The sequence below is a fragment of the Arachis duranensis genome, chromosome 3 (assembly GCF_000817695.3).
Source record: "Arachis duranensis cultivar V14167 chromosome 3, aradu.V14167.gnm2.J7QH, whole genome shotgun sequence".
In the NCBI taxonomy this organism is placed as follows: domain Eukaryota; kingdom Viridiplantae; phylum Streptophyta; class Magnoliopsida; order Fabales; family Fabaceae; genus Arachis; species Arachis duranensis.
The window spans coordinates 64,601,669-64,667,755 of record NC_029774.3 but is presented as its reverse complement, the minus strand read 5'-3'; the positions used below and the strand labels follow the sequence as shown (position 1 = coordinate 64,667,755).

General features: G+C 37.1%; 1 non-coding gene across 1 annotated transcript; it reads left to right on the top strand.

The window, feature by feature from the left end:
* The first annotated feature begins 30,985 nt into the window (after positions 1 to 30,985).
* On the top strand, positions 30,986 to 31,093 carry LOC127746033 (small nucleolar RNA R71). The gene has a single exon (XR_008007654.1). It is a non-coding gene; the product is annotated as a small nucleolar RNA R71 (small nucleolar RNA).
* Positions 31,094 to 66,087: the final 34,994 nt, after the last annotated feature.

Genomic DNA, 66,087 nt, shown 5'->3' with positions numbered 1-66,087 from the left:
TTTTATCAAGCTTTTCACCCACTTATTCATAGGATTTGCATGATTTTACAATTCCTTCCTAATTTAGTTCTATGATTGAAAACATGCTTCTTTGGTCTTAATTTAGCTAATCTTAATCCTCTCTTATTACCATTCGATGCCTTGATCTGTGTGTTAAGTGTTTCAAGCTTCATAGGGCAGGAATGGCTTAGAGAATGAAGAGGAAGTGTGCAAAGATGGAAGGAATACAAGGAATTGAGGAGATGACCAGCGAAAAGTCACGCGGTCGCATGGCTCATGCGACCGCGCGAAATGGAAGAAATCAGAGTGACGCGTTCGCGTGCCTGACGCGACCGCGCGGATTGGAAGCTGCACGAACGACACGAAAGTGTGGACGACGCGCACACGTGGTACGAGAATTGCTAAGTGACGCGAACGCGTTGACGACGCGGACGCGTGACGTGCGCGATCTGCAGAATTACAAAAGTTGCTGTCAGAGATTCTGGGCCGCATTTCAACCCAGTTTTCGGTCCAGAAACACAGATTAAAGTCAGAGAACATGTAGAGATTCAACATGCTTTCATAACTCACAATTTTAGGTTTTAGATGTAGTTTCTAGAGAGAGAGGTTCTCTCCTCTCTCTTAGGATTTAGGATTTTAGGATTTCTATTAGTTTAGTTCAATTCATCTTCATTCCAGGTTCTATGTTCCTTCAATATTTATTTTCTACTTTTATGTACTCTAATACTTTTATTTGTATTTGAATTATATTGCCCAATTGGCTTATGAACCTTTCCATGTTATGACTTGAATTTATGTTTAGACGTAATTTGATATGTGTCAGATTTATGATTGCTTTATTTACATGAATGCTTTTAATTTAATTTAGAATTTTCCCTTTTGGCTTCGGTTAAATAATTGGTGACGCTTGAGTTATCAAACTCAAGGTGTTGACTGAAAATTAGAATTCTTCAAGAATTAATTCGAGATCCAATAACTCTAACTTTTCCCAAGGAAAGACTGGAATTTGAGGATTCGAATTAATTCATCCACTTAACTTACCTTCATAGTTAGAGGTTAACATAGTGGGAGAAAAATCCAATTCTCATCACAATTGATAAGGATAACTGGGATAGGACTTTCAATTTCTCATACCTTGTCAAGAGTTTATTTTACAGTTATTTATTTATTTTGCTTGTCATTTATCATACTCGTTCTTCATTCTTAAAACCCCCAATTTACAAAACTCATAACCAATAATAAGAACATATCTCCGTGCAATTCCTTGAGAAGACGACCCGAGGTTTAAATACTCGGTTATCAATTTTAAAGGGGTTTGTTACTTGTAACAACCAAAACGTTTGTAAGAAAGGTTGATTGCTTGGTTTAGTAACTATACTTACAACGAGAGTTTACTATAACTTCTGAACCATCAATCTTCAGTTCTTCAATGGGTCATGCGTACGCGTCGATGGCAATTTCATTCCACGCGTATGCGTCATGTACGCATACGCGTTGCCATGCGACTCCAATTCCATGGGTGCACGTCTGCTACGCATGCGTGTCGATGAATGCATCCCAAATTCATGATTTTCCCTGATTTCTCCACTTTGCATGCTTTTCTCTTCGCTCCTTTGATCCATTCCTAGCCTTTTCAACCTGAATTCACAAACAAACACATCAAGGCATCTAGTGGAATCAAAGGTGAATTAAAATTAATCAATTAAAGGCCTAAAAAGCATGTTTTCACACTTAAGCACAAATTAGGAAGTAATCATGAAACCATGCTATTTCATTGGATAAATGTGGGAAAGGTGGAAGAAATCCTCCTAAATTGAGCACAAAATATACCACGAAATAGTGATGCATCAAATCTCGCCACACTTAAACCTAGCATGTCCTCATGCTTAACCAAGAAGGAAACAAAGGGTATATCATTTATTCTATGCATACTAACTAGATGCAACCTACCTAAATGCAATCTATCTAAATGAATGCAACTACTTGGTCAAGATAAATCAATCCCCAAGGAAACCAATATAAGCATAAGGGCCAAGGGTATTAACAACCAAGCCAAACCACAACTGAATTGAGCTATTAAAGATTTTTGCAAACTTGCAAGAAAAGTGTTGATTCTATGTGAAAACATGTAATTGAGCATTGAACCCTCACCGGACGTGTATCCGCTCTATTCGCTCAAGTGTATAGGGTCGATACACTCAATTCTCCCCTAATCATGCTTTCCATGATTTGTTTTTCATCTAACAATCAACAATTATTCTATGCATGCATACAAATATCATGAGGTCTTTTCCATATGTTGTAATGGGGCTAGGGTCAAGGTAGGATGCATATGGTCAAGTGGACTAGAAGTTGAATCTTTGATTAACTTAAACTTCCCACCTAACCTATATAGCAACCTATACAAGTTCAAAGCTAACCTAACTACCCATTCTTCACTTTTTCACATACTCATGCATTCTTTTCTTGATCCTAACTCATATGCATTGATTGTTATTGAGCTTCACTTTGGGGCATTTTCCCCATTCTTATTACTTTTCTTTTTCTTTCTTTTTCTATTTTTTTGTGTATATTTTTTTCTTTTTATTTTCTCATTCATTTTTTTTGCAATAAAGGATATACAAAAGTATCAATGCATTTGGCTTTCTATTTAATTAAAACATGAGCATGTACCCAATTCCCAATATTTTCAACAAAACTACACACACACACCTTTTCCCAACCAATGTCCCAAGTTTCCCCACACTTGAATGATACACACTCACTAGCCTAAGTTAATCAAAGATCCAAATTAAGGACATTTATTGTTTTCCGCTTTAAGGCTTGTAATATGCTAAAATTATGAACAAGTGGCTTAATCGTAGGCTCAAAGTTGGCTAACAATGGAGGATAAAAGGTAAGGCTATTTGGGTAAGTGAAATATTTGAAATGGTGGCCTCAATCATACAAATTCATGTACACATAGAATAATAGACATAAAGAATCAGACAAATCAAAGATTACAATCATAGAAAGAGAATAATGCACACAAGAATGGAAATAAGTGGTTATAAGATGTAACCACACAATTAGGCTCAAAACTCACAAGCTTGTGTTCTTAGCTCACAACATGTTCCACAAGATATAATTCAAGGAAGTTCAATGAAAAATTTTCACTCAAATCAATTGGGATGCCAATGCCCTATAGAATAAATCTTTGGAAAATATCATGATTTTGACTAAGCTTATTATGTACATATATGAAAAATAAGAAAATGTAACTACAAATCCTAAAATGAAATGTAAAAGTGTTGGAGTTAGAAATTTGTCACCCAAAAATGCCGACAGGTCGGACGACCTCCCGACACTTAAAAGTTTGCACCGTCCTAGGTGCATCCAAAGATGATCAAGGGGGTACGGTGACTCTCCGAGTTGCTACCTTTAGCTGGTAGGTCAACCAGTGCTACGTGTTCTTTCTTCCGCTTCCATTTTTGCTTATAATGACTCATCCTGAAATTAGAAGGCAGGATAGTAAGAAAAGTAAATGTAAAATCAAGGAAGCATACATTGTTGGGTGAGGTAAAAATCGCTAGAATTGAATGAGTGAAGTAGTGTGACATTAAGGAAACAAGTGTGTGAGTCCTAAAATGCATGCGATCTAAAACACACTCTAGTATAAAAAGCTTTGTCACAATTTATATAAAAGAAGAATGCACTTAACTCATACTAGTGTGCTTGAAATTCTCTAAACTTGTAGGTGTAGACAACCAGACAAGCGATAAAGAAGCATGAAAGCATTCAAGTAAATATATAACATAAGGATGCATATGATCAAGAAGCACAATACATTAAGATAAATGCACAACACCCATCAAGAAATTGCCTAATCAAAGAAAAGAATTCAAATCACATAGTGGCCAAATCATGCAATTCAAAAGAATTAACACGCTTGAAGGCAATGTAGCATGTACTTGGTATTCACAAAATGAGGCACGAAGAACTCAAAACTAAGTAACAATTTATAATCTCAACCATGAGATCCAACAATGAATAACAAAGACAATTATGCTAAAGTAGCACTCAGTTAATAATAAGCAGCAATATACAGCAACAAAACTAATAGTCCAACACTTATAATGAAAAAGCGAAAATGAAATGAAAATTGAACTAACTAACTAACTAATTAACTAATCAACTAAAAGAAATAATGTTAGATGGTGTTTGGTAGTGTTGGATGATGGGTAAGAGGTGGAAAGGAAAGAGAAGAAGAGAGAAGAAGAAAGGAAATGGAAAGAAGAAAGGAAAAGAAGACGATGAAAGAAGGCTGTCCACGCGTACATGTGGAGTGACGCATGCGCGTGGGTGGGCAAAATGGCAGCGGCGCGTACGCGTGGGTCACGCGTACACATTCCTGGTAAATCAGAGAGTCGACGCGTGCGCGCCCCTCACACTTACGCGTGGGTTGGTTTTCGCGAAAGACACAAAGCGTGCACAAAGTAAGAATAACTCTCTGGTTTTTGCGTGGGAGGTGAAACGTCTGGATCCACGCGTACATGTGGGAGACGCGTGCACGTGGATGTTCGAAAATACTTGGAACACGCGTACACGTGGGTGACACGTATGCGTGAATTGGTGCTCTGCTTTTCAAAATTTTTCCAAGTTCTTGCACCAAACCAAGCATTTCAAACCTCCAAACAGCTACCAAAACACCATAAAACCTTATTTAACATCCTACTCTACCAAATGCACTCAAGAAACTCAACAAAACATGAAATTAAACTAATTTTACCAATATTTACAAAAGAGAAAAATAAAAAGAATTTACCATGGTGGGGTGTCTGATGCACCACTATTTCGTGGTACATCTTGTGCTTAATTGAGTAGATTTCATCCACTAATCTCACATTTATTCATGTAAATTGCATGTTTTACAGTTTTCTTCCTGATTTTGTGCTATGATTGAAAACATGTTTCTTTGGTCTTAATGTAGCTAATTTTAATCCTCTCTCATTAACATTTGATGCCTTGATATGTGTGTTAAGTGTTTTTAAAAATTACAGGGCAGGAATGGCGTAGAGGATGGAAAGGAAGCATGCAAAAGTGGAAGGAATACAAGAAGCTGAAGGAGCTGTAAAGCTATCAACATTGACCTCTTCGCACTCAATCGATCATAACTTGAGTTATAGAGGTCCAAATGAGATGGTCTCAGTTGCGTTGAAAAGCTAATGTGCGGGGCTTCGAAATGATATATAATTTCACATAGTGGCCATGCAGCTAGCGACGCGCACGCGTACTTGACGCGCATGCGCACATTGGCGAAAAGTCCATCGGCGCCATGCCCACCTGGCGCGTACGCGCGACAAGCCCGACGTACTGCGACTGCAGAAATCGCTGAGGGCGATTTCTGGGCTGTTTTTGACCCAGTTTTCGGCCAAGAAAACACATATTAGAGGCTGCAGAGTGGGAGAATCATTCATTCATCATTCACTTCTCATTATTCACATTAAATTTTAGGTTTTAGATGTAGTTTTCTAGAGAGAGGCTCTCTCATCTCTCTAGGTTTTAGGATTCCTAATTTTATGCTTTTGAGTTGGATATTACAAAGAGTTACTACCTCTGTGAAGTTTTTATCATTCTAGTTTGTTTTCTATTTCCTTACTCTTTTATTTCCTATTTGATTCCATTAATTCTTGATTATTTTCAATTGAGTTTAATTACCATGTCAATGGATTAGGCTTTAACTTGACTTTGGAGTTGATTAATATTTGAGACCTTTGAGTTGGAATACTCAAGAGTTAATTGGTAATTGGAAGTTGTTGGCCAACTTTCTATTTACTAACACTAACCCTTCCCAAGGAAAATAATTATTTTCTTGTGAATAGAAGTTGGCTCTCAACTTGACTTTCCTTTATTCAATGAAGGATAACCAAGTAGAACAACAACCTATTACTAATTACTCTTGGGAAATCCAACAAGGATAGAACTTCAGATTAATCTTCTCCTAGTCAAGGCTTTCTATTTCAATTACATAAAACCTCTTGTTAATTTTCATTACTTTAATTTATAATCTTTTATGTGCCCATTGCCCAAACTCCAAATTTCTTAGAAAACTCACAACCAATAATAAGAACAATTCCCTGCAATTCCTTGAGAGACGACCCGAGGTTTGAATACTTCGGTTTATTTTTATTGGGTTTGTTACTTGTGACAACCAAGTTTTTGTACAAAAGGATTCTTTGCTGGTTTAGAAGCTATACTTTCAAGGAGACTTTATTTGTGAAATTCTAGACCACACAAAAGTCCGTTCATCATGTCTCCCACCTAGCACTTTTGTTTATTGTCCTTAAGTTGGACTTATGGGGAGCTCTTCCTCAATGTGGCTTGTGCTTGAATCCATCCTTGAACATCCACCAATGCTTGGACTTCCAATAAGCTCTATTCCTCAAAATTAATGCCTCCAAGCTTTGATGGAGTTTCTCACAAGCTAAAGGCTCCCAAAAGTGATCCTCATGTATTCCCGGATCCCATATCTTGTTTTTACACCATCTTCAAATTGATCATCATTATTCCATTTGGGTGGCAAGCGAGATGAATTCTTATTGAAGGAACCAAACATCTTTCTAGACCCACCTAATTGAGCACCAGTCCAACCATTGCATCTAATCCTTGAAGTATCAACCATAATGAGTCTTGATTTGCAATGTCAACCATAAAACATCCTCCTCTTATGCTTCATCCCACAAAGTTCCTTAAGTTGACCATCCGTTTCAAGCAAGCCATATTTGAGTAGGACAATAAAGCTAATAGAAATGAGTTTTACCCACTCAAATGAAGGATTAGATGACAACCTAGGTCAAGAAGCTTCCAAGGATCGTGACAAAGTGTGTTCAACTCCCGTCCTTCTTTTTCTAAGGACTTCCACCTCCTCACAAGATTTCTCAATTTCAATCCTTTGCTCATCAAATATATCCAACTCTTTTCCCTTACTCAAATAATAAATGGGAGGATGAGAGAAATTTACCGCCATTTTGATGATCGAATTTTTGGTGGTATAGAATTTTACAATAAATTCTTGTTGCAAGTATTGTTTCTAAACCAACAAAGAATCTTTTCATGCAAAAATTTGGTTGTCACAAGTAACAAACCCCTATAAAAATAAACCGAAGTATTCAAACCTCGGGTCGTCTCTCAAAGGAATTGCAAGGAAGTGATCTTGTTATTGGTTACGGGACAAGTATTTTGGGGTTTTGAATAGGAAACAAGAAATCTAAATGGAAAAAGAAATAAACTAACAACTAGAAAAGCTCTTGGCAAGGTATGAGAATTAGAAGTCCTATCCTCATTATCATCATCAATTGTGATGAGAATTATCCATTGCTCCACTTAGTTAACCTCTAACTATGGAGGAAAGTCAAGTGAAGATAATCAAATTGGATTCACAAGTCCTAGTCAAATCTAAAGGGAAAGACTAGCTTTAGTGACATGCAATTCAATTAGCAACTTCCAATTATCAATCAACAAAGGAGTTTGATAACTCAAGAGTCTCCAATTACTCAACCAAAGCCAAGAGGAGAAAAATCTAACTCATAACTAAAAGAAGCATTTCATCAAACACATAGAAGACAATAAAGGTAAACATGAATTGCAAGAATTAAGGAACTACAACTAATCAAGGCAAGAGATTAACAATAGAAAACTAAACCAAACATAAAAAGACAAGGAAATCATAAAGAAAAATGGAGATCTCCATAAGAATTCATAAACTACAACTAACAATACAAGAGAAGTAGATGCTACAACTACAAGAGAATAATTAAAGATGAAAAAAAAGGAAAATTAAAGCAAGAGAGAAGAAGAAGTAGATCTAGATCTAAACCTAATCCTAATTCTAGAGAGAAGAGAGAGCTTCTCTCTCTAGAAACTAACTCTAACTACTTCTAAAACTACTTAATGACTAACTCCCCCCTTGACTCTTCTTGATTTCTGCATGAAATAGGCTCAGAAATGAGTTGGATTTGGGCCTGGGAAGCCCAAAAACCCCTCCCCCAGCGGATTCACTTTAAGTGGGTCACGTGCAAGCACCGACGTGTACCCATGCTTCTGAGCCTATTTGATGTGTGAAAATTATATTTCCATAAAAAACTAACTAGCAAGTGAACCGGGTCGCATCAAGTAGTAAAACTCACAAAAGTGAGGTCGATCCCACAGGAATTGATGGATTAAGCAACTTTAGTATGGTGATGAATTTAGTTAAGTTGATAGTTGATGAGTTAAGTGGAATTTGATCAAACAGAATGTAAATCACTGGGAATCTAAATTGCAGAATGTAAATCAACTGAAACTTAAATGGCAAGGAAGATAAATTGCTGAAACTTAAAGTGCAAGAAACTGTAAGAGCTGAAACTTAAATTGTAAAAAATGTAAATAACTAAATCTTAGAGTGCAGGAAAGTAAAATTGCTGAATCTAAATTGCAAGGAAACTTTAATTGCATGAATTATAAAGGGAATTGGGTGCAGGGATTCAAACAGTAAGACAAATCAAGTAAGAAATGAAATTAGAGAGGTTTAAAATGAAGAAAATTAGTGAAAGTGATTCATCAGGGATCGGAGATATTCTAATCCTTCATGAATCAATTGGGTCTCAACTCCTTCCTCAATCATTTAAATAGATCTATGGCAGATTCAAATTAATTAGATCCTAATTTCTTGGCAATCCAATCTCTCTAATCACAATCAATCTTTCCAATTCCTTGATCTAATTGTCATGAGAAGAGGTTAAGTGCAATTCTCTCATCCATAAGCCACACTAACTCTCATGATCTGAATTCCTCCCGAATAATGTTGATCACGAGAGTAGTGAAGGATAGAGCTCTAATTCTAATACAAGTAATTCCCCTTCCGAGGCTCACACAAGCGTTCAATTGAATTCAACCCCCTTCCGGAGTGCAGAATTCTAAATCAAACCAGAAGATATCCAATAGCTACAAAAATGAACTGAGAAGAAGAAAAATTTCATTGATTTATTTGAATTACAATAGAGCTCCTCCCCCTAATGAATTTGAGGTTTAGTTCATCATTGCTCAAGCAAAACAAAAAATTAAAAAGCTGCAGAGAGAAATACAGAAGAAAATACAAAAGGAAATGAATTTCGATCTGTAACTAACTACACAGCTCAAATTCCTACTCACTAGCTCTCCTATCCGAACTCAAATTTTCTTCCATTTATACACTTTCCAAATTGGTCTTTAAGTCCTTGGATTGGGCCTTTGTTGAAGCAAGCGAGAGTGGGTCTATGTGATATTGAAGAGGGGTAATTAACAATTCACATTTTGAATTGCATGGGTGCTCAATTAAACAGGTGCTGGTGTCAACGTTAGCCTCAACATTTGCAAGCAAACGTTGGCTTGAGAAAGGATTTCCAAAGGGCTGGGCATTGGCGCCAACGTTGGACTCAACGTTGAACCACTAACATTTTTCCACCCACGCGTGCACATAGTTTACGTGTATGCATTAAAACAGAATTTTGTGCGTATGTGTCGCTCACGCGTTGGCGTGTCTGGCCAAGATATGCATCCACGCGTAAGCGTCGTATACGCGTGCGCGTCGATTGCAATTTTTCAAATCAAATTTTGGGTGGCTCATCGCGGACGTTGGAGGCAACGTTTAAGGCAGCGTTGGTCCTCCAACATTCGTTCAGTCACGCATACGTGTGACCCACGCGTATGCGTCGATAGTCATTTTCACCATTCTACGCGTGCGCGCACCTCATGCGTATGCGTGCTTTGCATATCCACGCATATGCGTTATTGACGTGTGCGTGTCACCTAAAATTTTTATGGCTCTAGCCTTTGAAAATCATCGAGGATGTTGGAGGTAACATTAGATCTCCAACGTTCCCTCCAATGCCAGCACCAAAATTCTGCAGCTTCCCATGTTTGAGGCAACGTTGGATCACCAATGTTGCCCTCAATGTTGGCACCCATTACTTCTTTCCAAAATGTTGCCCCTAACGTTGGTGGTTCAACGTTACCACCAACGTTGCACCCCCCTCTCTTCTTTAATACTCTTTGCTCTATTTCTTCCTCTTCTTTCTTACTTTTTCCTTGCCTTATTTCCACCTACAATCAATCAAACAATTACCTCAAAGTTTGCTATAATCATGCGGTATTTGCATTATTCATAACATCTAATAAAAGTAGCATAAAACCTCACGGAAAAGCACATAAACAACCATGTTCAATTGACTTGGGCACTACATGAAATTTCAATCCAATTGCTTACTTATTGCTAAAGAAAGTGCATAAAACTTATTTGAACAAATGAAAAATACTTGTGAAACTAGCATAAGATGACTTGTCATCACAACACCAAACTTAAATCTTGCTTGTCCCCAAGCAAGCAGTGAAATAAGAAAAAGGCATGAAAATAGATAAGGATATATGTCCTTGTTAGTAAGTAATTGAATTTGGCTCATGGGGTTTTATGCAGACAGAATGCAGCTCAATTATTGTCAACTTCCAAATGTAAAATGTCCCTCTGAGTGATAACTAGAATTGCTATTATAAGACCTTATTCTGTATTGGTCCTTGTGGAATTTTCTTTCTTTCTTTTGCTTTAGAAACTTATTTTTCAATTGTAGCTCAGTGTCAAGTGTTGCTTCAGCTTCTTAGTTCAATTCTCAATCAACACCTCTTCACTACAGACACTTAGCTCATAATTCTTCTTAAGATATTGGTGTCCAACACCTCTTTAGGTTACTAAATGGCTTGTATCTAGGTTGCTCTTGATAATGGACTTTTGGTTGATAATCTCGGGTTAGTTAACCCAAGTTACCAAGTGTTGAAACACTCCTTAGAACCTAATCATCCAAGCAGATCCTAGTACAAAGACACCACAGGCATATGTCTTAAGGTCCAAGGTATTGGTGTCTAGCTTTTATTTTTTGTTTCTTTCATTGGTTTGTTGCTAATTCTTGGCTTTTTTTTCTTTCTTTCTCACTTTTTTCCTTTTCCTCCAAGGACATTTATTCATTAAAAGTTCATAGCAGCTACTAAGTTTACACTATGAAGAGACATTCTATCTTGTAGCCTTTATTATTGAGCTTACCAACTAATCAAGTAATCACCACCACTGGTCCTTATTCTAATGTCTACCATGTTGGAATTTTGCAGCTTTTGTTTTAACCTTTTCTTTTATTATGCAAAATGGGATACAAGATAAACATTCAAGCAGATGAAAATGAAACAAACACTTATACTAGAATATTTATTTTGAAAATTAAAGAAAGTAAACAATAGAATTCAAACTCAAACTGCATAAAAGGAAAATGAAAGCATGTTCTTTCTTATTGTTAGACAAAGAGCAACACCACCTTTCAATCCTCTGGTTGCTTTCCTTTGTTCTTTCCTTCTTGCTTTTTCTTGCTTCTTCTTTCTTTTAACTGTGTTTGGGTCCCATATCTCTCCTCGTCCCACAGTCCGGCATCCATCAAATGTTGCTTCATTCTTTCTTAGTTGCTTTTTGCTTTGGCCAAATGTACCTCCTTTACTTCAGTGCATTCGTCATATGGTTTGATTCCTTTATTTAGAAGTGGCATGCTGCGGGTGATATAGTCTAGCCTAGCTTGAGCATTTACATCATATTCCACTCTGTTCATGTTTCTAGCCTCCCCAACTGTATGATAAAGGTTCCTGCATTGCATGAAGTCTTGGAGAAATTTCTCAATCTGATCTTGTCAATCCATCATTTTCACCCACCAGTCTTCTTGCTGCTCCTGAGCTCTCATATATTGCTCGTGTTGAGCCTTTAGAAATTGCTCATGCTGCTGCTCCTGAGCCCTCAGATATTGTTGGGACATTTCTGTAATGGCACTCTGAATCTGGCTTAAATCTAGTGTACTAGAAGCTTGTCCCAAAAATGGTTGGTCTGCCTGTTCTTCTTCCACTTGCTCTTCCTCTTGCACTTCCTCTCTTCTTCTCCTCTGTGGTCTTCTCCGTTGCTGGACAACTGTGACTTTTATCATTATTTCCAGAGTCATTGGCTCGCCTGGGTGCAACCAAATTGGATTTGCATCCTCTAGTGGTACCCTGGCTTTCATGCATAACCACATGATGGTGCTTGGGTAATGAAACCAAGCTTCCTTTGAATTCTTCTCCGAGATCTTTTGGACATCCTTTGCAATGATCTCTTGGACCTTGATCTCCCCTCCTACCATAATGCAGTGCAACATGACGGCCCTTTTCTTGGTGACCTCTGAGGTATTTACAGTGCCTAGAATTGATCTCTTTACTAGTTCATACCGTCCTTTTGCTTTAGGGGAGAGATCCCCCCTTTTCAAATGTTTATGCCATCCATGAATAAGAAACAAGAAATGTAAATGGCAAAAGAAATAAACTAACAACTAGAAAAGCTCTTGGCAAAGTATGAGAATTAGAAGTCCTATTGTCATTATCATCATCAATTGTGATGAGAATTATTCATTGCTTTACTTAGTTAACCTCTAACTATGGAGGAAAGTCAAGTGAAGATAATCACATTGGATTCACAAGTCCTAGGCAAATCCAAAGGGAAAGACTAGCTTCAGTGACATGCAATTCAATTAGCAACTTCCAATTATCAATCAACAAAGTAGTTTGATAACTCAAGAGTCTCCAATAGCTCAACCAAATCCAAGAGGAGAAAAATCTAACTCATAACTAAAAGAAGCATTTCATCAAACACATAGAAGACAATAAAGGTAAACAACATGAATTGCAAGAATTAAAGGAACTACAACTAATCAAGGCAAGAGATTAACAATAGAAAACTAAACCAAACATAAAAAGACAAGGAAATCATAAATTGCAATGAAAGGGAAATGGAGATCTAGATAAGAATTCATAAACTACAACTAACAATACAAGAGAAGTAGAATGCTATAACTGCAAGAGAACAATTAAAGATGAAAAAAAGGAAAATTAAAGCAAGAGAGAATAAGTAGATCTAGATCTAAAGCTAATCTTAATTCTAGAGAGAAGAGAGAGCTTCTCTCTCCAGAAACTAACTCTAACTACTTCTAAAACTACTTAATGACTAACTCCCCCCTTGACTCCTCTTAATTTCTGCATGAAACAGGCTCAGAAGTGTGTTGGATTTGGGCCTGGGAAGCCCAGAAATTGCCCCCAGCGGATTCACTTTAAGTGGGTCACGTGCGAGCACTGACGCGCACGCATGGGTCACGCGTATGCATCGATGGCAATTTCGTTCCACGCGTATGCGTCATGTACACGTACATGTCGCCATGCTACTCCAATTCCACGCGTGCGCGTCTGCTACGCATGCGTGTCGGTGAATGCATCCCAAATCCATGATTTTCCATGATTTCTCCACTTTGCATGCTTTTCTCTTCGCTCCTTTGATCCATTCTTAGCCTTTTCAACCTGAATTCACTAACAAACACATCAAGGCATCTAGTGGAGTCAAAGGTGAATTAAAATTAACCAATTAAAGGCCTAAAATCATGTTTTCACACTTAAGCACAAATTAGGAAGAAATCATGAAACCATGCTATTTTATTGAATAAATATGGAAAAAATGGATGAAATCCACCAAAATTGAGGACAAAATATACCACAAAATAGTGATGCATCATGCCTGCACAAGGACAGCCCTCTGTGATCTTGGAGCAAGTATTAACTTAATACCTACATCATTAATAAAGAAGCTCTGTTTAATTCACAAAGTTATACCTACCCGCATATGTCTTCAACTTGCTGATGGCTCTGTTAAGCTTCTATCAGGCGTGATTGAGGACATGATTGTTAGGGTTGGACCCTTTGCTTTTTCCATAGATTTTGTGGTACTGGAAATGGGCAAACACAAGAGTGCGTCCCTGATGATCAGATTCTTGACGGTTTAGAATTCATCTTATGGAGTCTCATTGTAAAGTATAGTTTCCAAACCAATCAATAATCCTTTCATGCAAAAATTTTGGTTGTCACAAAGAACAACCCCCAAATAAGAATTAACTGGAGTATTTGGACTCCGAGTCATCTCACAAGGAATTGCAATGAAGTGCTCAATTATTGGCTATGAAGTATATTTTGGGGTTTTTTGGGATAAGAGACATGGAATGTAAATAGTAATGAAAATAAACTAGCAACTAACAAAACTCTTGGCAAGATATAAAAATTAGAAGTCCTATCCTAGTTATCTTCCTTAATTATGATCACAAATTGTTTATTGCTACCACTTCGTTAACCTCTAACCAAGGAGGAAAGTCAAGTGGATGAATCAACTTGATTCCACAAGTCCTAACCAAATCCCAAGGGAAAGACTAGTGTTAGTGGTATCTAAATCAATTAGCAACTTCCAATTGTCGATCAATCAAAGGAATTAGATAACTCAAGCGTCACTAATTACTCCACCTAGGCCAAGAGGATCAAAATCTATACTAAAATCCAACCAAGCATTTCATCAAACACTTGGAAGGCATAAAAGGAAAGCATAGTAAATCAACAAGAAGAATTAAATCTAACAACAATCAAATGTAAAGAATTAACAAACAATTAAAGGAAACAAGATCTACATGAATTACTTCAAATTTCATTGAGGGAAAATAGAAGAAGAAAGAGTGCATCAACAACAAAATAACAATTGCAAGAATGAAATACAAAATTAGAGAGAGGAAGAGTAGATGAACAAGAAATTGTAAAGGAAAAGTAAATCAAAACATGAATTAAACCTTGGATGCAAGAAGAATTAACTAAAACTACCCTAAAATCTAGAGAGAAGAGAGAGCCTCTCTCTCTAGAATTCTAGCCTAAAACATGATGAAAACTCAACTATGACTCCTTGGTTCATTTCTCCCTCAATCCTTGGGTTTAATAGCATCAGAAATGAGTTAGATTGGGCCCAAAATGAGCTAGAAATCGCTGGCCACGAGTTGCTCTTTAGTGGGTCACGTGCTCAATCGGTGCGTCCGTGCACATTGCGCATGCGTGCCCCTATACGCGAAGCAACATATGGCAAAATTTATATCATTTCGAAGCCCCGGATGTTAGCTTTCCAACGAAACTAGAACTGCCTCATTTGGACCTCTGTAGCTTAAGTTATGGTCGATTGAGTGCGAAGAGGTCAGACTTGACAGCTTTACGGTTACTTCATTTCTTCATGAGTTCTCCCACTTTGCATGCCTTTCTCCTTACTTCTTCCATTCAATACTTGCCTTATGAACCTGAAATCACTCAACAAACATATCAAGGCATTGAATGGAATTAAAGTGAATTAAATTTAGCTATTTTAGGGCCTAAAAAGCATGTTTTCACATTTAAGCACAAATCAAGAGAGAATTACAAAACCATGCTATTTCATTGAATAAATGTGAGAAAAGGTGATAAAACTCCCCCAAAATAAGCACAAGATAAACCACAAAATCGGGTTTTATCAAATCTCCCCACACTTAAACCAAGCATATCCTCATGCTAAGAGTAAAGAAAGACAAGAAAAGGGTATGAACATTTATTCAATGCAAATAAACTATATAAACATATCTACATGCATGCAACTAAATGCAAAATGATTCTATCTACTTGGTTAAAAGTAAATCAATCTCCAAGAACATATATAAGCAAGTAGGGTAAAGGTCATATGACAACTCACAAACTCTACCAATTCAAATATCAAAATGAAGTTCAAATAGACTTGTAAGAAGAATGCTCATGAAAGTTGGGAACAAGGAATTGAGCATCGAACCCTCACCGGAAGTGTATCCGCTCAAGTAACTCGAGTGTATAGGGTCGATCCACTCAATTCTCTTCTAATCATGCTTTCCAAGATTTTTCTTTCATCTAACAATCAACAATTATTCAATGCATTCATACATTCATCAAGAGGACTTGTTCATAGGTTGTAATGGGGCTAGGGTCAAAGTAGGGATGTATATGGTCAAGTGAGCTTAAAATTTGCATCTTTGATTAGTCCAAGCTCTCACCTAACACATATGACAATCTATACAATTCTAATACACAACCTAGCTACCCATGATTCCCACTTTTTCACATACTAATGCATTCTTTTTAATTCACATTCCATATGCATTGATTTTTTTATTAAACTTTACTTTGGGGCATTTTTGTCCCCTTTTTATTTCTTTTTCTATATATATATATATATATATATTTTCCTTTATCATTTTTTTTTCACATTCTTTTATTTTTTTTCAAAAGTATATACAAACGTATCAATGCATATGGTTTTACATATAGTGCATGAATATGTACCCAATTCTCAATATTTTCAACAAAAATACAAAAATTACACTTTTACCTCAACCAATGTCCCAAGTTTCCTATACCCAAATGATACACACCCTCACTAGCCTAAGCTAATCAAAGATCCAAATTAAGAACATTTATTATTTTTCACTTAGGGATAATGATGTGCTAAAATTAAGAACAAAAGGGATTAAATAGGCTCAAATTTGGCTAACAATGGTTGATGAAAGGTAGGCTATTTGGGTAGGTGAGCTAAATGAAATGATGACCTCAATCATATAAATGCATGTAATACATGGAATAATGGACATATAGAATCAAACAAAGCAAGGGTTATAATTATAGAAAGAGAACAATGCACACAAGAATAAAAATAAGTGGTTATAAGATGTAACCACACAATTTGGCTCAAAACTCACATGCTTGTGTTCTTAGTTCAAAAACCATGTTCCAAAATAATTTTTTCAAGCAAGTTCAACATTTTTTTTTTCAAATTGGTAGGGTGCCCTAAAAATAGTTTCTTGGAAAAGAAATCATCACCATAACCAAGTAGTCCTAAAAGAAATGATAGAATATGTACAAATTATAACTAACATGCAACCTATCATGTAATGCAACAACTAACTAACAAAGAAATTGGTGTTGAAAGAAAGAAATTGTTACCCATGGAGATCGGTCGAACGACCTCCCTACACTTAGAAATTTGCACCGTCCTCGGTGCATGCAAAGAAGAGCAAGGTGGATGGGTTGCTACAATTGATGAGCTTCTTCAAAAGGTTGTGTGGGTGAACTTGTTTGTTGCCCTATTTAGAAGCCTTTCCATTCCTTTTCTTCTTGGTGGCCAACCTAAAAGGAAAGAAAAGGAAAGATAATTAAGCTTACAACAAAGATAGCAAAGCATATAGAACAGAGGCAGAGCTAATGCCAAATAAGAGTAGAGTTTTCACTACATGTTAGCTACGCATGTGAGTGAGAAAGCAATTCAAGCAAAGGCATATTAACTAATACTTGATGCAAGAGTAAAGTTAAAGCATGAAGAGCACTCAAAAGCATCAGGTTCGACTAGAAAGAGTGGGTCATGAAAGACATGCAAGTTCATATGAATGCATAAAGAGTATAAGAGTCATACAAGATTAAGCATTGATTTAAAAGTTTCATCACCCAACAATATCAAACAAGTCAAGAAGCACCAAGATTAACCAAGAAATTCTCAACAATTGAATATAAGAATCCAACACCATTATTAAAATAAGAAATTTAGAAAATAAAAGGGAAAACAAGTTACAAAAATAAAATTAAAATGCAGTGAATGAAAACAAGAAAATGCAATAAAAGAGGATGGAAGAAAAGGAAAATTTTTTTTTGAAATTTTTTTATTTTTTTATTTTTATTTTTTTATTTTTTATTTTTTTATTTATAAATTTTTTATTTGGAAGAAAAAAAGAAAATTTTTCAAGAGAGGAGGAAGAAGAAAAAGAAAAAAAATAGAAAGAAAGAAGAAGAAAAGAAGAAAGAAGGAGAAAGGAGAAAGGAGAAAGGAGAAAAAACAGGGTGCAAATCCGCGCGCGCAGCGTGCTAGCGAGCGGATGCAGCAGGGCAAATCCGCGCGCGCGCACACAGCATGCTAGCGCGCGGATTTTCTGGCACAAAGTAGGCACAAAGTGGGCACAACTCTCGGGTTTTAGTACTAGGGGATGTGAAACCACAACGGCGTGCGCGCGCACAGCGTGCTAGCGCGTGGATGCGGCAGGGCAAATCCGCACGAGCGCGTGCAGCGTGGTAGTGCGCGGATTGCCTTTTTTTTCAAAAACAGGGCACTCTCCTAATCTACAAGCATTCTAAAACAATCACAAATCAAATTTAACAACAAATCTTTTTAGTTTTTGAAAAATTTTCAAATACACTAGAAACAAAACTTATACTACAAGCAACCTTCTTAATCAACAATCTAAACTAATCAAAACACACTACTACAACCTATCATCGAAACAAAATGTATAAGAGTGTAGAAAAGAAGAAAACTACCTATAATGGCAACTCCAATTACTTATTCAACCAAATCTTAAAGAGAGTGGAAAGAGTTTACCATGGTGGGGGTGTCTCCCACCTAGCACTTTTAGTTTAAGTTCTTAAGTTGGACATTTGGGAGGCTCCTTGTCAAGGTGGCTTGTGCTTAAAGCTATCCTTGAACATCCACCAATGCTTGAATCTCCAATAAGCTCCATTCTTCAAATTTAATAGCTCCAAGCTTTGATGGAGTTCTTCACAAGCCATGGGCTCCCAAAGGTGATCCTCAAGTATTCCTGGATCCCATACCTTGTTTCGACACCCATCTTTAAGTTGATCATTTTAGGAAGACCATTCCTAGCTACAGGACGGACCCTCATTGATGTTCAGAAAGGGAAAGTAACCCTGAGAGTAAATGAGGATGAGTTTGTACTAAATGCTGTCAAAGCTATGTAGCATCCAGATACTCCAGAGGAATGCATGAGTATTGATATCATTGATTCCCTAGTGGAAGAAGTGAATATGGTTGAGAGACTCGAAGAAGAGTTGAACGACATCTTTTATGATGCCCAGCCTGATTTAGAGGAACTAGAGGAAGTAAAGGAGTCTTTGAAAACTCCTAAGGAAGAGGATAAGCTTCCTAAGGAGTCTTGGAACACAAAGCTTACTGGGCAACCGAACTCCTAAACCTTGATGCAAAGGTAGCATGAGAGAAACGGTTACTCTAGCTAAATGAGTTAGATGAATTCTGACTTGCTGCATTTGAAAATGCAAAGATTTATAAAGAAAGTGCCAAGAAGTGGCATGACAGAAAGATTTTTTCCAGAGTCTTTGAATTTGGACAAAATATTCTGCTCTTCAATTCTACACTAAAGCTCTTCCCAGGAAAGCTTAAGTCACGTTGGACAGGACCTTTCCTAATCACTAATGTATCATCCTATGGTCATATAGAACTCCAGAGTAATTACTCTGATAAAAGATTTACTACTAATGGCCAGAGAGTGAAACATTATTTGGGTGGTGAAGTTGAGCAAGAGAAATCCAACCTCTTGCTGAGGTAAGCGCAGTAAAAGTCCAGCTAAACGACAGTAAAGAAGCGCTTATTGGGAGGTAACCCAATGATGATTTAGAAAATTGTGTGGTCTAGAATCTTACTAATGAAATCTCGTTGCAAGTATAGTTTCTAAACCAACAATAATCCTTTCATACAAACATTTGTTTGTCACAAGTACAAACCCCTAAAATTAATAACCGAAGTATTCAAACCTCAGGTCGTTCTCCCTAGGACTTGCAATAAAATGTTCTTGTTATTGGTTATGAGTTATGTTTGGGGTTTTTGACAAGAGACATGAAAGATAAATGTCAAGGAAGTAAACTAATAGCTAAAAAGGTCTTGGCAAGGGTTGGTGGTCAAGGATCTCTATCCTAATCACTAACCACAACTTGAGAATTGGCAAGGATCAATCCCATTAAGTCATCCTCTAACTAGTAATAGAGGAAAGTCAAATGAGCTATATCAATCCTAGTCCATAAGTCCTAACTCTCCACTAATTCAATTAGTGAGAACTAGAGTCAGTGGATCCCAATCATCAATTACTTGGACATTAGTAACTCAAGAGTTCCTAAGTTACCTTTCCAAGCCAAGAGCACTAAAATTCTACTCTAACATCCTTCCATGCATTTCATCAAATACTTAGAAGGCATAAAAGAAAAGCATAGTAAAATCAACAACAAGAATAAAATCTAACAACAACTAATTGCAAAGAATTAACAACAACAATCAAAGAAAACAAGATCTACATGAATTACCTCAAATTGCATTAAAGGGAAATAGAAGAAGGAAGAGTACATCAACAACAAAGTAAACAATTACAAGAATGAAATACAAAATTAGAGAGAGGAGGAGTAGAAGAACAAGAAATTGTAAAGAAAAAGTAAATCAAAAAATGAATTAAACCTAGATCTAAGAAGAGATTAACCTAAACCTAAACCTAATCCTAATCTTAGAGAGAAGAGAAAGCTTCTCTCTCTAGAAACTAACTTTCCCTCCAAAACTTAAACTAAAACTAACTATGACTAAAGATGCCTCATCCCTCTTCAATTCTTGGGTTAAATAGCATCAGAAATGAGTTGGATTGGGCCGAAAATGTTCATAAAATCACTGGCCATGAGTTGCATTAAGTGAATCACGTGCCTTCATCAATGCGTACGCGTACAGTGCACGTACGCATCTCTAGACGTGCAGAAACTATGGAAAAATTTATATAATTTTGAAGCCCGGGATGTTAGCTTTCTAACACAACTGAAACTGCCTCATTTGGACCTTTGTAGCTTAAGTTATGGTTGATTAAGTGCGAAGAGGTCAGGCTTGACAGCTTTGCAATTCCTTAATTTCTTCATGAGTTCTCCATTTCTACATGCTTTTTCTTCATTTTCTTGATCCAATCTTTGCCTCCTAAACCTGAAATCACTTAACAAACATATTAAGGCATCTAGTGGAATCAAGGTGAATTAAATTTAGCTATTTTAAGACCTAAAAATATGTTTTCACTCTTAAGCACAATTAAAGGAGAATTTACAAAACCATGCTATTTCATTGGATAAATGGGAGAAAAGTTGACAAAACCCTCTAAATTCAACACAAGATAAACCCTAAGAATGGGGTTTATCAACCTCCCCACACTTAAACCATAGCATGTCCTCATGCTAAACCAAGAATGAAGCAAGGGGTATGACATTTATTCAATGCAACCTATCTATATGAATCCTATCTAAATGAATGCAACTAAATGCAAAATGATTCTACCTACTTGGTTAAAAATAAGTCAATCTCCAAGACATACATGCACAAATGGGGCCAAGATCATATAACGATTCATGAATCCTACCAATTCAAATATAAAAATGAAGTTCAAGTAGACTTGCAAGAAGAACGCTCATGAAAGCCGGGAATCAAGGAATTGAGCATCGAACCCTCACCGGAAGTGTTTGCACTCTAGTCGCTCAAGTGTATAAGGTCGATTCTCTCAATTCTCCCTTAATCATGCTTTTCAAGATTTGTTTTTCATCTAACAATCAACAATTTTTCAATGCATGCATACATTCATCATGAGGTCTTTTCATAGGTTGTAATAGGGCTATGGTCAATGTAGGATCATATATGGATAAGTGGACTAGAATTTGAATCTTTGATTGACTTAAGCTTTCCCACCTAACCTAGATAATGACCTATACAATTCAAAGCTAGCCTAACTACCCATTCTTCACTTTTTCACATACTCATGCATTTTCTTTTCATATCACAACACATATGCATTGATTCTTATTGAGCTTCACTTTGGGACATTTTGTCCCCTTTTTATTATTTTTCTTCTTTTTTCTTTCTTTTTCTATTTTTTTCTTTTCTTTTCTTTTTCACATTTATTTTCTTTTTCTTTTTCTTTTCTTTTTCTCATTTTTTTCTTTCTTTCAAACTATATACAAGAACATCAATACATAGGGTCTATACATTTAATGAATACATGAGTATGTACCCAATTCCCAAATATAAAAATACAAAACACCTTTTTGTCCCAACCAATGTTCCCAAATCTCCCGAAACTTTAATAATGAGCACTCTCACTAGCCTAAGATAATCAAAGATCCAAGTAAAGAACATTTATTATTTTCCGCTTTAGGCTTGTAATGTGCTAAAATAAAGAACAATTGGGTTAAGCGTAGGCTCAAAATTGGTTAACAATGGAGAGTAAAAGGTAGGCTATATGGGTAAGTGAGCTAATAAAACAATGGCCTCAATCCTATAAGTGCATGAATACAAGGAATAATGGACATATAGAATTAAACAAATCAAAGATCACAATCATAGAAAGAGAACAATTGCACACAATAAGGGAAAATAAGTGGTTATAAGATGTAACCACATCATTAGGCTCAAAACTTACAAGCTTGTGGTCTTAGCTCAAAAACTATGTTCCAAAATAAATTCTTCAAGCAAGTTCAATAAAAATTTTATTTAAATTGGTAGGGTGCCCTAAAACAGTTTCTTGGAAAAGAAATCATCACCCTAACTAAGTAGTCCTAACAAGAAAGAAGTAGTAAAAATATGTACAAATTCTAACTAACATGTAACCTATCATGCAATGAAACCACTAAAAACTAAGATTTGGTGTTGAAAACAGAAATTGTTACCCATGGAGATCGGTTGGACGACCTCCCCACACTTGAAGATTGCACCGTCCTCGGTGCATGCAAAGGAGAGCAAGGTGGACAGGTTGCTACAATTGATGAGCTTCCTCAAAAGAATGTGCGGATGACTTGTTTGTTGTCCCATTTAGAAACTTGTCCTTTTCCTCTTTTGGTGGCCAACTTAAAAAGAGCAAAAAAGAAAGAGAATTAAGCCTACAACAAAGATATCAAAGCAAATAAAACGTAGGTGGGGGCTAATACCAAATAAAAGTAGGGTTCTCGCTACATGTTAGCTACACATGTATGTGAGAAAGCAATATAAGCAAAGAGCATATCAACTAATGCTTGATGCAAGAGTAAAGTCAAAGCATGAAGAGCATGTTGAGCATCAAAATCAAATAAGAATTGACACAAACAAGATTAGTGATAAGCATGAAAGCATTTGGTCCCATCGTAACTTAATGATAAGGAGGCATAAAAACAAAGAATGATGAGTTAGGAAGGACTAAAGCACTAATCTCGTGTGTAGGACAAATATTACAATTAATGCAACAAGTCATGAAGCACTAAATCAATGCATGAAATTCTCAACAATTGAGTATAAGAATTCAACACCATTACTAAAATAAAAAAACTGAGAAAATAAAATGAAAACAGGCTATAAAAACAAAATTAAAATGCAAAGAATAGAAGTATGTGAATGCGATAAACAAAAGAAAATGAAAGAGGAGAAAAAACTTTTTTTTTATTTTTACCAACGCGGACACGTCATGAACACTCACGCGTTGATGTGCAGATTAGCCGAAGGACGCGTATGCGCTAGGTGCGCGCACGCGCCAGGTGCGTGCACGCGTAAGTTGTGTCAGGCGTAGGGCATGGCGTTGGCCTAAAAGTAGCACAACTCTCTGGGAAATGTACTAGGAGTGTAGGTGGCACAACCGACGCGCGCGTGCTTTGCGCATTTAGCTTTATGGACGCGTACGCGCCAGGTGCGCGCACGCGTGGGTGGTGTTGGGCCTGGGGTTCAATGTTCGCACAGTGCAGGCGTAACTCTCGGGTTTTTGGCTGGGGATGGAATTTTTGCATCCACGCGTACGCGCCATGTACGCGTGCGCGTGGATGGTCGAAAATGCCTGAAGCGCGCGTACTCGCCATGTACGCGTACGCATGGATGGTGCTATATTTTTCAAAAATTATTTTTCCAAGTTCTTGCACCAAATCAAGCATTTTAACCCTCCAAACAACTACCGAAACACCATAAACCTTATTCAACATGCTAAAATACTAATTAAACTTAACGAACAAAACAAAGCATGAAATCAACTAAATTCTACACTATTTACAAAAGAGAAAATGAAAAGAGTTTAGCATGGTGGGGTGTCTCCCACCTAGCACTTTGTTTATTGTCCTTAAGTTGGACTTATGGGGAGCTCCTCTCAAGGTGGCTTGTGCTTAAACTCTTCTTGGAACTCCCACCAATGCTTGGTTCTCCAATAAGCTCCATCATTCAAAATTAATAGCTCCAAGCTTTGATAAAGTTCTTCACAAACCATGGGCTTCTAAGTTTGATTTTCCTTGTGTGATCCGGGATCCCACACTTTGTTTTGACACCCATCTTCAGATTGATAATCATGATTCCAATTGGGTGGTATGACCTTAAAATTCTCAAAGAAGCCTCCAAACAACTTCTTAGGCCCTTGCAATTTGGTTCTACGCCAACCATTACCATTCAACTTTGAACATGCAACCATCATGAGCTTAGAATGATATTTACAACCACTAACCATCTCTCTTTTACTCTTAAAGCCATAATATGTCTAAGTTGACCATCCGTCTCAAGCAAACCGTATTCAAGGGGAATCATAAAGCTCAAGTATATGGACTTTACCCACTTGAATGAAAGAATGGATGGTGGTGGCTTGGGGAGAGGTATTTCTAATGTCCTTGCAAGCTCTACTCCCTTATGTTCTTCCTTGATTACTCCCACCTCTTCGTAAACTTCTTCATTCTCAATCCTTTGTTCATCAATTTCATTTAACTCTTTTCCATCACTCAAATCATAAATGGGAGGGAGAGAGAAATCTACCTTCACATCGCTTTCTATCTTACCGGGAGAAGGTTCTTCAAACTCAAAGGATTTACCACCACTAAGATTTGATGCTTGATCTTTATCACCAAGGGAACTCAATTCTTGCTCCATTCCTTCCAAGTCTTCCTATGGGATATGCCTTGGAGGTTGTGCATGTTCCTCCTCAATATCAACTTCAATCTTCTTGGACGAGTTTTCTTCAACTCCAGGTTCCCATGGAGGTTCTGCGTCTCCTAAGTCTTCAACTACTTTTTCATCTTCTTCAATAATCATAGGTTCCTCCAATTGTTCTAACACAAAGTAGCATTTCTCATTCCCCACCGGAGTTTTCAATCTCTCCTTCATGCTATGCTCTTCCTTGGATTCTTCACATGTAGCTATAGGAGTTCCTTGAATATTCAAGCATTGGGAGGCTAATTGGCTTACTACCTTGGTCAAGGTAGCCACAAATTGTTGCATATCCCTTTTCATTTCATCTTGCCCTCGAAGAAGAACACCAAGGGTTTCATCCATTAGAGATTGGGGTGGATAGGAGGGTTCATTGTCTTGGAGAAAGGGTTCATGATAAGAAAGTGGTTCTTCTTGGTAAGGTGGTGTTGTATATTGAGGTGGTTCTTCGGAGTATTGATATTGGAATGGTGGTTCCATGTATGGCTCATATGGTTCAAAAGGTGGTTGGTATGGTGGATAAGGATTAGGGTCATATAGAGGTGTTCGGTGGTAGGGGGCTTGCGAGCATGGTGGTTCAAAGCTATGTTGAGGAGGGGGATCACAGGCATATGGTGGTGGTTCTTGAAAGTCACAAGGAGATTCACCATAGCCATTGGATTGGTATGAATCATAGAATGTCTCTTCTTCATAGTGCATTGGTGGTGGTTGTTGCCATGAGGATTGATCATATGTATATGGCTCCTCCTACCTTTGGTCATCCCATCCTTGATGCATCTCTTCATTGTAACCTCCATTACCTACAACATAGTTATAATCACACTCATAGCCAAAGTGAGAATTCATAATGTAAAGAGAAAATAAAAACAAAAGCTAACAAGGAACAATAAAACAAAGTCCTAAAACTAGCAAAGCTAACAAGCAATCCAAAAATCAAGTTATTCACAATATTCACATATATACAATAACCAATAACATAACACCATTGCAATTCCCCGGCAACGGCGCCATTTTGATGATTTGGAAAATTGTGTGGTCTAGAATTTTACTAATGAAATCTCGTTGCAAGTATAGTTTCTAAACCAACAATAATCCTTTCATACAAACATTTGTTTGTCACAAGTACAAACCCCTAAAATTAATAACCGAAGTATTCAAACCTCGGGTCGTTCTCCCTAGGAATTGCAATAAAATGTTCTTGTTATTGGTTATGAGTTATGTTTGGGGTTTTTGACAAGAGACATGAAAGATAAATGGCAAGGAAGTAAACTAATAGCTAAAAAGGTCTTGACAAGGGTTGGTGGTCAATGATCTCTATCCTAATCACTAACCACAACTTGAGAATTGGCAAGGATCAATCCCATTAAGTCATCCTCTAACTAGTAGTAGAGGAAAGTCAAATGAGCTATATCAATCCTAGTCCATAAGTCCTAAGCCCCCAAGGAGCAACAAGTCTGTCATTGAACGCCAACCAGGGCTCCCTGGTTGGGTGTTCAACGCCCTGAAAGGGGAAGCAAGGTTGGCATTGAACGCCAGCCAAGGAGCGCTGGTTTGGCATTCAATGCCCAAAGAAGAGTGGCAAGCTAGCATTGAACGCCAGCCAAGATGCACTGTCTGGGCGTTTAACGCCCAAGAGGAGCACACAACTGGTGTTGAATGCCAAAATAGGGACATTCTGGGCGTTCAATGCCCAACAAAGGTTGGGGAGGTTTTTGACCTCTTCAAAACATAACTCTTTCAATTCTTATCTTTTTAATCATATCTTTTAAACAAGATTCTTTCAACCATCATCTTTCAATTTCAAATTCCTTTCAAATTTAAAATCTTTTCAAATCTTTCTCAATTCTTTTTCAAATCTTTTTCAAATTTAAAATCTTTTCATATCTTTTGCAATTCTTTTTCAAATCCTTCATTAAACTTACAAATATTTTCCATATCTTTAATAACTTATATCTTATCTTTCTTTTTCTTTTTCATATCTTTAATACTCCAACAATTTTAAAAGTGATCTTTTTCTATCTTTTACCAAATTGTGAATCTTATCTTCTTTATCTTTTATCTAATTAATTTCGAAAACCCACCCTCCCCTCCCTAGATATAGCATTCCCCCCACACACTCCCTCATCTATATTCAATTTGAATCCCTCTCCTCTTCTTCATCTTTTTTATCTCCTTTTTTGCTCGAGGACGAGCAAACCTTTTAAGTTTGGTGTGGAAAAAGCCTTGCTTTCTCACTCCATTCGAATTGCATGGCTCCAAAAAGTGAAAAACTCACTTCAAGAAGCAAGAAAGAGGACAACCAAATAGTTGTTTTCAAACCTTTTAGATTCTATACCAAGCAGCATTAAGAACATTATTATAAAATAATGTGCAAGAGAACAGTGATCCCGGAAGCCAAATTCAAATTAAAAGAAGATGAGTACCCGGAGATTCAAGAGCAGATTCAAAAGAGAGGCTGGGAAGCCCTGGCCGACCCTAAGACCAATGTTGGATCAAAAATGATCCATGAATTCTATGCGAATATATAGATGACAGATAAGTAAAAGAAAAATGGACAAGGGTTCCATACTTTCTACACCATGGTCTGAGGAAAGACTATCTATTTTCATCTTGACAAGGTGAGAGAGATCTTTAAATTAACTCCACAAAGAGATGATCTAGAATTCTTTAATAGGAGGGTGATGGCTAATCGCAAGCTGGATCAGATTCTAGAAGACATATGTTTACCTAGAACTCGGTGGATCAATAACACAAAAGGTCAACCAAATCAACTGAGAATATTGGATCTCAAACCAATTGCTAGGGGTTGGCTAGATTTTATTGGGCATTCCATACTCCCTACTAGCATCCGCTCTGAAGTCACCATCAGAAGGGCTGTAATGATTCACTGCATCATGATGGGGAATGAGGTGGAAGTCCACCAAGTAATCCCCATTGAGTTATACAAGGTTGCAAACAAGATGTTAACTCAAGCCAAGTTGGCCTATCCAAACGTTATCTTTCGCTTGTGAAAAGAGGTTGGAGTCTTGATTAACAAAGACTCATTTATCCCAACAGAAAGCCCAATCACCAAGCAAGTGATGGAAAGCGCCAGACTACCAGATGACCAACCCAAAGGAAGACGCATGAGCCTCTTCAAACATAAGAGATCCCTCCAATTGAATATTGGACCCAGCTGGAAGCATCTGTTGCACAATTACAAACCACCTTGGATCAATTAAGAGAGGAGCAAAAAGACCAGACTAGTATTCTTTGCAAACTAGTCAAAGAACACGAGAAGTAGGGGCGTGAACTAGAAGATCTGAAGCGTCAGAAACTATCCCCTGAAGGGCCTAACATCAACCATGATTAAGGTGGTTGAGTTCCACTCCCTATTTCTGTGCCTATTTTAATTACTGTTTCTTATGTTTAGATTTACATGATCATTAGTAGCATTTAAGTTTACACTTAAGTTTCTGTCTTTTAATTTAAGAATTTCATGAGCATTATTAGGATTTAAGTTGCTATTTTCGCTAATTTTTCCAATAAGGTATAAAATGTTCCTCTTATCATCTGATTGAACTTGAATAAATTTTTGATTTTTTTTGAAGCAGTAATGATACATAGATTTTGAATTATATATTAAGAATAGTTCAATTATTTGATGCAGTGGCATTGCTTTTACTTTCTGAATGCATGAATGAACAGTGCATATTTGATGTTGGAGTTAAGAATGCTGGCTCTTGAAAGAATGATGATAAAAGTGAAGTATTATTGATGATATGAAAAATCCAAAAATTGATTCTTGAAGCAAGAAAAAGCAGCAAAAAAAAAACAAGTAGAAAGAAAAAGAAAAAGCCAATAGCTCTTTAAACTAAAAGGCAAGAGCAAGGATCCAAGGCTTTGAGCATCAATGGTTAGGAGGGCCTAAAAGAAACAAAATCTTGGCCTAACAGTTCAAATGAGCTGCCTCCTTAACTATGTGCTTGTGGTGTGAAGGTGTCAAGTGAAAATTTTGAGACTGAGCAGTTAAAGTCGTGATCCAAGACAAAAGGGTGTGCTTAAGAACTCTGGACACCACTGGCTGGGGATTCTAGCAAAGCTGAATCATAATCCGAAAGGGTTCACCTAGTTAAGTGTTTGTGGCATTTATGTATTCGGTGGTAATACTGGAAAACAAAGCACTTAACCTCACGACCAAGACTCAAATGAAGCGGTGTTCAAGAATAAAAAAGAACTAAACTAGGAGAATTAATTATTCTGAGCTTCAAAGGAAAGTGAGATGCCAAAACTATTCAGAAGAAAAAAGCTACTAAGTCCCGCTCATCTAATTGAAACTGAGCTTCATTGAGAACACTGAGATTTATTGTATCCTTCTCTTCTTTTTAATCCTAATTTGTTTTTGGTTGCTTGGAGGGACAAGCAACAGTTTAAGTTTGGTGTTCTGATGAGCGGATATTTTATACGCTTTTTGACATCATCTTCATATAATTTTCATTATGTTTTGTTTAAGTTTTATTATATTTTCATAGGTTTTAGTACTGAATTCACATTTTTCGATTCTACTTGGAGTTTGTGTTTTATGATGATTTCAGGTATTTTTTGGCTGAAACTGAGGAGCTTTTGAAAAAGTCTGATTTAGAAAATAAGAAAGGACTACAGATGCTGTAAGGATCTGACCTCTATGCACTCGAAGGAGCATTTCTGGAGCTATAGAAGTTCAAATGGCATGCTCTTAATGGCTGTGGAAAGCTAACATCCAGGGCTTTCCAGAAATATATAATAGTTTATACTTTGCTTTGGAAATAAAGGTCCAAAACTGAAATTTAACGCCAGCACTTTACCCTCTTCCTAGCGTTGGACACCCAAATTCGAGCAGCTGGCGTCCAACGCCCAAAAAGGAATCCAAAGCTGGCATTGGACACCCAAAAGGGAGCACCAACTCGTGACTTCACTCAAGCTCAGCCCAAACACTCACCAAGTGGGCCCAGAAAGTGGATTTTTGCACTACAAGACTAGTTTATCTTATTTATGTAGTTCTTAACTATCAGATTAGTATATAAAGAAGGAGATCACCCTTGTTTGGGATCTTCTTCCCCTACTTTACTTTCAAACACTATTCTATGTACAGTATGAGTCACTAACCTCCTAGGTTAAGGTTAGGAGCTCTACTGATTCTTATGGATTAATAATATCACTATTCTATTTAAATCTATGCTTGATTCTATTCTAAGATGTATCTTCGTTCTTCATCCTAATGGATTGGGAGTGTAACTTGACTGTCATCCCTATTTCACATGGGTTCTTGTGAGTCCTTAGATGGCTAATCCACGACTTCGTTGGGTATTTGGAGACATCAGTGTAGCCGAGGTACAGGGCGATTAGGACCTTTGTGGTATAGGCTAGAATCAATGGAGCAGCGTTCTCTGATCCGGAAGATCCGGCCTTGTCTATGGCGTTTTGAGTAGGATCACCAAGGGAATGGACTGTTAGAGCTTCACCCCTATTCAGATTGGATAATCGCTGATTTGGTGTTTGATCTGAAGCAGAGGAGATTAATGATCGCTGACTGGTGCAGGAAAGTGTGATCTCTAACAATGGCATTCAACTTGGTATGCGCATCTACTAACTCAGCACTTTCTTCACAACTCCGCACAACTAACTAGCAAGTGCACTGGGTCGTCCAAGTAATAAACCTTACATGAGTAAGGGTCGATCCCACGGAGATTGTTGGTATGAAGCAAGCTATGGTCATCTTGTAAATCTCAGTTAGGCTGATTCAAATGGTTATGGAGTTTTCGAATAATAATAATAAATAAACAGAAATTAAAGATAGAAATACTTATGTAAATCATTGGTGAGAATTTCAGATAAGTATATGGAGATGCTTTATCCCTGTTGAAACTCTGCTTTCCTACTGCCTTCCTTCAATCCTTCTTACTCCTTTCCATGGCAAGCTGTATGTAGGGTATCACCGTTGTCAATGGCTACATCCCATCCTCTCAGTGAAAAAGGTCCAAATGCTCTTGTCACAGCACGGCTAATCATCTGTCGGTTCTCGATCATGCCGGAATAGAATCCATTGATTTTTTTACGTTTGTCATCACGCCCAACAATCGCGAGTTTGAAGCTCGTCACAGTCATTCAATCCCTGAATCCTACTCGGAATACCATGAATTGGTTATTTGCAACCATGTCAATAAGTTCTTTAGCTTCTGCAGACGTTTTCTTTAGGTGAATAGATCCACCTGCAGAATGGTCCAGTAACATCTTAGAGAACTCAGATAGACCATAATAGAATATATCCAGAATGGTCCACTCTGAAAGCATGTCAGAAGGACACCTTTTGGTCATCTGCTTGTATCTTTCCCAAGCTTCATAGAGGGATTCACCATCTTTTTGTTTGAAGGTCTGAATATCCACTCTAAGCTTTTGAGGAGGAAAGATCTTAGCCAAGAAGGCCGTGACCAGCTTATCCCAGGAGTCCAGGCTATCTTTAGGTTGTAAGTCCAACCATGTTCTAGCTCTGTCTCTTACAGCAAAAGGGAAAAGCATGAGCCTGTAAACTTCAGGATCTACTCCATTAGTCCTAATAGTCTCACAGATCTGCAAGAACTCAGTTAAAAACTGGTAGGAATCTTTTGATGGAAGTCCATAGAACTTGTAGTTCTGTTGCATTAGAGCAACTAGTTGAGGTTTCAGTTCAAAATTGTTTGCTCCAATGGCAGGGATTGAGATGCTCCTTCCATCAAATTTTGAAGTAGGTGTAGTATAATCACCAAGCATCCTTCTTGCATTATTGTTGTTGGGTTCGGCTGCCATATCATTTTCTTGTTCGAAAATTTCAGTAAGGTTGTCTCTGGATTGTTGTATTTTAGCTTCTCTTAGTTTTCTCTTTAGAGTCCTTTCAGTTCAGAGTCAGCTTCAACAAGAATGCCTTTTTTCTTATTCCTGCTCATATGAGAAAGAAGAGAACAAAAAAAGAAGAGGAATCCTCTATGTCACAGTATAGAGATTCCTTTATGTTAGTAGAAGAAAAAGGGAATAGAAAAAGGAAAAGGTAAAAATCCAAACACAAGGGTGAAGATAGGTTTAGATTCTTTGAGATGAAGAGAAGTGTTAGTAAATAAATAAATAAATAGAAGGAGAAGAGAGGGAGAGAATTCAAAAATTAATTTTGAAAAAGGGTTAATGATTTTCAAAAATTAAAAGAAGAATTAAAATTAAAAATTAAAATTTAAAACAATTAGTTAATTAAAAGAATTTTGAAAAAGAGGGAGGTAATTTTCGAAAATTAGAGAGAGGAAAGTAGTTAGGTAGTTTTAAAAAAGATAAGATATAGTTAATACAAACAAAAAGTCAACTAGTTCATTGAAGAAGATTTGAAAATCAATTTTTGAAAAGATAAGAAGTTGGAAAAGACATTTTAAAATCAAATTTTTGGAAAAGATAAAAAGATATGATTGAAAAAGATTTAATTAAAAAGATATGATGGAAAAGATATTTTGAAAAAGATTTGATTTTTAAAATCAAAATTGATTACTTGACTAACAAGAAACTAAAAGATATGATTCTAGAATTTAAAGATTGAACCTTTCTTAATAAGAAAGTAACAAACTTCAAATTTTTGAATCAATCACATTAATTGTTAGTAAAGTTTTTGAAAATCATGAAATAAAGATAAGAAAAATATTTTTAAATTTAAATTAAAAATTTTCGAAAAATAGTAAGAAAAAATGAAAAAGATTTGATTTTTGAAAAAGTTTTGAAAAGATAAGATTTTTTTAAAATTGAAAATTTGACTTGACTTATAAGAAATAGCTAAGCTTTTTTTTTTTACTAAGTCAACTCAAATTTTTGAAATTTCGAGAAAAATAAGGAAAATATATTTTTTTATTTTTGAATTTTTAATGATGAGGGAGAAAAACAACAAAAATAACTCACAACATGAAAATTATGAATCAAAACACACGATGCATGCAAGAACACTATGAATGTCAAGATGAACACCAAGAACACTTTGAAGATCAAGATGAACATCAAGACTTATTTTTGAAAGATTTTCAAGAAAAAAAAAACATGCAAGACACCAAACTTAGAAATTTTCAATGCTTAGACACTATGAATGCAAAAATGTATATGAAAAACACCATACAACACAAAACAATAAAATATGAAGATCAAACAAGAAAATTCATCAAGAACAACTTGAAGATCATGAAGAACACTATGAATGCATGAATTTTCGAAAAATGCAAGAACAAGATGAATATGCAATTGACACCAAAGTTAAAACATTACACAAGACTCAAACAAGAATCACAAAATATTTTTGTTTTTTATGATTTTATGATTTTTTTGTATTTTCTTTTATTTTTTTCGAAAAACATATAGGATAAAAAAATAAGAAATTCAAAATTTTTAAGACGAATTCCAAGAATCTTTCAATGTTAGTCTAAAGCTCTGGTCCAGGAATTAGACATGGCTTAATAGCCATCCAAGCTTCCGCAGGGCATTACATGCATTGTGGTGATTAGTTGAAGCCTCAGTCCAAAAGAATTTAGACATGGCTTTATAGCCAGCCAGGCTTCAACATGCTTCATGAAACTCTAGAATCCATTCTTAAGAATTTTGAAAAATTTTCGAAAACAGGTGAGAAATTTTTTTTTGAAAGATTTTTGAAAAAAATTTTGAAAATAAAATGACCTAATCTGAGCAACAAGATGAACCGTCAGTTGTCCAAACTCGAACAATCCCCGGCAACGGCGCCAAAAACTTGGTGCACGAAATTGTGATCTCTAACAATGGCATTCAACTTGGTATGCGCATCTACTAACTCAGCACTTTCTTCACAACTCTGCACAACTAACCAGCAAGTGCACTGGGTCGTCCAAGTAATAAACCTTACGTGAGTAAGGGTTAATCCCACGGAGATTATTGGTATGAAGCAAGCTATAATCATCTTGCAAATCTCAGTTAGGCTGATTCAAATGGTTATGGAGTTTTCGAATAATAATAATAATAATAAATAAACAGAAATTAAAGATAGAAATACTTATGTAAATCATTGGTGAGAATTTCAGATAAGTATATGGAGATGCTTTATCCCTGTTGAATCTCTGCTTTCCTACTGCCTTCATTCAATCCTTCTTACTCCTTTCCATGGCAAGCTGTATGTAGGGCATCACCGTTGTCAATGGCTACATCCCATCCTCTCAGTAAAAAAGGTCCAAATGCCTTGTCACAGCACGGCTAATCATCTGTCGGTTCTCGATCATGCCGGAATAGAATCTATTGATTCTTTTGCGTTTGTCATCACGCCCTACAATCGCGAGTTTGAAGCTCGTCACAGTCATTCAATCCCTGAATCCTACTCGGAATACCACGGACAAGGTTTAGACTTTCCAGATTCTTATGAATGCCACCGTCAATTCTAGCTTATACCACGAAGATTCTGATTAAGGAATCTAAGAGATATGCGTTCAGTCTAAGGTAGAACGGAAGTGGTTGTCAGTCACGCGTTCATAGGTGAGAATGATGATGAGTGTCATGGATCATCAAATTTGTCATGGTGAAGTGCAACGAATATCTTAGAACAAGAATAAACTGAATTGAATAGAAAATAGTAGTAATTGCATTAAAACTCGAGGTACAGCAGAGCTCCACACCCTTAATCTATGGTGTGTAGAAACTCCACCGTTGAAAATACATAAGTGATGGTCCAGGCATGGCCGAATGGCCAGCCCCCATGAACGTGATCAATAGTCTCCTAACATGAATAATAGATTAAAAGTGAGACCAAACATGTCTAATACAATAGTAAAATGTCCTATTTATACTAGACTAGCTACTAGGGTTTACAGAAGTAAGTAATTGATGCAAAAATCCACTTCCGAGGCCCACTTGGTGTGTGCTTGGGCTGAGCTTGAGCTTTACACATGCAGAGGCTTCTCTTGGAGTTGAACACCACGTTGTAACGTGTTTTTTGGTGTTCAACTCTGGTTCGTGATGTGTTTCTGGCGTTTGACTCCAGAATGCAACATGGAACTGGCGTTGAGCGCCAGTTTGCATCGTCTAATCTTGAATAAAGTATGGACTATTATATATTTCTGGAAAGTTCTGGATGTCTACTTTTCAACTCCATTGAGAGCGCACCATTTGGAGTTCTGTATCTCCAGAAAATTCATTTCAAGTGAAGGGAGGTCAGAATCCAATAGCATCAGCAGTCCTTTGTCAGCCTTCTATCAGAGTTTTGCTCAGGTCCCTCAATTCCAGAAAGTACCTGAAATCACAGAAAAACACACAAACTCATATTAAAGTCCAGAAATGTGAATTTAGCATAAAAACCAATGAAAACATCCCTAAAATTAGCTAGATCTTACTAAAAACTACCTAAAAACAATGCCAAAAAGCGTATAAATTATCCGCTCATCATTGAACCAGCGTTAATCTTTTACAGCCTGCCATGGAATGAATCAATCAGAAGTTAGAGTAGATGGTGAAAAAAATTGATCTACAAGGAAGAAGCATCTCCGAAGCCCGAACCATTCTCATACTATTGATTTCACACCTATCTAGTAACATTTTATTTATTTATTCTGTTTTATGCGTTTCTGACAACAACAATCATCTTTTCTATCTGCCTGACTAAGATCTACAAGGTAGGCATTGCTTGATCAAATCAACAATCTCCGTGGAATCGACCCTCACTCACCTGAGGTATTATTTGGAAGACCTGGTGCACTTGTCAGTCTATCTGTGTGAATATTGCGGAGCCAGTTTCGCGCACTAAGTATTCCTGTTAAACTTTTCAACTTACATCACCCCTTTACAATTTTTTTTCACTCGCAAGTTATTATCCTCTCAATACAATCACATCATAAATCAAATCTTATTATTCTCAACTCTATCATTAATCATCATCATCAATTATAAACTTCTTTAACAACAATTTATTACCCAAACTTTTCTTCACCTCCAAGCTTCCTCACCTTCCCTAACTTTACCTCATCACTACGCATACAACTAAGGTTTAGAGACTAAAAGAGTAAAAATAGAGGCTTAGAGGTTCAAAATTATGTTTTAAAACACAAAAATTCATTTGCTGAAAAATAGGGGGTCATGCGTATGTGTAGGCCACGCGTACGTGTGGGAGTGCAATTTACCTCGTCCGTGTATGCATGCATGCCAAACAGAAACACCCATCCGCATATGGAGGGGTTTGCGTCCGCATGCATTGCAGATTAGTCAAAAATGGTTAAGTCTGTAGAATTTCAATCTTACATACCAATTTATTGACACGCATAACTTTTTGTTTTAAAACATTTTTCATCCGTTCTTCAAACAACGTAAACTTCACGGATCCAATTTTTATATGAAATAAGTTTGAAACAATTTGGGGGTCCGAAAGTTGATTTATGGCTCACCGAAGTTTGGCCAAAAATCAGTTTTTCACAAAAGTGCTCCAACCTCTATTTTCATCAATTCACCATTCAATATCAAATTCCTATACTTAAAATCAGCACCAACAGATATAAATCACAACAACACAACTCTACACCCATCCATCATCCATCATACTTCAATTTTAAACAATTCTTATACATGAATTTCGCAATTATGTCAACAAGTTCATCAACACTTCATCACCCATGCATATTCATTATTATCACTTTGACAATTATCATTAAACCATCATTTAGCATTCTATTTCCATTGCCCACACAAATCACCAATTCAATACTCAACATATTTCAATATTTATCAATTATCATCAAGGGTACTAAGCACTTAACATCTTCATGCATTCACTCCTAACCTATGGTCATCTAGCCTAAGTTTTCACACAACATTATATATTACATACGAGAAACCAAACCATACCTTGGCCGATTTCTTTGTATAGCCCAAAGACACTCAAGGTCTATGATCCTCAAAATTCCATAGCCCTAAGGTCACTCCGAATAAAATTCAGCCACCAAGATACCCAATTCAAGCTCCTAATCCCTTCAAGAGTGTTCCACAATCATATATTCACTACCTAATACACATTACCACATCTATATACAAAAATTCAGCACCCAACATACAATAATCCATGAATCCACAAGGTTTAGAGAGCCCTTACTTCAACTGTGCATCAATTAACCAAAACCCATTAATCCATCAAGTTAATTTGGCCCTAGAGCATCAATTTAACCAAAATCTCAACATCCAATTCATATAATTTTCAAAAATTAGGTAGGGAAGAACTATGATTGAAACTGAGACTTTCTTACCTAATTGACCACTGGATTTTGTAGAGCTCGATGCTGCGGACGCGTGGCAGCAAACGATGCGGCGATCGGAGCTCTGGATCAAAAGTTATGTTGGATTGAAGATGTAAATTGAAATTAAAACCCTCACTTCTCACCTCTCTTCCATTTCAGCGTGAATCACATATGGGGAGGGTTTGTGGTTGAATTGCTTAACTTTAGGTGTATATATATTGGGCTATCGGGCCCAATTTGTGCCCAGTCCAACCGGTTTGGCCCATTCGGCCCAATCTTGGGCTTTCTTTAAAATTAATGTTAAAATTATTATTTTAATTTTCTCTATCTCAGTAAACTATAAAATTTTATTTTCTAATTTCTTAGATTACTAATTAATTTATTGGCTAATCATTTACTAATTTCTCGTGTTTTACATTGACTATGTCTAAGACAGATGGTGTTGATTTTGAAAATATCCACAACTGAACCGGCAAGTGCACCGGGTTGTCCAAGTAATATCTCAGGAGAGTGAGGGTCAATCCCACGAGGACTGATGGACTGAGCAACAATGGTCGACTGATTGGTTTAGTTAGGTAGACAGTAGAGTTGGTTTGGTGGGTTGAAAAAGCATTAAACAGCAATTCAATTGTAAAGAACGCAATTAAGAGAATTGGCGAGAAATCAATAAGAGAAAGCAATTAAGGTATCAAAGATGTTTACTTTTTCGGATTAAGCTTTCTTACCAACTATTTTAATCATGCAAGATTCGTTTCATGGCAAACTATAATTGACTAAACCCTAATCCTTTAGTGATTTAGTCTCCTCTAACCTTCATCAACCGCCAATCTGTTGGTCACTTGATTCCGATTAGAGGGTTAAATTTAAATCTAGTTTATGGTCATTTTTGCACGAAATCGCAATCACACTTTTGCAATCCACACAACTAACAAGCAAGTGCACTGGGTCGTCCAAGTAATACCTTACGTGAGTAAGGGTCAAATCCCACAGAGATTGTTGGCTTGAAGCAAACTATGGATATCTTATTAATCTTAGTCAGGATACCAATTATAGTTATCAATTGACTTGCAAATAAACAAGAGAGCATCGATTAATTAATACTTATTATGCAGTAATGGAGAATATGTTGGAGTTTTGGAGATTCTTTGTCTTCTGAATTCCTGTAACATAATGCTTCGCAATTTTCAAACATGTAAGGCTCCTTCCATGGAAAGCTATATGTAGGGTGTCACCGTTGTCAATGGCTACTTCCCATCCTCTCAATGAAAATGGTCCAAATGCTCTGTCACAGCACGGCCAATCATCTGTCAGTTCTCGATCATGTCGGAATAGGATCCATTGATCCTTTTACGTCTGTCACTACGCCCAACACTCGCAAGTTTGAAGCTTGTCACAGTCATCCAATCCTTGAATCCTACTCAGAATACCACAGACAAGGTTTAGACCTTTCGGATTCTCAAGGATGCTGCCAATGGATTATAGCTTATGCCACAAAGATTCTGTTTAAGGAATCTAAGAGATACTCATTCAGTCTAATGTAGAACGGAGGTGGTTGTCAGGCACACGTTCATGGGTTGAGAATGATGATGAGGGTCACGGATCATCACCTTCTTCATATTGAAGCGCGAATGAACATCTTAGATAGGAACAAGCGTGTTTGAATAGAAAACAGAAATAATTGCATTAATTCATCGAGACGCTGCAGAGCTCCTCACCCCCAACAATGGAGTTTAGAGACTCATGCCGTCAAAAGTACAAATTTCAGATCTAAAAATGTCATGAGATACCAAATAAGTCTCTAAAAGTTGTTTAAATACTAAACTGGTAACCTAGGTTTATAGAAAATGAGTAAGCTAAGATAGATGGTGCAGAAATCTACTTCTGGGGCCCACTTGGTGTGTGCTGGGGCTGAGACTTGAGCTTCTCACGTGCCTGGGCTGTTTCTGGAGTTAAACACCAGGTTGTAACCTGTTTTTGGTGTTTAACTCCAACTTGCAACCTGTTTCTGGCGCTGAACACCAGAATGCAATATGGAACTGGCGTTAAACACCAGTTTACGTCATTTATCTTCGCGAAAAGTATAGAGTATTATATATTTCTGGAAAGCCCTGGATGTCTACTTTCCAACCCAATTGAGAGTGCGCAAATTGGACTCTTGTAGCTCCAAAAAATTCATTCCGAGTGCAGGGAGGTCATAATCCGACAACATCAGCAGTCCTTTTTCAGCCTGAGTCAGATTTTTGCTCAGCTCCCTCAATTTTAGCCAGAAAATACATGAAATCATAGAAAAACACACAAACTCATAGTAAAGTCTAGAAATATGATTTTTGCCTAAAAACTAATAAAAATATACTAAAAACTAACTAAAACATACTAAAAACTACATGAAATTACCCCCAAAAAGCGTATAAAATATCCGCTCATCACAACACCAAACTTAAACTGTTGCTTGTCCACAAGCAACTAGATAAATAAAATAGGATAAAAAGAAATCAAGAAGCAATAGTATCTCAGAGTTTTAAGTGAAGCTCAGATTCTAACTAGATGAGCGGGACTAGTAGCTTTTGCTTCTGAACAGTTTTGGCATCTCAATTTATCCTTTGAAATTCAGTATGATTGGCATCCATAGGAACTCAGAATTCAGATAGTATTATTGATTCTCCTAGTTAAATATGTTGATTCTTGAACACAACTAATTTTATGAGTCTTGGCCATGGCCCTAAGCACTTTGTTTTCTAGTATTACTACCGGATACAAAAATGCCACAGACACATAAATGGGTGATCCTTTTCAGATTGTGACTTAGCCTTGCTAAAGTCCCAATTAGAGGTGTCTAGAGTTCTTAAGCACACTCTTTTGCTTTGGATCACGACTTTAACCACTCAATCTCAAGCTTTTCACTTGGACCTGCATGCCACAAGCACATGGTTAGGGACAGCTTGATTTTAGCCGCTTAGGCATGGATTTATTTCCTTGGGCCCTCCTATCCATTGATGCTCAAAGCCTTGGATCCTTTTCACCCTTGCCTTTTGGTTTAAAGGGCTATTGGCTTTTTTTACCTCTTTTGCTTTTTTTTTGTTTCACTGCTTTTTCTTACTTCAAGAATCAATTTCATGATTTTTCAGATCAGCAATAATATTTCTCTTTTTCATCATTCTTTCAGGAGCCAACAATTTTAACATTCATAAAATTCAATATAAAAAATATGCATTGTTCAAACATTCATTCAGAAGACAAAAAATATTGCCACCACATATAAATAATTAGAATTTTCCTTATTAAGAACTCGAAAAATTATTGCCTCTTTATTCTAAAAATTCTACTATTTTATTCATGTTTGATGATGATGAGAAAAATAAATTATAGCTTACTTGGAGATAAAATCAAAATAGATATACTACTTACTACTCATATATAACTTCTAAGGTAAATTCCTATAAGAATAACTATCACAGAGTTAAAGCTAAGATTAGGAGTCAACAACCTTTATTTTGGGAAATAGATGTTCCTCTAGTCTGTGGAGTGCTTGGTCCTTCAAGAGATAGCTTTTGACTATTCAGTTCCTTCATGTCACGCCTTTGCTCTTCTTGTTCCCCAAGTAGTTTGCAAAGCATGCTATTTTGATTATTATGTTCTTCCTTTATTTCGTCCATAGCTTGCAACTTGGCAACAGATGCTTCAAGATGCTCCCATTATTCAATTTGAGGGATCTCCGGGAGGAATTCCTGTGCTCTCCTCTTGATGGGTCATCCTGCACTTGTTGTCTTTCCATTGATATTTTGGTGATTGGTCGCTCAACTAAGATATACTCAGTTACTCTCATCTTCACCCCAGCATCTTTACATAGCATAGAGATTAAGCTTGGATAAGCCAATTTGGCATCTTTGGAGTTCTAGTTTGCAATTATGTAAAGTTCACACGAAATCAGTTGATGAACTTCCACTTCTCTTCCCAACATAATGCAATGGATCATCATTGCTCTTTTAATGGTGACTTCAGAGCGGTTGCTAGTGGGCAGTATAGAACGCCCAATGAAGTCCAGCCAGCCTCTGGCGACTGGTTTGAGATCTTCTCTCTTGAGTTGATTTGGGGCGCCCTTGGTGCTGGTTGTCCACTTGGTTCCAGGGAGGCATATGTCCTCTAGAATCTTGTCCAAGCCCTTATTTATTCTCATCATTCTCCTATTAAAGGAGTCTGGGTCATCTTTCAGCTGAGGTAACTTAAAGATCTCCCTGATTTTGTCAGGGTGGATGTGAACAATCTTTCCTCTGACCAAGGTCCGATAGTCATAGAGGGCAGTTTCAAATATTCTCTGCCTGTCTGTTTGCCACAGATTTGAGTAGAATTCTTGAACCATGTTTCTTCCCACCTTTGTTTCAGGATTAGCTAGGATTTCCCAGCTCCTGTTTTGAATTTACTCTTGGATCTCCGGATATTCATCTTCTTTCAGATCGAATTTGACTTCCGGGATCACTGATCTTAGACCCATTATTTTGTAGTAATGGTCTGAATGTTCTTTGGTTAAGAACTTCCCTTGATTCCAAAGTGGTTTTGGAATATTCTCTTTCTTGCCTCTTGGAGTGGTTTGCTTCCCCTTAGGAGCCATGATCTTAGTGGGTATGGCTTAGTGATCATGGATAAACACACCAAACTTAGAGGTTTGCTTGTCCTCAAGCAAAAGAAAGGAAAGGAGAGGGGTAAAAGGAGAGCCAATTTCCGAATTGTGGAGGAGAGAAGAGAGGCCGAACGTGGATTTAAAGGGTAGGGGGTGGGTTTTCAAAAATTTTGAAAAAGATAAGATAGAAGATATGATTTGTAAAAGATAAGTTTGATAGGAAAAAGATGTAATTTAAAATTTAAAAGTTATGAAAGATATTTGAAAAAGATAAATCTGAATTTTAAAAAGAAGATTTGAGATGAATTTGAAAAGATAATTGAGTTTTGAAAAAGATTTGAAAAGAAGTTGGAGAGGATTTGAAAAGGATTTGTGTTTATGAATTAAGATACATTTGATATATTTTGAAAAAGGGATTTTAGAAATTAGGATTAAAAATTTTTGGAATTGAAGGATGGAAGATTAGAGTTTGTAACATGTTTATGCAAGAAATTATGAATTGAAACATGAAAAATGAAAGAAAATTGAGTTGAAAACGAATTCGCCTCCTCCCCACAATCCTGGCGTTAAACGCCCAAACACTGCATGTTTTGGGCGTTTAACGCCCATTTGTAACTTCTCCTGGGCGTTTAATGCCCAGTTGTTGCTTTTGGCTGGCGTTAAATGCCAGGAATTCCTTTGTCACTGGGCGTTTTTCTGAACGCCCAAGACGCTGTAAATCTGGCATTTAATGCCCATAAAGTGCTTCTTTCTGGCGTTTAACGCCCAGAAGATACTTCTTTCTGGCGTTTAACGCCCAGATGGCTATCTCTACTGGCGTTGAACGCCCAGTAGATGCTTCTTCCCAGCTGTTGCTTCTAGCTGGCGTTGAACACCAGGAACTCCTTTGTCATTGGGCATTTTTCTGGACGCCCAGGACGTTGTAAATCCGGCGTTAAACGCCCAGAGGATGCTTCTTTCTGGCGTTTAACGCTCAAAAGATGTTTCTTTCTAGCATTTAACGCCCAGATGGCTCTTGTTACTGGCGTTGAATGCCCAGTAGATGCTTCTTTTGGGCGTTCAACGCCCAAAACAGCTCTTACTGGCTTTTTCGCACCAGTGAGCTTTCTTTTTGCTGTTTTATCCTCTGAATCCTTCTGTAACTCTGTGAACTCAAGCAATTGCTATTTTACCTTGAAGATAATTGACATAAACCTGTAAAAATCAATTAATTAACAATTAAGCTTTGTTAATGGTTGTGTTGCCTCCCAACAAGCGCTTCTTTATTGTCTCTAGCTGGACTATTATTGAGCTTTAATCAAGTCTCAGTTTTGAGCATTCTTGCTCAAAATTGCCTTCAAGATAATGTTTGACTCTCTGTCCATTAACAATGAACTTTTTGTTAGAATCATTATCCTGAAGCTCCACGTATCCATATGGTGACACACTTGTAATCACATATGGACCTCTCCACCGGGATTTCAATTTTTCGGGGAATAATATGAGCCTAGAATTAAATAGCAGAACTTTCTGCCCTGGCTCAAAGACTCTGGATGACAGTTTCTTATCATGCCATCTTTTTTCTTTCTCTTTGTAAATTTTTGCATTTTCAAAAGCATTGAGTCTGAATTCCTCTAGCTCATTTAACTAGAGCAATCGTTTTTCTCCAGCTAACTTGGCATCAAGGTTTAGGAATCTGGTTGCCCAATAGGCCTTATGTTCTAGTTCCACTGGCAAGTGACAGGCTTTTCCATACACAAGCTGGTATGGAGAAGTTCCTATAGAAGTCTGATAAACCCCATCTTTAGGGTTTATCTTGTGTTGAATTTAGATTATTTTGATAACATTTTCTCACATTTAACCGATGAATTAGCATGGTTTTGTTATCTCTCCTGTATTTGTGCTTGAATGTAAAAACATACTGTTTAAGCCTTTACTTTGGTAATTTTAATTCATCCTTGATTTCATAAGATGCCTTGATGTGTTTGCTAGTAATCTCAGGTTAAAATAGGCTAGGCATGGATCAAAGGGACAAGGAAGGAAGCATGCAAGTAGAGAGAAGCACAAAAAGCCAAAGAACTGATCTCGTCTAAGGGCGCGCACGCGCACAAGGCGCTCGCGCGCACATTGCAATATCAACCAGGGACGCGTACACATATTGTGCGCGTCCGCGCGAAGGGCGCACGTGACTTTTAAATGAAACTCGTGCCCAACGATTTTTGGGAAGCTATGGGGCCCAGTGCAACCAACTTTGGCACCAAAATGCATTAAAAGGACCAAGGATTGAAGAGGAAGGCATCATCTTTCATCAATAGTTCATACATAGACATTAGGATTAGTTTAGAGATAGTTTCTAGAGAGAAGCTCTCACTTCTCTCTAGAATTAGGATTAGGTTTAGGTTAATCTCTCTTCTTAGATCTAGGATTAACTCATGCTTTGATTTACTTTTCCTTTATCAATCCTCACTCTTCCCTTCTTCTTCTCTCTAGTTATGTACTTTAATTCTTGCAATTCTTCATTTTGTTGTGGATCTAATGTTGTTCTTTTGTTTTCTTTCAATAATACAATTTGAGGTAATTCATGATAATTGTGATTTCCTTGATTGTTGTTGTTAATTCTTTACATTCAATTGTAGTTAGAATTCATTCTTGTTGTGATTTACTATATTTCTCTTTTGTACCTTCCAAGTGTTTGATGAAATGCTTGGGAGAATATTGTAATAGAAATTTATGTTCTTGGCTTGGGAAGATAACTTAGGAACTCTTGAGTTACTAATATCCAAGTGATTGATAGTTGATAGCCATTGACTCTAGCCTTCATTAATTCAAGTAGTGAACTAGGATTTATGGACTTGGATTGATACAACTCACTTGACTTTCCTTTGCTATTAGCTAGAGGATGACTTAGTGAGATTGATCCTTGCTACTATCATGATTGTGATTAGTGATAATGATATAGGTCCTTGATCATCAACCATTGCCAAGACCATTTTGTTAATAAAATTTCATTTCCATTTACTTTTCATTTGTCTCATCTAAAACCCCCAAAATAAACAAGTTCATAACCAATAACAAGAACACTACCCTGCAAGTCCTTTGAGAGACGACCCAAGGTTTAAATACTTCAGTTTATAGATTTTAGGGGTTTGTACTTGTGACAAACAAATTTTTGTATGAAAGGATTATTGTTGGTTTAAAGACTATACTTTACAACGAGATTTCATTAATGAAATTCTAAACCGTCAAAAATCTAATCATCAAAATGGCACCGTTGCTGGGGATTTGCAATGGTGTTATGTTATTGGTTATTGTACATATGTGAATAGTGTGAATATCTTGCTTTTTGCTTTATTTGCTAGTTGTAGAATTTTGTTTCTCTTGTTTTCTATTAGTTTTTGTTTTTATTTTCTCTTTCTACTATGAATTCTCACTTTGGCTATGAGTTTGGTTCTAACTATGTTGTAGGATATGGAAGCTATAATGGGAACATGCATCAAGGATTTGGAAATCAAGGATGGGAGGAATCTCAAGCTTATGAACAATCTTCATGGCAACAACCTCCTCCGAACTCTTATGGGTATAATCCCCATCCTAATGCATATTAATCTAATATATATGATGACCCTCATTGTGGTTGTCAACCACAATCATCATATACATGTGAACACCCTTCTCAACATAGCTTTCCACCATACTCACAAGCCTCTCCATACCAAGCACCTTCCTATGATCCATATCCACGATATGACCAATCACCTATATCACATTCTTATGACCACTATGAGCAAGAACCTTTAGAACCACCACAACCCTACCAAGATTACTACCAAGAACCACCTCAATGCACACCATCTCCACAATTTTACCAAGAAGAACCACCTTCTTACCATGAACCCTCTCTCCAACATAATGAACCTTCTTACTCACCCCAAGTCCCAATAGACGATCCTCTCACCTTGTTACTTCAAGGACAAGAAGCCATGAAGCGGGATACATTTGCGTTTGTAACCAATTTGACCAAGGTGGTGCACGCTTTAGCCCATCAATGTTTGAATACTCAAGTTATCCCCGTAGCCTCATGTGGAAAGCCCAAGGAAGAGCAAAATATGGAGGAAATATCGGATAATCTGGTGAAAAAGGAAGAATCGGTAATAGTAATGGAGCAATTGGAGAAGCCTACAATTATTGAAACAAAGGAGGAAGTGGTCCAAAAATTAAGAGATGCGAAACTACCATGTGAATCTCAACAACCTCCAGAGCATATCAAGATCAAAGAATACGAGAAGGTTAATCAAGAAATAGATTCAATCATAGAGGAATTTTTATCTACAATTGAACCTCTTCCTAGTAGACTTGAAGTTGAAACCGTAGAAGAATGTGCACAACCTCCCAAGGAAGAAGAAGTTGGCATGGTGTATATTGAAATTGAAGAATATGAAGAGGTTGATCAAGAGATGGATTTATTCATCAATGAATTCCTATCCTAAATTTCAGCTATCGGATACCAAATCTGCTGAAGATGTGTTTCTAGAGGAATTTCAGCACTGTCTTTGTAACAACCCTGATTTTCGTGTACGCGAGATCTTTTCTAAAGGCACGGAATTCTCCGGAAGATCAGTAAAGGGAACACCTCTGTTATATCATCAAGCATCTCAATCCTCATTATCATTATGTCATCCTTAAGCTAGAACCTCCTTTGAGGCAAGCTCGATAATGCAATCGCGAAGAACCTAGTTTTTGAACTGTATCGGTTGGCAGTTTTGATTCTGATTCTCGTAAATAGTCTTTGTTTGACGAACCAGACTCGATTCATGAGAGGATAGAGATAATAGTATAATATTATCATTATATTAGTATTAGAAAATGCTTGAATGATATTATAAGGTTACCTGGTCTGTTTTTGTTAAAAACAGAAAATCGATTTAACCGGGTTTATGGTTTACTGGTGTAGCTTAGCACCAGCACTCTCTAATGACTTTAGCAATGCTAAGGCCTCATTATTCATGTTTTAGCTCAGAAAATAATTTTTAGAGATGTTTTTACGAGTGTTCCGATACACCTAGTTTTAGTAGTTGTACACCAGAGATATTTTAATATTATTTTAATCCACCTCCAAGCCAACCAATCACAACTCACCCTACACCCCCAAAACCCCCAAGGCTGCCTCATTTGCTCATTGTGGTCGAAAATCACCAAGAGAAAAAGGAGAGAAAGTTCTTGGTTCATAAATCTTCAAAGCTTGATTTCTTCTGAACTAAAACTCAAATCAAAACTCCGATTTCACCAAAATGATCCTCTCTTCTTCCTCTACATAACCATGTGACTTATCAAGGCTGGAAATAAGGTGATATGGCTGTCTCCCTCCCTCTTCAATTCGGTTTTCAAGGAAAACCATGTAAACATGTGTTTTCTTGATGTTTTTCCTTAGGAATCATGCTTAACTTGACTTGAGGGCCAAGAAACGTGAATTTCCAGAAAGTCTAAGGTGAGATATCTCTTCCTAACATGCTGAGTGAGATTTAGTCAGTTGAGAGTTTTCGGATTTAAAGTTGTTCTTGATGTGATTTAGGAGGAAAAAGTGCTTAAGGACCACCTGAAAGTTTAACCGAATTAGGAACAGCAAATCAAGGTAGGGTGTCACGAAATTAATCTTGATTATTTGTGTTTGAGATGTGTGAATGTTTTATGATTTGGCTGTGCTAAAAAGTGGTTGCATATATGATTGATTCTTGGTGAAAATTTGGTGAAATTTTGATGAAATTTGATGAAATTCAAGCTATGAATGTGTGTTCTTATGGCTGCTGGAAAACGAAACCCTAGGCCCTAAATTGGGGTTCAATTTGTGTTAAAATAATGTAGAAAAGATGGGGTTTTAGTGGCTGGGAATTTATTTTGAATTTTGGTAAAAATCGGTTGCTGAAAAGAATGAAAAACGGGTAAAATCAAAGAAGGAATCTGAAGAATTTACGAAGAACACGAAGAACACTTTGAATGTGGTGAAGAACATTGAATAACACCTTTTAGATCTTAGAAAGGGCAAGGAAGTCAAATTTTTGGTGTTTAAGGGGTTATTTGGTAATTTTTGAAAGTTAGGATGGTTAAAGTAGAAATATTAAAAGTTACCGGGGTAAAAAGTTAATTTTGAAAGTGAAAAGGTAAAGGCAAGGTAATTTTCGAAAAATTAATGATAAAATAATAAATAATAATAAAATATTAAATAATAATATTTAATTAAAAATAATATTTTAATAAAAATAATAAAATAATGTGAAAAAGGCAGTTTTCTGTAAAAGCTTTAGAAAGACAACTTTAAGTGCAGAATCTCATAATTACCTTCATAAAACACTTAGGGAGTGATAAGAACATATTAGTGAGGCAAAGATAAATAAAAGATAAAAAGTTGAAGAAAAGATAAGAATCGAAGAAAAAGTCTGTAATGTTTTAATGATAGAAAAACAGATAGAATTAGTGAACGAACTAGGCAACATAGTTAGTCCTTGAGTTGCGATTAGGGTTAGGTATAATATGAAAAGTTAAACTGTTTCAGTATAGACTTAATGAACCTATACTTGGGACAAGCTAACTATTCATACCGAAATTTACATAAGCTTTAAATACATACGTTAAGCAGAGAAATCAGAGCAGAATAAAGTAACACAGAGAACATAGTAACCAGAACAGAGTAAAGAGATACGAAGGAAAAAGAGTAATATGATAAAGAGAAATGATTTGAGCCAGGATTTTGTACAAGTGAAAGATGTAAAGTTTGTATAGTATGGTTGAACAAAGAAAGAGAGAGATATTGTATAAGAATATGTAACTGGAGATGAATAATGAGAATGATAACTTATGATGACAATTACACTGATTCTGTTGAGGAAAAGTATTCAGTTTATGAAATTGTTGGAAAGGATGTGGGTTTTGTCCCGCTTGCGTATTTATGATTATAAAAGAGAATAAAAAGCAGAGGACCTGTTGAAAGGTCATTGTTGCTTGAGGCAACCCAAGAGATATTTAGTTGTTGCTTGAGGCAACCCAAGAGATATTTATTTGTCGCTTGAGGCAACCCAAGAGATGTGTTTATTCATTTGTTGCGTTATGGCAACTCCTGAGATATTTGTGTGATGATCTGCTGCGTGAAGGCAGTCAGATAGATGGTGGTGCGACCACTGAGAATGTTTCCTGCGGTACAGATCCATGTTTTAATTCTGTAAGGCATAGGGGTTATTTCCTGCTACAGAAGTACCGTGACCACCTGTTCCATTTCTGTAGTGGCAGAGGGGTTATTTCCTGTATACAGAAGGTGCGTCGGCGTACATCCCTGTAGTGGCAGATGTGTTATTTCCTGCGTGCAGTGGACCCTGTGGTGGCAGAGGGGTTATTTCCTGTACACAGGGGTATAGCCAATAGGAAAGCCTTATCCAGACAGAGATTGCTGGATAACGTCGGGAGCGGGTTAGTAACCGATAGATGAGCTCATTACCTGCACTAGGACTAGACATGCATCATTCTCTGTTGCATTCCTTTCTGTGTGTGATCTATTTCTTTGTGTTTGTCTGCTTGTATGTTATTTCTATGTTTTATTTTCTTGTATTCTTTTGTTGTGTTCTGCTTTCTATTGTCTCTACTTTCTGTTTCTGTCTTTATCTTTTGTTTACTGCTTCGCTATATTCTATTATTCGTCTGCTAATCGACCCCAAATAAATGAACGTAACTAATAACCCCGACCCTACTAAGAACTCCCCAGTTCTTACCCCTTCTCTCTCCCTTCCCCCTTCAGATGGAAGTAAGAGTACCTCACCATAGTTCGCTGATGACCGTTCGCAAAAAGGGGATTCTGCTCTAGATAGTCTTCTGAGTCTAGGGTGAATATCGTTCTTTGTTTATATGCATATACCGTGAGACCAGCCAATGTTTGCACCCCGTTCGTATGTGCACTTTAGCCTAAATCATGTGTACGAGACTCCTGTTGTGTGGCTACTTGATGAGTTACCAGAGAGACGTCCTATGGCAATGTCTGATCGTGCAGAGGAGTAGCAGATGATGTTCTATCATTTGATGACGTTCCACCTAACTTGAGTTTTGAAGACTTAGAACGTACTTTCCCTCGCTTTAGTAGTTTAGAGGGACTAGATGAGTATAGAGTCTAGGCTAGCCTAGGTGCCAGCTTAGGGACTTCTTGGACAGGTCAGTACCTAGGATGTTGTATGTATGTATATGTATATAGTTATTATCTAGCTATATCTAGGGGTGTTCTAACTAAAGGCCTATACTCTAACAAAGGCCGGATAAGTGAATGTTGCTAGCTACTCGTGATGTATTTATGTGTGGTTGTTTACAATTGACTTATCTGCTATTACTTGTGAATTGATTATGAGTGATTCCGTCTATTAATCCAAATGTTTTCAAAAAAAAAATACACCTCGCAAATTAACTACGCTTTTAACAACGAATCAGGCTCATATAATAAATAATAGATAATAATTAAGAGGACAAATTGGTAGCGCTCAGTTTCCAGTATGATCTAGACATATTGAAAATTGGGTCGTTACAGTCTTAGTATCATTAGTGGGTGTTGCAATAGCTTTAACCCATTTGGATACATAATCCACTGCCACCAGAATATAAGTGTTTGAGTATGATGGTGGGAAAGGCCCCATGAAGTCAATACCCCATACATCAAACAACTAAATCTCCAAGATCCCTTGTTGAGGCATGGCATAACTGTGAGGCAGATTGCCAGATCTCTGGTAATTGTCACAATTAAGTACAAACACTTGGGAGTCTTTATAAAGAGTAGGCCAGTGGAAGCCACATTGGAGGACTCTTGTGGCTGTTCGCTCACTTCTAAAATGTCCTCCATACTGTGATCCATGGCAGTGCCAGAGAATCTTCTGTGCTTCTTCTTTAGGCACATATCTACGGATTACTCCGTCTGCACATCTCTTAAAGAGATATGGTTCATCCCAAAGATAGTACTTTGCATCCGTGATCAATTTCTTTGATTGCTGCCTACTATACTCTTTGGGTATGAATCTTACTACCTTGTATTTTGCAATGTCTGCAAACCATGGCACTTCCCAGATGGCAAAGTGGTGCTCATCCAAAAAGTTTTCAGAGATCTCAGTAAGAGGGAGAGACGCCCCTTCTACTGGTTCTATTCGGGACAGGTGATTTGCTACTTGGTTCTCTGTCCCTTTTCTGTCTCTTATTTCTATATTAAACTCCTGCAGAAGCAACACCCATCTGATGAGTCTGGGTTTTGAATCCTGTTTTGTGAGTAGATATTTAAGAGTAGCATGGTCAGTGTATGCAATCACTTTTGATCCTACTAAATAAGATCTGAACTTGTCAATGGCGTAAACCACTGCAAGTAACTTTTTTCTGTGGTTGTGTAGTTCTTCTGTGCGTCATTTAAAACACAACTGGCATAGTAAATGACGTGCAGAAGCTTGTCATGCCTTTGTCCCAACAATGCACCAATGGCATGGTCACTGGCATCACACATAATTTCAAATGGTAATGTCCAGTCTGGTGCAGAGATGACTGGTGCTGTGACCAGCTTAGCTTTCAGAGTCTCAAACGCATGCAGACACTCCTTATCAAAGATAAATGGCATGTCAGCAGCTAGCAGATTACTCAGAGGTTTGGCAATTTTTGAAAAATCTTTTATAAACCTCCTATAGAATCCTGCATGCCTCGGAAAGCTTCTGATTGCCTTAACATTGGCAGGTGGTGGTAATTTTTCAATTACCTCTACCTTAGCTTGATCCACCTCTATTCCCTTGTTCGAAATTTTGTGCCCAAGGACAATTCCTTCAGTCACCATAAAGTGACATTTTTCCCAGTTTAAAACCAGGTTAGTCTCTTGGAACCTCTTTAGAACAAGTGCTAGATGGTCAAGATAGGAGCTGAATGAGTCTCCAAATACTGAAAAGTCATCCATGAAGATTTCCAGAAATTTTTCTACCATATCAGAGAAAATAGAGAGCATGCACCTTTGAAAGGTTGCAGGTGCATTGCACAGGCCAAATGGCATCCTTCTGTATGCAAATACTCCAGATGAACATGTGAATGCTATTTTCTCTTGATCTTGGGGATCTACTGCAATTTAATTATAACCTGAATATCCATCCAGGAAGCAGTAGTATTCATGACCTGCCATTCTTTCTAGCATCTAGTCTATGAATGGTAAAAGAAAATGATCCTTTCTGGTGGCTGTATTGAGTCTTCTATAATCAATACACATATGCCACCCTGTAACTGTTCTTGTAGGAACCAGTTCATTTTTTTCATTATGAACCACTGTCATACCACCCTTCTTAGGGATGACTTGGACAGGACTTACCCAGGGGCTATCAGAAATGGAATAAATAATCCCAGCCTCTAGTAATTTAGTGACCTCCTTCTGCACCACCTCCTTCATGGCTGGATTCAGCCGCCTCTGTGGTTGAACCACTGGCTTAGCGTCACCCTCCAATAGGATCTTGTGCATGCATCTGGCTGGGCTAATGCCCTTAAGATCACTGATGGACCACCCAAGAGCTGTCTTGTGTGTCCTCAGCACTTGAGTTAGTGCTTCCTCTTCCTGTGGCTTTATGGTAGAGCTTATGATTACAGGAAAGGTATCACCTTCTCCCAGAAATGCATATTTCAGGGATGGGGATAATGGTTTGAGCTCGGTTTTGGGAGGTTTCTCCTCTTCCTGAGGGATTTTCAGAGGTTCTATTATTCTCTTTGGTTCCTCCAAATCAGGCTGAGCATCTTTAAAGATATCCTCTAGCTCTGATTCGAGACTCTCAGACATATTGACCTCTTTTACCAGAGAGTCAATAATATCAATGCTCATGCAGTCATTTTGGGTGTCTGGATGCTACATAGCTTTGACAACATTCAACTTAAACTCGTCCTCATTGACTCTCAGGGTCACTTCCCCTTTTTGGACGTCAATGAGGGTTCGTCCAGTTGCTAGGAAAGGTCTTCCTAAAATGAGAGTTGCAATCTTGTGCTCCTCTATTTCTAGCACCACAAAGTTAGTGGGAAAGGCAAATGGCCCAACCTTGACAATCATGTCTTCAATCACGCCTGATGGGTATTTAATAGAGCCATCAGCAAGTTGGAGACATATCCAGGTTGGTTTGACTTCTTCAGTCAAACCAAGCTTTCTGATAGTAGATGCAGGTATTAGGTTGATACTTGCCCCAAGATCACATAAAGCTTGCTTGGTACAAGTATCCTCTAATGTGCATGGTATCGTAAAGCTTCCAGGATCTTTAAGCTTCTCAGGTAAGCTTTTCAGAATGACTGCACTGCATTCTTCAGTGAAGTAAACTTTTTCAGTTTCCCTCCAATCTTTCTTATGACATAAGATCTCTTTCATGAACTTAGCATAAGAGGGTATTTGCTCAAGTACCTCTGCAAATGGAATCTTTATTTCAAGAGTCCTGAGATAGTCTGCAAAGCGGGTAAAATGCTTATCCTGTTCTGCTTGACGGAGTTTTTGAGGATAAGGCATTTTGGCTTTGTATTCCTCAACCGTAGTTGCTGTAGGTTTATTGCCTACAGACGTGGGTTGAGAAGCCTTTTTAGAGGGGGTGCTATCAGCACTTGTATATGTCTGATCTCCCACTGGCATTTGAATGCCAGGGGTGGAAGCTGGAGTGGCGTTAGACGCCAACTCCTTACCTGTTTCTGGCGTCTAAACACCAGAACTGTGCTTCCTTTAGACGTTCAATGCCAATTCCTTGCCTGTTTCTGGTGTTGAACGCCAGGACTAAGCATGGGTTGGGCATTCAACGCTAGCTTTCCACCCCTTTTCTGGTGTTTGAGCACCAGAATTATTCCTCTCTGGGCTCTGATTGTCCTCAGAGGGATTTTGGGTAGCAGTTTGTTCATTTCTTGGCTTCCTGCTGCCTTGAAGTGAGGTATTTAATGTTTTCCCACTTCTTAATTGAACTGCTTGGCACTCTTCTGTTATTTGTTTTGATAACTACTGTTCTGTTTGCTTCAACTGAACTTCCATATTCATATTAGCCATTCTTGTTTCTTGCAATATCTTCTTGAATTCAGCTAACTGTTTTGTTAGAAAATCTAATTGCTGATTGAATTCAGTAGCTTGATCTGTAGGACTGAGTTCAGCAGTTACTGTTTTAGCCTTTTCGTTGATGGAAGGTTCACTGCTTAGGTACAGATGCTGATTTCTGGCAACTGTATCAATGAGCTCTTGAGCTTCTTCAATTGTCTTTCTTATGTGTATAGATCCACCAGATGAGTGGTCTAGATAAATCTAAGCTTTCTCTGTAAACCCATAATAAAAGATGTCTAACTGCACCCACTCTGAAAACATTTCAGAGGGGTATTTTCTTAGCATCTCTCTGTATCTTTCCCAAGCATCATAAAGGAATTCATTATCTCATTGTTTGAAGCCTTGGATGCTCAGCCTTAGCTGTGTCATCCGTTTTTGGAGGAAAATAGTAATTCAGGAATTTTTCTGACAACTGTTTCCATGTCTTTATGCTGTCCTTAGGTTGGTTATTTAACCACCTCTTAGCTTGGTCTTTTACAGTAAATAGAAACAGTAACAATCTGTAGATATCCTGATCTACTTCCTTATCATGTACTGTGTCAGCAATTTGTAAAAACTGTGCCAGAAACTCTGTAGTTTATTCCTGTGGAAGACCAGAATACTGGCAACTTTGCTACACCATGATAATGAGCTGAGGATTCAACTCAAAGCTACTGACTCCGATGGAGGGTATACAGATACTACTCCCATATGAAGCAGTAGTAGGGTTAGCATATGACCCCAGAGTCCTTCTGGACTGTTCATTTCTACTTAGGTCCATGATGGAGAAAGGGAGATGATGTGGATTTATTTTATTATATAAAAAAATTATTTTCGAAATAATAAGATAGAATAAAATAAAAACCAAAATAAAAGACAAAAAATAAAAATAAAAAAATAAAATAAAAAATAACAAATTTGAAAATATTTTATGAAGATTTTCGAAAAAGTGGTTAGGATATTTTTGAAAAAGATATGATTTGAAAAATTTTGACCAAGTCAACCCAAGTAATTCGAAAATTATGAAAAATTAAAGGAAAAGATATTTTTTTATTTTTGAATTTTATGATGAAAGAGAAAAACACACAAAAGACACAAGACTTAAAATTTTTAGATCTAATGCTCCTTGTTTTTCAAAAATTTTGGAGGAAAAACACCAAGGGACACCAAACTTAAAAATTTTTAGATCAAAATACAAAGAAGACTCAAGAACACCTTGAAGATTCACAAGAACAATAAGAACAAAAGAAAGAACACAAAACTTAAAATTTTTAGAAAACCAAAATAAATTTTTGAAAATTAAAGAAAATTAACAAGAGAACACCAAACTTAAAATTAGGCACAAGATTTAATCAAAGAAAAATTATTTTTGAAAAAGTTTTAAAAAGAAGATGCCTAATTGCCAAGAACATAAACCAACGCTCTAGCCAACTGAGCTATAAATTTAACGTGATAAATAATTTTTTTTTTGAAAACTAAAAATTTGAAAAAGGACAAGAAAAACAAGAAAAGACACAAAACAAGACAAACTAAAGATCAAACAAGAAAAATTTACAAGAACAATTTGAAGATCATGAAGAACACATGCATGAATTTTAGAAAAATGCATAAATTTTTAAAAACATGCAATTGACACCAAACTTAAAACAGGACACTAAACTCATAGAAAAACTAAAAATTAATAAAGAAAAATAATATTTTTGAAAATTTTTTTTAAAAGGGATAATAAAAGATGCAATTCTAGTGACTCTAAACCAAAAAGACTAATTTTTCCTAATCTAAGCAACAAGATTCACTGTCAGTTGTTCAAACTTAAACAATCCTCGGCAACGGCGCCAAAAACTTGGTGCACAAAATTGCAATCACACTTTTGCAATCCGCACAACTAACCAGCAAGTGCACTGGGTCGTCCAAGTAATACCTTACGTGAGTAAGGGTCGAATCACACGGAGATTGTTGGCTTGAAGCAAACTATGGATATCTTATTAATCTTAGTCAGGATACCAATTATAGTTATCAATTGACTTGCAAATAAACAAGAGAGCATGGATTAATTAATACTTATTATGGAGTAATGGAGAATATGTTGGAGTTTTGGAGATGCTTTGTCTTTTGAATTCCTGTAACATAATGCTTCCTCACTTTCAAACATGCAAGGCTCCTTCCATGGCAAGCTGTATGTAGGGTGTCACCGTTGTCAATGGCTACTTCCCATCCTCTCAGTGAAAATGGTCTAAATGCTCTGTCACAGCACGGCTAATCATCTGTCGGTTCTCGATCATGTCGGAATAGGATCCATTGATCCTTTTGCGTCTGTCACTACGCCCAACACTCGCGTGTTTGAAGCTCGTCACAGTCATCCAATCCTTGAATCCTACTCAGAATACCATAGACAAGGTTAGACCTTCCAGATTCTCAAGGATGCTGCCAATGGATTATAGCTTATACCACGAAGATTCTGATTAAAAAATCTAAGAGATACTCATTCAGTCTAATGTAGAATGGAGGTGGTTGTCAGGCACACGTTCATGGGTTGAGAATGATGATAAGGGTCACGGATCATCACCTTCTTCAGTACAAATTTCAGATCTAAAAATGTCATGAGATACCAAATAAGTCTCTAAAAGTTGTTTAAATACTAAACTGGTAACCTAGATTTACAGAAAATGAGTAAGCTAAGATAGATGGTGCAGAAATCCACTTCTGGGGCCCACTTGGTGTGTGCTGGGGCTGAGACTTGAGCTTCTCACGTGCCTGGGCTATTTTTTGAGTTAAACACCAGGTTGTAACCTGTTTCTGGCGTTTAACTCCAACTTGCAACCTGTTTCTGGCGCTGAACGCCAGAATGCAACATGGAACTGGCGTTAAACGCCAGTTTACGTCATTTATCTTTGCGCAAAGTATAGACTATTATATATTGCTGGAAAGCCCTGGATGTCTACTTTCCAACCCAATTGAGACCGTGCCAATTGGACTCCTTTAGCTCCAAGAAATCCATTTCGAGTGCAGGGAGGTCAGAGTCCAACAGCATGAGCAGTCCTTTTTCAGCCTGAGTCAGATTTTTGCTCAGCTCCCTCAATTTTAGCCAGAAAATACCTGAAATCTCGGAAAAACACAAACTCATAGTAAAGTCCAGAAATATGATTTTTGCCTAAAAACTAATAAAAATATACTAAAAACTAACTAAAACATACTAAAAACTACATGAAATTACCCCTAAAAAGCATATAAAATATCCGCTCATCAGCCACAAAATCCTAATTACCCAAAGCTAAATAGATTATGTGTCATGTATCCAGATTAGTGCAGGTAATTAGTAATTTTGGAGAAATTTACTTTAATGCTGTGTTTAGGTGAGAGACCTCTCCCAAGGGTCACAAGAACGCATCTAGAATAAGGGTCATACTCCCGTTCTACCTAGATTTATAAAATTAAGAACAAAAGTAATCCAATAGATGCCTTGATGTGGTTGTTAGTGATTTCAGGTTGAAAAGGCTAGGAAGGGATCAAAGGAATGAAGAGGAAAGCATGCAAAGTGGAGAACACATAGAAAAGCCAAAGATTTGGATATATTCATCCATGCGCACAAGCGCTTGACGCGCACGCGTGGATCGCGAGAACCCAAGGGGCGCGCACGCGCACTGTACGTGTATGCATCGGCGCCGGCACGTGATTTTAAAGTGAAAACACGCCAAGCGAATTCTGAGAAGTTGTGGGACCCAGTTGGCGGCCAACTTTGGTGCCAAAGTGCTTTAAAAGGGCCAAGAATTAAAGAGCAAATGGGATTCCACCATTTTTACACACATTAGGATTAGGATTAGTTAGTTTAGAGAGAGAAGCTCTCACTTCTCTCTAGAATTAGGACTAGGTTTAGATTAGAATTTCTAGATCTAGGTTTTAATTCATGTTCTCTTCTACTTCTACTTCTCAATTCCTTGTTGTTACATTCATCATTCTTTTATTCTTTTTGTTGTAATTTCCTTTATGTTGCTTCAATGCTTTATTGTAGATCTACTCTTATTCCTTCTCTTTTCTTTCAATTCAATTTAAGGTAATTCATAATAATTGTGTTTCTTTTAATTTGTTGTTGTTTAATTCCTTGCAATTGAGTAGTGTAGATTTACTTTCCTTGCTATTTCTACTATGCTTCCTTTAGATGCCTTCCAGGTGTTTGATAAAATGCTTGGAAGGATGTTAGAGTAGATTTTAGTGCTCTTGGCTTGGAGAGGTAACTTAGGAACTCTTGAGTTACTAATGTCCAAGTAATTGATGATTGGGAGCCATTAACTCTAGTTCTCACTAATTGATTTGGTGGAGAATTAGGACTTATGGACTTGGATTGATATAGCTCATTTGACTTTTCTTTACTAGTTACTAGTTAGAGGATGATTTAATGGGATTAATCCTTGCCAATTCTCATGTTGTGGTTAGTGATTAGGATAGAGATCCTTGACCACCAAACCTTGCCAAGACCTTTTTGTCATTTGATTTCCTTTACCATTTACTTTTAATGTTTCTCATCCAAAACCCCAAAAACATACCTCATAACCAATAACAAGACACTTTATTGTAATTCCTAGGGAGAACAACCCGAGGTTTAAATACTTCAGTTATTAATTTTAGGGGTTTGTTACTTGTGACAAACAAATTTTTGTATGAAAGGATTATTGTTGGTTTAGAAACTATATTGCAACGAGAATTTATTTGTGAATTTCTATACCATCAAAAATCCGTTCATCACCCCCCGAAGGATGAATCTTTTCCCTTTTATATCTAACCTAATTTTGATTTAAAGATAAAATAAAATAATAAATCCTATAACTAAAAGATATTGTCTGTAAATAAATATTACAAAAATAAAAGATAAGATAACTAATAAAAGCTAAATCCATTAGAGATGCTCCAAAAGTGTGGGCTTGGTTCAGATTGTCTGGCGCTAACGGGCATTTAACACTCCCAATGGGTAAAAGCATTCCTGGTTGAAGGATGTTGCTGGCGCTAAACGCCAATTGAGCATTTAGCGCCCAGAGGAGTAATATCAACTCTTCTCATTTTAGCACAAAACTCTGCCCAATTACTTCACCTAAAATAAATAAAAACACTAAAATACTCAAAGTAGCATCCAAAGAGAATTTTAATACTAAAACAATATAAAACTTAATAAATTCTAACTAAAAATGACTAGAAAACAAGGGAAAAATAGGTACAAGACGCTCACGCATCACAACACCAAACTTAAACTATTGCTTGCCCTCAAGCAACTAAAACAATATATTACTGAGAAGAGAAGAGAAAAACGCCTAAGGCTTGAGTGTTCCTTTAAGCTCATGTCTAAGTACTGAGTGGGGCTAATGACATTGTAACTCTGAATAGTTTTCGCATCTCGCTATCCTTTGAAGCTCAGAAATATTGATGTCTCTCAGCACTAGAACCTAGATGATATTATGGACTTTCTTTCTCATGAAGCTCTAATTAATCCTTGAATACAACTTTTTCTTTTCTTTTCTTTTGGTACTTTACACCTTGAGCCTAGCCGTGACTCTAAGTGTTTTTTCTTCAAGCTTAACTTGATACAATAACACCATAAGCACTTAATTGAGTACTCTTTGAGTTCTAATCTTTCTTTTTATTTCTCCCAGACAGTGGTGCTCAGAGCCTTTGGCATACTCTGTAATTATACTTGGTCACAACTATTAGTGCTCTGTCTCAAGGATTACTTGACACATTCACATGACAAGCATATGGTTAAGGAAAATAACTTTATTGAGCTTTAGATTAATTTTGACCCTCCTAACCGTTAATGCTCAGAGCTTTGGACCTTTCTTTTTATTTTCTTTTTCTTTTTGTTGTTTGTTTTGCTTCAAGGATCAATGTCTTACTTAGTTAGAGAGTCCATCATACTTCTCTACGTTCCTGTGCCTCAAGAATCAACACTCTTAACTTCAACATCAAATATGCACGGTTTATTCTTACATTCAAAATTAAAGATAGTGCCACCACATTAAAGTAACTAGAAAGACTCATAATATATAACTCAAGCCTCATGCAGTTTACTATTTCTTTTCCTTTTTCTTTTGATTTTTCAAGCTTAGTAAGTAATACATGAGACATCTTTCAAAGTAAATATAACATAACAAAATAAATACTAGAGTAGAAAGCAATAAAAGACTCTAATGATCATGGAAAGACTCAAAATCGAAAATAGGAAATAAGATAAAATACTAAAAAATAGGAAATAGGATAGACATAAGGTAATGAGACTCAACCACCTCAGACATGGTGGCTGCTGCTCCTTCCCGTGAATCCACTCTAGCGCTTCAGCTCCTCTGGCTCACACTCCTGCCTCTGCTGCTTCTCTATCAGCTGATAGAGGAGGGCAAAGTGGCTCTAATGCTCATGTCATAGCTTATCCATAGCAGATATCAGCTGTCCAATGGATGTTGCTAGCTGAGCCTAGTACTCGCACAGAGGAAGATAGTTTCCCTAAGATAACTCAGGGAGCTCCTACTGAGGAAGGGAAACTGGCTCCTGAGGTGGTGCTTGTCCATGCTTCCGAGCATACTCCATACACCTCCTAGTGATCGGTCTATCAACTATAATAAGAATGTCTCTATCAATCTAGATATTCGCAGCCTCGTATAAGCAAAGAATGAGGAGGGAGAAAGCTAATATAACAGAGGTAGAAATGTTTGCTGATATGATGTATATCTCTAGAGGGATCACACGGTGAACTTCTACTTCATTGCCGAGCATGATGTAGTGAATCATCATAGCTCGGTCCATAGTAAACTCGGACCGGTTACTAGTGAGGAGGATGGACCGTTGAATGAACTCTAGCCATCCTCTAGCAACTGGCTTTAGATATGCCTTCCCAACTGGTATGGCTGGTCCTTGGCATCCTTCTTCCACTATGCTCTGGATAGGCATATATCCTTGAGGACTTGATCCAATCTCAGATCAGTGATGTGAGAATTAGTGTTGGTCTAGAATTTCTCAAAAATAGAATTTATCCGTTGCACGCATAATCTAGACCAACAATTAATTCTCAATCAAAGTTTAAAATAAAGATTGTCATAATTCAAAACAAATATAAACTGGGAGTTTCAAGTTCTGGGTCGTCTTCCCTAGGAGTTGCAAAGGAAGTGCTTAATTATTGGCTATGAGGGAATGTGGGTTGATGGCTAGAGGTAAGAAATGTAAATAACAAGGAATTTAAAAGGCAAGAAAATAAATAAGCATGGAATGAAGGAAGTATGCAATAACTAAATATCAAAGGCAATTAAACTCAAGGAAATAAAGCAAAAGTAAAAAAAATTCAAATACTAAGAAATCTCTTGGAAATAATTGAGAGTTAATGTTACCTATCCTTGCCATTGACCACAAACATATGATGATTATGAAGAGTTAATCCTACTTAGTCAACCTTAACATCGAGGACAAGTCAAATAGGCATAATTGATTTCAATCCACAAGTCCTAGCCAACTCTATTAATGGAAGACTTAGAGTTAGCGAAAACCAAATCAACTAACTACCCTAATATATCAATTAAGAATGGACATCAATGACTCAAGGTCATCAAAGTCCTCAATTCCAAGCCAAGAGTGAGAAGAAACTAAGTAAAAACTAAGCTAAGCATTTTTATCAAACACTTGGTGTTCATGAAAATAAAAATATATTAAATTGCAATAAAAATAAAATCTAAAGCTACTAAGTGAAAAAAAATAATAATAACAACTCAATTAAATAAGAATAAGCAAAGAAACATTAAATTGCATTAATAGAAAATTAAGATTTACAAGATTGTTCATAAAATAAAAAAATGACATAAAAGATAAATTAAGAAGAAGAACTAAGAGAATTAAGACAATAAAGCATGAAAACATAAATGAAACTACATTAAAACAAGAATTAAAATATGAAATTAAAAAGAAATTAAGGCAAAAATCCTAAATTCTAGAGAGAAGGGGGATCTTCTCTCTCTAGAAAACTAACCTAAAACATGATAAATTCTAAACCTAATTGCTCTCCCTTGCTTCCTCTTGAATTAGGGATGAAATAGCTTTAGAAATAAGTTGGATTTGGTTTTGGAGGCCCAAAATTTGCTGTCAGTGAATTGCATTAACGAGGTCACATGTTGGGACTTGTGCGCAAGCACAGATGTGTGCGTACGCACACTTTCTGGTTTTTCCACTTGTGCGTACGCACAAAGGTTGTGCGTACACATAACTGCACGCTTTCACCTATGCGTAGGCACACCTAGTTGTACGAACGCACACTTGCTGAAAAGTTCTAAACTCCATTTCTTCATGAATTCTCCACTTTTACACACTTTTTCTTCATTCCATCAATCCAATCTTTGCCTTACAAGCCTGAAATCACTCAACAAATACATCAAGGCATCAAATGGAATTAAAGTGAATAAAATTTAGCAAATAAGGCCTAAAAAGTATATTTTCACTTTTGAGCACAATTTATGGAGAATTTACAAAACCAAGCTATTTCATTGAATAAGTAACTATCATTCTCTAAGAGACAACTTCATTCTTTCTAAGCCAAATTTCCCTCTGTTCTTGTTTAAATTCCATCTTTTATTCAATCATCAAACAAAAGGACTTAGGACAAACATACATTTCAAACATGATGTAGACATGAGAATGCATAACACAAACATAAAAATGCATAACAAAGGGATCTTAGAAGGTACATCATGTTTCAGATGTACATCTTCTTTATTTATTGAAATACTAAAAGAAACTTCACCACCTTTAAGCTTTGGGTTCCTTTCCTTTGCTTGATTCTCCTTGCTTCCCTTTTCCTTTTGGATCTTGCTTTTTCTTGCTTCTTATTTCTCATTGTTGTTTTGTTTTTGATCCTTCCTCTATCTTTCTCCATATTCCTGAGCTCATCATCCTATCTTTTAGCCTTTCTATGTTGAACTTCACCCTTGCAATTTCCTGTTCTTCTAAAATCTTATGTGCTTCATTGAATGTTTGGATTTTTGGGTTGAGTACTGGGAGTGTTCCACAAATGTAGCTGAGTTTTTCTTGAGTGCACATATCATAATCAATTCTATCTCTGTGTCTAGCTTCTTTAAACATTCTGTTTTCATTGAATTCTCTGTAAAGCTTATCCTCTCTATCATCCATCCTTTGAAGAAGTTCCCTTTGTTGAGCTTGCTCTTTCCTCAACTGAACCTGCTCTTGTATTACTTTATTCATGGATCTTTCATATTCAGTAGTTGAGTTGTTGATGGCTTCATACATCTTAGTATATTGCTCTTGTTGAAGTTCCATCATGTGCGTTTGATATTCCCTCTGCTGCTCCATCCATTGAGCTTGGGCTCCTCTTTGTTGATCCATCAATTGCCAAAGATCTCTTTGTTGTTGAGCTTGCTCATTTTGGCTTCTTTGAATTTGTGAGTATTGCCCGGAGATTCCTTCTAACGCCGCTTGAAGTTGGTTCATGCTTAGTGCAGCTGGTTCTTCTCTATCGTCTTGTTGTTCTCCTTCTTCTTGCTCCCATTCTTCTTCTTGCTCCTCTTCTTGCCTTGTTTCTTTCCTCCTCTTTCTTCTTGCTAAAGGTTGCCTTTCTAATTGGGTTGTGGTGACATACTCCATTAACTTCTTGGTGATAGGTTTCCCAGTGGAGACTATGTCTGTGGAATCAAATTCTCCAAGTGGCACTCCAGCTTCTTCACATAAACACAAGATAGTGCTAGGATATCCTAGCCAGCCGTCTCTTTGGACACCTTCTGCTATGCTAATGATGTTCTTGGCTATGGTTTCTCCCACATCTATCTCCCCTCCTTTCATTATACAATGAATCATTATAGCTCTGTTCAATGTCACCTCTGAGTTGTTTGAGGTGGAGATTAATGATCTTCTCACTATGTCATGCCATCTTTTTGCTTGAGGTATGAGATCACCCCTTCTGAGTTTGAGTGGTTGTTTGTGTGAGTCCAACACCCAGTCTGTGCCTACTTTACATAAATCACTTAGAACATCCACACACCTTGGGTCATATTTGATCCTCTCCTCATAGCTAGGTTGCTTGAACCGTTTTGGTTTGGTTTTTAGCACTCTATTGATGGTGTCTGGGCTAAATGGAACTACCACTCCTCGTACATAACTCATGTATGGTTCTTCCTCCTCATCTTTCTTTATGACATTAGCATAGAACTCATGGATGAGAAGCATACTTACAATTTGGGGTTGGTCACATAGAAGCTCCCATCCCCTTTTTTTAATCACTTTGTGTATGTCCGGGTATTCCTCATCTTTTAGCTTGAAAGGCACCTCGGGGACAATATCTCTGCTCATCATCCATTTGAAGATGCGTTTATGGTATTCAGATTTGAACCTTCTTTCATCAAATGTGGGTTGCTCTTGCATGGGTTGCTTATCCTTCTTCTTCCTAGCTCGTGTTGATGAGGCCATTGGATTGTGATGGTCGAATCTTCCCAACACCAAACTTGAAGCAATGCTTGTCCTCAAGCATACAAGAAGTGTAAGTAAGTGAGGCTTAGATTGGTAAGCTTATAGGGTAAGAAATGAAGGTTTGAAAGTGATTGAAAGGGATTTGTGGAGTGAAGATGGTACGGGTAGTCTAGAGACTAAAGTTTGTGAAACAAGTAAGAATAATAAGGGGAGTGTTTTCGGATGACTTGGTGAAGCATGGTGGTGGTCTATATATAGAAGTGGAAGTGAAGTGAGATGTTGTTGGGGGTTCATAGTTACTTTGCATGGTGGAAGCATTGTTTTAATGGTTTGGTTGTGGCATGGGAAGTATGAATCTTCTAGCTAATGCATGTTGAGTGTCTTTTCCCAAAGCACAAACTCCAAGGCACATGTGACTTCCTTTTTCTTCTATGTGCATCCATGAACTCCTCTCCCAAGATTCTCCATCACTTCTTTCTTTCACTTCCCTGCAACAAAAATGAAAACTTTGAGATTCTGGAAAACAAACTCTTGACTTTTGCTATCTAAATTTTTTTTTGAAATCCTAATGAGGCCTTAATTAAAATGAAAAATTTAATTCTGAGGGAGTTTTTATATGCTGAATTAAACTAAAATGTTTTTTCTAGCATTTTATGCATGCATGGATACCAAACTTAGTTTGTGACTAAGTGTTGCAAAAAGAGTTCTGCGTTTCTTTAAGGTTTGTCACACCAAACTTAGTGTCTTGCATACACTATATGCTATACTCTCTTTTTTTTGAGATATATGATGCACCCTTCCATTATTAACTACTTAAAGCATAAGAATAAAAGACTTCTGTGCATGGGTTGCCTCCCATGAAGCGCTTGTTTATTGTCCTTAGCTTGACAATGCAGCCTCCTTTTTCATGCTAGCCATAGTACAGTTTCTTCTTTGCTCCAGGGGCCACCAAGATAGAGTTTCACCCTCTGCCCATTGACTGTAAAGGTCTCTTTTGAATTCTCATAAAGTAATTCCACTATCCATGAGGTGATACTTTGGTGATGGTGTATGGACCATTCCATCTAGACCTCAGCTTCCCAGGGAAGATCTTCAGTCTTGAGTTGAATAGCAACACCTTTTGGCCTGGTTCAAATGTTCTTGGAGAGATTCTCTTGTCATGCCACCTTTTTGCTCTTTCCTTGTATATTCTAGCATTCTCATATGCCTCCAATCTGAATTCTTCCAATTCATTGAGTTGTAGTAGCCTCTTTTCTCCTGCTGCTTGAGCATCTAAATTCAAGAGTTGAGTGGCCCAAAAGGCCTTGTGTTCAAGCTCTACAGGTAGATGGCATGCTTTCCCATACACTAGCTGAAATGGAGATTTCCCTATGGGTGTTTTGAATGCTGTCCTGTATGCCCAGAGTGCATCATCCAGCTTCCTTACCCAATCTTTTCTTGTTGTTCCCACAGTTTTCTCCAAGATCCTCTTTAGCTCTCTGTTGCCAAGTTTAGCTTACCCATTTGTCTGGGGGTGATAGGGTGTTGCCACTTTATGAGTTACCCCATATTTATGGAGAAGAGAGTTTAATTGTTTGTTGCAAAAGTGGCTCCCCGCATCACTTACAAGTCCCTTTGGCACTCCAAATCTAGTGAAGATGTTTTTCTTTAGGAATTGCAATACCACATTGGTGTCATATGTGGTTGTGGCTATTGCTTCAACCCATTTCGAAACATACTCCACTGCCACCAAAATGTATTTGAAAGTGTAGGATGGAGGGAAAGGTCCCATGAAGTCTATTCCCCATAGATCAAAGAGCTCCACCTCTAGGATGAACTTTTGAGGCATCTCATTCTTCTTTGTCAGGCCACCTGCTCTTTGGCATTCATTGCAATGAATCACAAAATCCCTAGCATCCTTGAAGATGGATGGCCAGTAGAATCCACTTTGAAGCACCTTTGCTGCAGTTCTTTCAGCTCCAAAATGACCACCATAGCTAGAGTTATGACAATGCCACAATATGTCCTTCATCTCTACCTCTGGCACACATCTTCTAATCATTCCATCTGGGCATCTTTTAAA